Source organism: Callospermophilus lateralis, chromosome 8 (assembly GCF_048772815.1).
Source record: "Callospermophilus lateralis isolate mCalLat2 chromosome 8, mCalLat2.hap1, whole genome shotgun sequence".
NCBI lineage: Eukaryota > Metazoa > Chordata > Mammalia > Rodentia > Sciuridae > Callospermophilus > Callospermophilus lateralis.
In genome coordinates this window covers 112222554-112283501 of record NC_135312.1, presented here as the reverse complement: position 1 = coordinate 112283501, position 60948 = coordinate 112222554, and the positions used below count along the sequence as shown (strand labels likewise).

General features: G+C 41.3%; 1 protein-coding gene and 1 long non-coding RNA gene across 2 annotated transcripts; both read right to left on the bottom strand.

Moving 5' to 3' along the window:
* Positions 1-11092: 11092 nt before the first annotated feature.
* Positions 11093-18203, bottom strand: Sfrp2 (secreted frizzled related protein 2). Its single transcript, XM_076865050.2, has 3 exons — positions 17702-18203; positions 15318-15398; positions 11093-11397 (listed from the first exon to the last, which is right to left on the bottom strand). Exons 1-3 carry the CDS (start codon positions 18201-18203, stop codon positions 11093-11095), a joined length of 888 nt encoding a protein of 295 aa, XP_076721165.2.
* A 32527-nt stretch (positions 18204-50730) lies between these two features.
* LOC143409366 (uncharacterized) lies at positions 50731-57514 on the bottom strand. The gene is made up of 3 exons (XR_013155571.1): positions 57305-57514; positions 52621-52905; positions 50731-51085 (listed from the first exon to the last, which is right to left on the bottom strand). It is a non-coding gene; the product is annotated as an uncharacterized LOC143409366 (long non-coding RNA).
* Positions 57515-60948: the final 3434 nt, after the last annotated feature.

Genomic DNA, 60948 nt, shown 5'->3' with positions numbered 1-60948 from the left:
CTAGCACAACGGCTGACCTGGAGCCAAATCAAATGGGTGGTGCTCCTGCCCATCCCTTTCACTGGCTTGTGGAAGAGGAGTGAGGTTTCCTTCAGCCCTTCACCTGCAGCGGTTCTTCCTGGAGGGAGAGGGAGTTGCACTGTGGCCACAGACTTTCCCAATCTACCCAGTGCAGAACCACTGAGAACTCTTCACATGTATCTGACTGCAAATAGGAGGCCTAAAATGTGCCCGTAACCTAATTCAACACAGTTCAGAATGAGCATATCTTAACTTCTTATTTTATGAGCACATATTACTTTTATATATGAGCACTTTCTTATTTTATAATAATACTTATATTTTACCATATTTCATATTCTTATTTCATAGTGAGCACATACTGCAGTCACGTACTACCTATATGGGTATTTTGGTCAACAGTTGACTGTATGTACACCAGTAGTCCCATAAGATAACACCACTTAGTGACTTTATGGTTGTCTCAGCTAGTATAAGCATACTATGTTGCTCATACAACAATGAATCATCTCATGATGAATTTTTCAGCACATATTTCTATTGTTAAATGATTCATGACTGTTCCTCTTATTTAGTAACATGTTAATCAGGAAGGGACGTATTTTTGCTATCATGGGGAGATGCTCTGAGGTGGCTGGGAGAAGGAAAGCAGTATAAATGGTACCGCTCCACTCACTTCTGTTCTACCTGTTTTCTTACCCTTGAATTGAATGGAGCATACATTTTTGTGCTTAGTCACAGAACTGCTAAAAAATATGTAGCATGAACGCAAATGAGTGTTGGAGACACAGATGCTTTTTAAAAATTATTCTATTAATACAATAAACCTAGCATATTATGTAATAGCTGGAATAGTTTCCATACAGTAATAAAACACATATTTACATTATTTGGGAATATCAGAGAATAGGATGTTTGTGGCTAGTTTCATCTTTTCTTTGGAAAAGATTTCAAATACTTCAAGTGACTAAACATTCATAAACAAAAATTTTTGCTGGGCATGCTGCCCAATTATGACTTTAAATAATTTTTAATACTAAGTATAAAATTACTTATGTATATTTTATTTTATTTTGGTACTGGGGATTGAACCCAGGGGTGCTTAACCACTGAACCACATCCCCAGCCCTTTTTATATTTTATTTAGAGACAGGTTCTCGCTAAGTTGCTAAAAGGCCTCCCTAAGTTGCTGAGGCTAGCTTTGAACTCATGATCCTCCTGCCTCAGCCTCCCGAGACACTGGGATTACAGGTGTGCACCACCACACTAAGCCCTGTATATTTAATTTTTAGAGTAAATATTTTTCTAGGTTTCAAATGATGGGAAATTTTAGAAGCTATCCCGAACATGGTGGTAGGTGGGTGATTTAAGAAATAGGGTTGATACTTTCCTGAAGATAGCATGTTTGTCCTTCAAAGTGGTCATAGTTTTGGAAATGACTATGTGTGAGCAACTCAAAGAAAGCTTCGTCCTGGTATAAGTGTGTGAGAAAACACCGTGTGCCCATGCCTCCCCTATTGCCTCTCTGCACTGTTTTAGAGACAGGGTCTCTTGTTTTTCCTTTTGGTCCGTATTGTGTCCATACTTTAAGTATATATTAAAGGAATTATTAGTAAGGAACTGAAAAAGAAAAATCTCACGGGGTTATGTCAGCCAAGGAAAGAATCACCAAAGAAAATGGTCAGAGCTGGTAGCCTGAGCATGGAAAGTTTGATCATTTACCGAACTTGGGGTAGATTAATTATCTTTGCTCTTTAGGGGTCTGAGAATTGGAAAAGACACCAGCCAGGGAGTAGTAACGGAGGTGTATGTTGTGGAGGGTGAAGCTAGGTTTCATTTAGTGAGTGTTAATTTTGTGGCACCCCAGGCCAGGCAGGCAGAGTTGCCACCGTTAGAAGATGAACAGAGACTCAAAATTTAGGAATAAGGAAAGATTTGTTGGTTTGACAGAGGTGAAACAATAACATTCCCCAGAAAGTCTCTAATATGAAAAAGGTAGGAGAAGAGTTGGTAGTTAAGACCATGTTAGAGTCCACAGACTTGGCTCCAAGTCTCAAGTGTCATATACTCTGTGATTTTAAGCCTTGGGACATCTGGTCTTTTTAAAAATAACAGACTTGAACTGGGCCTGTAATCCCAGTGGCTCAGGAGGCTGAGGCAGGAGGATCGCCAAGTTCAACGCCAGCTTTAGCAACCTATTGAGGCCCTAAGCAAATCAGTAAGATCTGTCTCTAAATAAAATACAAACAAGGGCTGGGGATGGGGCTCAGTGGTTAAGCACCCCTGGGTTCCATCCCTGCTACCAAAACAAACAAACAAACAAACAAACAACAGACTTGAGACCTGATTCACATACCACATGATTCACCCTTTTAAAGTTTATGATTCTGTGGTTTTAAGTATATTTACAAATTGGAGCACGCATCGCCACCACTTAATTCCAGAACAGTTCCATCATCCCAAAAGAAACCTCATATTCATTAGCAGTCACACCCTATTTCTCTTTTCCTCTATCTCCTGACAGCCACTAATCTGCTTTTTGCCTCTGTGGTTTGTCCGTTGAGGATGTTATATATAAATGGAATCCTATAATATGTAGCCTTTGTGTCTGGCTTCTTAGCATCAAGCTTTCAAGTCCTGCAGCCCTTTTATGGTCAAATAATATTCCATTATGGGAACATACCCCCTTCTCTCATGAATTGATGGGAGTTTTGGTTGTGTCCACTTTTAGTCTTCTATACATTATGTTTCTATGAAAAATCTTATGCAAATTTTTTGTGACTACATATTTTCAATTATTTTGAGTGAATATCTAGAAGTGCCTAGATATTAAAAACACAGTTCAAGATTCATGTTGGATATCTAGCTCTGGTAGGTAGGTTTGGGAGTGACTTGTAGTATAACTTTTCTTTTCTGTCCTTACATTGCTGTAAGCCAGAACACACATTCTAATCCTCTGTGGAATAAGTATTTAATGGAACCAGGCTGGGACATGTGACGGGGACCAGGCAGCACTCTGGATGGCTCCCCTCTCACTTTCAGTAGTGAGTGTTAAGATTTTTAGAAGTTCAAAGCACTCAAAGTATTATTACTATCTCACCATATCACCCTATGCAAAAAGTATAACTTTTTTAAAAAGTAAAAGTTAAGTGTACCGCGATCTGGCTTTCTCATGATGCTGTAACAAAATTAAAATTTAAAACTTATGTTTTTGAATTTTCTGCTTAGAACCCTAAATAAAGTGCTTTGTCTGTTCATCATTGCATTAAACACCACAAAAAAAGCCTCCTTTGTCCTATTTGGATCTGGGTGGCAAGTGTCTGGGACATGGCTGCCCCCCCCTCCTCCCGTGTCCCTGGCAGACACCATCAGGACTATGTCTAACCAGGCGCTGGAGTGTAGTTCAGGGATAGAGCACATGCTTAGTATGTGCAAGGCCCTGTGTTCAATCTCCACCATCTCCCTATCAAAATTGATCATGTTTATCCTTGCCTGTGAAATATCTATTCATGCTTTTGCTCATTTCTAAGTGCATTGTTTGATTTTTTTTTTATAGTTGAGTTTTGAGAGGTCTTTATATATTCTAGACACAAGTCCTTTGTTAGATATATGGTATGCAAATATTTTCTCTAATCCTTATTTTTTTTAATCAATTACCAGGAATTTTTATAGAAAACTCACAAGTTTTCTAGCTTTACTGTTTTTTTTTTTTTTTTTTTGGTAGTGGTGCTAGGGATTGAACCCAGGGCCTTGTGCATGTGAGGCAAGCACTCTACCAACTGAGCTATATCCCCAACTTTACATTTTGCAATTAAGTTGATGGCTCATTTCAAGTTAATGTTTGTATGTAGTGTGAGGTTTAGTTTTTTGTTTTTGCTTATTGAATATCTAATTGCTCCAGCACCATTTGTTGAAAAGGTCATCCCTACTCCATTGAATTGCTTTCACATCTTTGTCAAAAAATAACTGTTTATATTTGTGTGAGCCCATTCTTTGGTTCTCTATTCTGTACCATTGATCAATGTGTCTTTTCTTTCCATACTGTCTTGATTACTGTAACTAAATTGTTAAGTCTTAACATGGGGAAAATAATTTATCTCATTATTCTCTTTCAAATATTTTTTGTTGTTCTAGGGCATTTCCCTTTTAATATAAATTTTAGAATAAAGTTGTCCATGTTTGCAAAAAAAAAAAAAAAAGCTTACTGAGATCTTGTTAGCAATTGCATTATGCCTATAGATCAGTTTGGGAAGATCAACATCTTTATCACGTTGTGTCTTCCAATCTATGAACATAGTATGTCTCTCCAATTATTTCGGTTTTCTTTGATGTTTTTCACCAGGATTTTGCATTTTTTGGTGTATAAGGCCTGTATGTGCATTGTTAGGTTTATACATATTTTGTTTTCATTGGAGTGTTTGTAAATGGTGTGGTTCTTTTTAATTTCAGTTTTCACTTGTTTGTTGTTAGTATATTTAATACAATTGATTTTGTGTGTGAATCTTATTTCCAGTGACCTTCCTGAACTTACTTCAGTATGGAAGTGAGTTCTTTTTTTTTTTTTTTGGTAATTTCTTTGGAGTTGTACATAGATGAGCATATCTGTAAATAGATAAATTGTATTTTTTCCTATATAATTTGTAGCTGTTTATTTCTTTTTCTTGTTTTACTTACGGGGCTAGATCTTCTAATATGGTGTTACCTAAGAGTGAAAAGAGTGGACAGCCTTTCCTTGTTCCTGATCTTAGGAAGAACAAACTTAGTCACTTACCCTTAACTATGATTTAAATTTTAGGAGTTTTGGTTGATATTCTTTGAATTCTTTGAAATTCCCTTCCATTTCTTGCATGCTATTTTATCACCAAGTTTTGAATTTTGTCAAAAGATGTTTGATTCAATTTATATATAATGTATAATTTTTATTTCTTTAGTTTGTTGATATGGTGAATTACATCGATTAACTTTTAGATATTGAACCTGTTAGGTATGCTTTCAATAAATCCAGCATGCTTGTAGTATAATATTCTTTTTAATATATTGGTAGATTTAATTTGCTAATATTTTGTTGAGGATTTTTGATCATGAGAGAGATTCATTTTCTTTTTTTGTGTGCTATCTTTGTCTGGTTTAAGTGTTAGTCTCATAAAGTAAGTTGGGAAGTATCTTGTCCTTTATTGTTTTCTGGACAAGATGTATAATTTTGGTTTTAACTATTCTTTAAATGTTTGATAAAAAAATCTCCATAAAATTTTTGGGCCTGGAGATTTTGATTTTTAATATTATTTTAAACAGGTAAAAGATAATTTGGAATAGAGGGTCCCCCAAAGGCCATGTGTTGAAGGCTTGATCCTGTGTTGCTTTTGGGTGGTGGTGGTGGAACCTTTAGAAGATAAATCCTAGTGGAAGGCAGTTAGGTCATTGGGGGTGTCCTTGAAGGGGATACTGAGACTTCAGTCCCTTTCTCTCTATTTTGCTTTCTGGCCACCATGATGTTAACAGGCCTCCTCTGTCATACACTCTCATCAAAGCAACATGGCTATATGATCATGGACTGAAACTTTTGAAACTATGAGCCACAATAAAGATTTCCTCCTTTTAAGTTGATTATCTCAGGCATTTTGTCACAGTTTTGGAAAGCTGACTTATATGGCGAACTTATTTGTATCTTTAAGACTTAATGGGGCTGAAACAGACCTTGTCCAGGATGGTCTGAAGAAATGTGGGTCTTGTTTTCTGTTGTCTGTTCCTTGTGAGTCATATTAGACCATGAGCTTCTTAAGGGTAGCCATGGTGCTGTAGTCATCATTGAAATCCCAGTACCTAGGAACGATGCGTGGCTCACAGAGATACCTACCAAGTGTAAGGTTGTTGAGTGAATGATTCTCTGTACTCTCACTCATGCAAACTGAAATCCTGGTGCTGTTTAGCAAGCCCAGTGAGAAGAGGGCAGCACAGAGCAGAGCCTGAGTTCTCTGTGGGGGTGGAAAATCTCCTTGGAAGAAGGGAGGAGAAGATAGTATTTGTGGTCCCATTTCTTCCTCTTCCAGGGTCCTAATTGACCAAGCAAATTTAAGCAACCCCAGTGTGTTTAGGAAGTTAAATTGCATTGGGAGCTGGTGATGGTAGGAGGAGACCAATTGCAGACTGGTATTCTTTCTTACTGTGAGTATCTTCAGATACAGAAACATGAGAATTACATGTCAAAATGGAGGATGGAAAGGAGAGGAGATAGGAGTGCCTTGAGCTTTGGCATAACTTGCTGAGTACTAATTCTTCTTCTTCTTTTTCCCTTTTTTTTTTTTTTTTTTTTTAGTGGTGCTAGGGATTGAACCCAGGGCCTTGTGCATGCTAGGCAAGCACTCTACCAACTGAGTTATAGCTCCAGCTCAGTAATGATTCTTAATTGTTTAGAGATGATCAGACTCAAGCTTGTAGGAAATGTTGACTTACTTGGTCTCTGAGTTTCAAAAGTGACACCAAGGTGCTTGCTACTTTTACTGCAGTTTCTAATGAGCTAAGTTATACAGTTATACCTTAAGTTATATTTTTCTGCCAGGGTTACATTTGAGCATGAGAAATTGCATGGATTGTTAGATGTATTTCTGCTGGGATGGACCCAGTTACTGAAAGTGAGTTTTCATCTTTTACTTTTTTAATTATATAATGGGAAAAGTTAATGACTTTATTACTCTGTACTAGAATATCTTGAGGCAGTTAAATTCTTTGATTTGTCTTAACACTATGTGCATTGACTGATGTCTTTATTAACTTAATTTTTAAGCACTTACCTATCTGTAGCACTCTCTGGACAATTATAAACTATATTTAAAAGTCTTTAGTTTCATTATGTTTAATTTCTAGTTTTTTCTGGTCTATATGTTAGTTTGTAATTTGAGAATTTTCAACATTACTGAGTATTATAAAGGCTATGGGTCGTGTGCTAGGTTTTTTTTTTTTTTTTTTTTTGTAGCATTAGTACAATATCTTCAGCATGCCAGTTGCACATTGTTGCTGGGAATATGTAAAACTGATGATAAATAAGTTTTCAGACTCTGTCTTAATAGAAAATCTTCTGGTGCAATCCGTTGAAAGTTTTTCTAAGTACCTTTACCTGATTCTAAACTCAACCTGAACCAAACATTGTAATTTTACCTGAGTTAACTACTCACTCCTCTGGGCCCTCCCTTGGGACATGTACACATTTCCCTCTCAACACAGAATTTTGGGATAATCTATCTGTTTGCAAGCTTTTCTCCTGTATTAGATTATGAGTTCTTTTTGAAAAGGCTCTAACCCCTGTATCACCAGAGCCTAGAACAATTCCTTATTCTAGAATAAGACCAAAGGAAGGCAGATAACTGTATTGACCATCTAGAATAGCACCTGGCTTGTGGATAAGCTCTCAATGCATATTAATTGAATGAATGAGCCAGTGTCAATAATTGGTGCTCAGTAAACATGTGTTGAGCTAATAAATTAGTCTGTACTCTGTACTTGTGCAATTTGTTTCATAGGTGAAAACCATACTGTTCAATAATCCAGATGCAGCAACTGCAGAAGGGGTTCATTACCTGGATTTGCTTTTTAAGGTAATACTGTCCCCCAACTCAAGAACACTGAAAACATGATAGAAAACAGCACTGAAAGTTAAAAAAAAGTGCTGCCAAATCATTATTTAATGAGAGAAAAGAGATTAAGAAATAGAAGGCACTTTTTGATAAAAATTATTATTTTTAATTCTGTACATTTTAGTATACTATTTGTGGATGTGGACCATGCTTTTATCTTTTGTGCTGTTAGGAAACATTACTCAAAAGCCTCTTAAAAATTTGTTATAGTTTTTATATCTTATAACTTTTCTGTTTAGTCTGATCTCCTATTTGGGGCATGTTAATTTACTAATGGATCACGAATCATTTTAGGGAACTCAGAAACCTACTATTAGGTCTTCTTACTTGTTTTCTTTTTGCAGTAATGGATGGACATTCATCTGCCTGCAAAAGAAATCTGATAGTTGAAAAAGTAATTAATAAAACAATCATGATTCTTTCAAAAAAAATGAGCCATTGTTATTTGAACCATCATGGAAAACAAAACAATAAAATAAAATAAAATAATCAAACAGTAACCTACCTGTGCTGCCTCATCCATGTCTCACTGGATTGTACTCTCTGCCAAGATGGGAACAAGAGGCGTGAGGCAGCAGTTGAAGTGTCCACAGAGAGACATACATGGTAAGAGGCAGCTGTTGGCACGATGTCAGAGCTGCTAACTCCTTCCAACATGATTGTTGGAGGTGGGTCTAGCTTTAACTTGTTCTCCAGAGCTGAAGTTTTTGCATTCTGTTATGTAAGCACATATCGTTTGCCTTGAATGGATAGAGAGCAGTCAGACAGGACAGTTTCTTCCAAATGGTTTCTTTTTGCCCATTGGATGATTTTCCCCATTCTGATTCCTCATCCTTGATAAGGTGAATCCTTGATTTACTGTTCCCTTTCTCTCCCCCTCTCCCCCAGTACTGGGGATTGAACTCAGGGGCACTTGACCCCTTAGCCACATCCCCAGCCCTATTTTGTATTTGATTTAGAGACAGGGTCTCACTGAGTTGCTTAGTGCCTTGTTGCCAAGGCTGCCTTTGAACTTGTGATCCTGCTGCCTCAGCCTCCTGAGCTGCTGGAATTACAGGTGTGTGCCACCTCGCCCGACCTTTTCCCTTTCCTGTTTCTTTTTTTCTCTTTTCCAGGATCTTTCATCTCCCCTTCTACATGTTTAAAATGAGTGTTGACCTTGATCCTGGGGCCCCTCCCCTTTCTAATCTGCTCCATAGGGGCCCCATGGGAGCAGAGTGTGTGGAATCAGATGAGAAGCAGAGTCAAATTGCAATGCAACGCAGGCCTGGGACTCCCCAAACTGCAGCCTCGGTAGTGAATTAGTTAATTTTGGGTGCCAGATGAACTTGAAGTGCTCTAGAGACACGATCATTAATATTTGTTCAGGAAACTTTTAAACTAAATTTAAAAATGCCATCAAGTAAAGGCTTCATATAACTTTTCAGTTACATAATTGTGACTATCTTTAAAAATTTCCTTCACTCCCTTACATGAGCTCTATAAGATGAAGTGCTGCTAAGTGCTTCCCCAGCACTTAGAACAGGGCCTGGCACATTGCTCAATAAATATTTGCTCAGTAAATATTTGTTGAATGGATGAGTGACATTGTGCTTCTGTAATCCTCTCAGGTTGAATGGAAAGCAGAATTTGTCATTTGAGGGGCCTGAATTGCAACCCTGGCCCTACTTCTTATAAGCCTCTTGTAATGCCTAACCTCTCTGGGCCTGTTACCTCATATGTCTAATAGAATATCTGCGAAGTCTTTATAGTAAAATGATAAAAAGGTTTTGGATGGACTCTGCTATGATCTGAGTGTTTATGTCCCTCCAAAATTCATGTTAAAATCTAATCCCCAATGACTGCTTCTTAAGAGGTGGAGCCCTGAGGATGTCACTAGGCCATAACAGCAGAGCCCTTGTAAATGGGATTAATGCCTTTACAAAGGAGTCCAGAGGGAGCTGTTCACCCCCTTCCACATGTGAGGACAGTGAGAAAGCACCATCTCTGGAACAGAGCTCTCACCAAATACTGAATCTGCTGGCAAATTGACCTTGAATTTCCCAGCTCCCAGAACAGGGAGAAATAAATTTCTGTTGTTTATAAATTATCCAGCCTAAAATAGACTAAAACATAGACTAAAACAAACCTTTTGTGGCTGTCTGTCCACTTCTTAATACTAGTTTTTCACCATTCCTTCATTCATATTTTCCTTCATTCCTTCAGCTGTGGCTGGCCTTCCTTATGTGAGCGTCCACGTTTAAGTAGAGAAGGAATTGCCTCTTTTTGCAATGGTCATTCTTTTTCATCATAAAAATCTCAGGAAATGAAAAGCACAACTGTACAGCTCATGGGCCTAAAGTTTAGCATAGCATTGTCAAGTAGCTGCAGCTGAACTGCTGAGAAGGGACAAAAGAAGCCTTCAAGTCTCTGCTTCCCACAGGGTCAGCAGTGGTGAAATGTGGGAGATGTGAGACACAAGGTGGGAGGGTGCGGGGACATGGGGGGGGAGACACTTGAGAAGCAGATAACTTCAAACAAACTGGACCCCCTGAGAAGAAATTGACCACTCATGCATAGCTCCCTCCCAGCCCCTTGTACTGAAAAGACAAGACGGAAGACAAAGAATAGGTAAAACAGGATGTAAAGTTTATATACAAGAATATAATGTTTATCTGAAATATTTACAGGGTTGGTTAAAGCAATATTTTTACAACTTTTTTTCAGGTCAACTAGTATGTATATTACAGGTAAGCTACAATGGTTTAATTTGCAAAAATTAAGTAAAAAATGTTTTAAACACAGCTTAAAGTACTCAAGTCAATAGTAAAATTTCTTTACTTTGCCCTTTATTTGAAGAGATCATGCTATGAAGAATGGTTAATGTGCTTTTTATAAATGGAAAGTCTGCAGCTGGAATGTGATACATGCAACAATCTGGCGTTCCCAATGAGGGTGTAAAATGACAAATGAATCCTTGTTAAGACTTAGATGCTGAGTCCCAGGCTGGAGCCCGGGAAGAGGTTGAGATAACAGCCAGCTTTATCTCAACAAAGTGTGAACCACAAGTTTGGGCCAACAGGGAAAAATGCATCCGTTTGCATGCTACGGCAACATCTGTGGAAAGATTGTTTCCCACCAAATAGCGGGAAACAAATCAGACCCAAGTCACCTATTCAAAAACTAGCCTTGAACTGTTTTAAACCTTCATAAAAATATTCATAATTTTATTAGTTTGAACATTTCCACATGATCTGGGTGGGTTTTCCCTAACTTGAGATCATCTATCCACTCCCAGGCCTCCCAGGGCCTGGTGACTCAGGAAGGCTGGGTATGCAACGTGCAAAAGGCAGCTGGGGCTGGAGCAAGGGGCTGTGCTTGGGAGACAGGAAGTGACGTCCTAGAGCGGAAGTGGTCAGCTGGGCTCTGGAGCTGACCAGTCAGGAGCCAAGCGGATGCCGGAACTAGCACTGCAGCTTGCGGATGCTGCGGGAGATGCGCTTGAACTCTCTCTGCCCCTTCTGCCACCGCTTCACGGAGGTGATCACCAGCTCCCCGCCCTGTTTCTGTCCCATGACGAGATAGGGCGTGTTGATGTCGTTCATCTCCTCACAGGTGCACTGCAAGCTGTCTTTGAGCCACAGCACGGATTTCTTCAGGTCCCTTTCGGACACGCCGTTCAGCTTGTAAATGGTCTTGCTCTTGGTCTCCAGGATGATCTTGGTATCTCTGTTGATGTAGGTTATCTCCTTCACTTTTATTTTCAGCGCTGTGAGGATGAGAGGGGGCAGAAGGAATCACACCAGTGACCATGAGACCATACAGTATAGGCTGGGAACGTGTGTGCACTCTGTCCAGCGGCATGTGTGTGTGACTTGGCCTGTGGCAGGAAAGAGGAGCTTCCTAGAACTAATAAGACTGTCAGGGGTTGCAGGTAGGGGGTTGGGAGCTGGGGGCAGCAGGTGGCTCCATTTCTAAAGCCTCAAAGCATTTGCCAGGCACTTTGTTTCAAATCAGCCACCCTTTCCAAATGCTTTCTCTTTGCAGGACTCAATTAACTTTTCTCCTGGTTTCCTCGCCCACCCTTGTGTTTGTAAGTAGGTTGCATGTGGTTCCTGCTCGCCCCAACAAATGACTTCCCCTATTGGAAACTTCAGCATGAAAAGAAATGCCTGACTCTTAGGTGAAACGTGATCCTTCTGTGGCCGTAAACTTTAAACTCAATTTATTATGTCGGAGAGGTTTTTGGACAAACCTGTAAGGAAATTGTATCACACAATCATTGTTTTCTAAAGAACAGATTACAGGGAAGGAGAATTGATCTTGCAGCTGCATTTGATTTGGTAAAGTAACTAGGAGAAAAAATATGCAAGACGCTTTTTAAGAGCACAACATGTTTAGCCATAAAAGTGTTTTTCTGAAGACCTCATCCTCATATGCTCTCATTTGTCTGTCCAAGGCCAAGGCATTTACAGATCATATATGTACTGTTTCCAAAATGTATATGTAGACTCATTAGAATGTTAAGACCTAACGTAAGTGGTTTACTATAAAAGACACATTTTATAGTCATGAATAGTATGCCTTGGGAAAGAAAATCCTACAAACATACATGCTGGATTTAAATTTCAAGACTCCACGAAGGCAGGAAAAGGATAGAACTTTAAGGTTGGAAGAGGTCATCCCATTAAGATCTCTTGTTATTACATGAAAAATCTGAAATCCAGAGAGTTTAATGACTGGCACCAGGTTACCCAGTTAGATTGTGTCCCACCTTAGTCTAGTTCTCTTGAGGGAAGGTCAAATTTCCCATTCTGGTTAGAGAGCACTAATTTGCCCAACTCCAGTGTGTCCTAAGACCCTTGGTGCCACTGACAGCTGTTCTGTATAGGGGACGTGCAAGTATGACTTCCTGACTTTGATAGGGTTTAATGCATTGTTTAAATTAGTAATAGAGGAAGAGTTTTCTTGAGTGTTTATAACTCTTTGAGGGTTTCTCTATCTTTTTTGAAAATCTCAGGGAATTCGACTGTGACTTTCCAGCCAATCAGAAATGAGAAGCTTAACCAGGATGAAATCAAGAATGCTGGATATGCCTCTGAAACAGCACTGAGTTCTCAGACTTTGTGAGACCAAAGTCATGGAAATATCACATGTGGTCTCTGTAAAGCGGATAGGGCCCTGGAAAGCCCCACCATGAACTGATTACACATTATCCAGGAGCTGGTCTCTAGCACAGATGGAGTGTGTACAAGACTTCACCTGGCCAAATGAAACATTCTTGAGCTGGGAGATCAAAAACCAAATCATCACTTTTAACCAGGAGGAGATTTATTACTCCTCTTCCTGTAGCTATATAATAACCAACTTGGCAAACACGTATCATGGGAAAACATTAGGGATTTCCTCTTTGCATTTTCAGCTGAGACCAAACATAGGGAATTAAAGCTCCAAAATAACTGTTCCTGCCTTGGAAGATGTGACCAGGGATGTTAGAGTGATGATACCACCCTGCTCAATGAGCTAGCTATCTACACATAGATCAGAAGGCAGTTCTGAAGTAAGGAGGTGTTCCACATTTTCCCCACGTTTAAGGAGTGCAGTGGGGAAGTTTCTGCCTTCCCAGATGATTCAGGGTCAGTAAATCAGATGGCTATGCTTGATCCTTCTACCCATGACTCCACAAAGAGCAGAGTAATATGGAATACTGCCTGTAAACTAAAGGTACATGATGCCCTTCCTGGAATTCCACTTCATTATCCCTTAATGGGTCAAAAGGAGAGTGGAGAGATAGAAAACAAAGTTCAAGAGATACCTGCATGTGTGACACCTCAAGTGTGAAGACTTCCATGGTGTTTAAAAGGATTCCCCTAAGGAGACAGACTATAGAACCTGATAGGGGGATTTTCTGTTAAGTTCAGTATGTGTAAGCAAGCAAATATGTGTGTCCCCTCTAATCAACTGTTTTGGTTTTCCATGAAAGTCAGGAGAGTTATCTTACATGCAGTGCAAAGGACATAAGCTACCAGATGAAAATAATATTTCATAGAATTTTTAATGTTTTACTAAAATGGTAGTTATCTCTCTTGTCTTTAATCAAATCTTACAGCATGGAAACTTAGAACTGTGTTTTGGTAAGGCTCTGGTGGTTTGGGATTATCTGCTGCTAACATGCCTGGCCCCCAGAAAGTTTGCAATTTGTACATATTTGAATGCAGATGTATGAGATCCTATTAGCCCTACCATTTGTGGCTCTTCCTGAAGGAAAGGGTTGGTTAAGACTTTGAACTACTTTCTCTCTCTCTCCTCTTCCTTAACAGGGGGAAACCTTTTCAAAGGTAGGGACTAGCCAAGGTGAAAACAAGGCTACTTCTGGAAGAGAGCTGGAGCTGATGAAGGACGGTGATTGGATTGTTTTCCAGAGTCAGGGAGCTGGCTAGGCCCGAGGTTTTAGGGATGGCAAGGGAAGGAGAGTGGAAATCTATGAAAAGTGGGAGCTGGAATGATGTCTCTCAGTCTCACCGATTTGTTGAATCAGTGTAAGTGCTAATACAGATCTGTTGAGCACATTATTGATTGATAGGGCAGGGATTTTAGGACTTTACCTATTTACCAGTAACTTCAGGTTTCTACCTGAATAAATACTTTTAAGGATACCAGTTACACTAACACAAAGGTGTCAGCTCTTGGAATAGGATTACAGCCTTAGGAGTCTGGGTGAAGTTCTTGGCCATTTCCAACTCGGATTTTGCACTGCTTCTGGGTCTAGCTGGGCTCCCCACTCAGCTGGGAGGCCTGAGGACCCCAGAGGAGGCTCTGGTGGAGTTCTTTGCAGAGGAAGCCTCCCACTTTCTTTCCTCTTCTAATACTCTTTTTAAGGGGAGTCACTTAGACTTCATGGAACTTGGGCAACGTATCACATATGTTTTTTATTGGCCTTAAGCACCATGTCATCGTGGCATCTTTCATGTATCTTGCTAAAGTAAATTTCTAAGCTTTCTTCTTCTCTGCCTTTTCCCCCTAACTATTTGCATAAAAGTGTGGCAAATGTGTCTAGACTTACTCATAAAACTTTACAAAAATTTATTTTAAAAAAGGAATTTAAGATGGTAATTGAGGATCATGCAACAGCCCATGTTAGGTGTCTTCTCACGAAGTCCTTCTTTTTAAATTTAAGGATCCTCTGCCCTATAAATAATTGATCAGTGCCTTGGATGTATTCACCACTGATAGAACATAAGAGGAACAAATCACTATGGGTTATAAGTAAAAGTATTAATTTATCTTATTTGTGGCCAACTTAATGCCTCGAATCTTCTTTGCTGAGGGTAATATTTGCATTCCAATTGATGGAACACATGTCAAGGAAGAAAATATGACTGGGATTATGTTTGTTGGCACAAAAAAAGTCAAAGTGAGATGAAAAGTGTGCCACTGAATGTTGATGACTTGAGTCATTTTCATATTTGATTAGTGTTTAAGGAAACTGCGTCTCACTCAAAAATGTAACTCAGTACATGATTGTGACACACCAAGGAAACTAAGAGCAACTTAAATGGCTTCAGGAAGCATGAGCTATGATTGTATTTCACCCAGTCTTTAGTAGCATCTTAATGATTTGTACTTTCAGGTTTGGTAAATAAAACTTTTAAATGTGAAATCTGTTGGTGCTGGTGGTGTATTACTTACCAAAATCATTTTTACAAAGAGTTTCCATGATGTCGTTGTCATCCTCACTTTTACTCTTGCAGGCTTCACATACCTTCGGAGCTAGAAGTGTGAAAAATAGTCTTTAGTAAGTTTGCTTTAAAAGGGAATAGCAGGTGGCATTTGTAAATAACCCAAAGGGCTTATCCAGGCCAGGGCAGCAATTGTCCTAGATGACCCCTGCTTCTGCCTCTATAAAAGTAGGATACTCATTCCTAAGAAAGTCCCCTTTGCTCCTCATTTTTGGTTGGACAATATGAGAAATGCCCCATATGTTGATAAACAATAACTCCCAAATTATAAGTTGTGGGCAGAGTGTGCAGGTGTGTGTAACTAGTTCACTTGGACAGGTTGCAACTTTTCAGCTTGTCCTCCCCATCCCTGGGACATATTTGATCTAATAAAGTTATTCCCAAAGTCTTTCTAAGAAGAAAACACCCAAAGAGTCAAAGGGATCCTTGAGAGTTTTGGAAAACGTGGTATCCATAAAATACAGTCCAAAGATCTTTCTCAGCTAGAGGACACCAGGGTAGCTCATTCTAGTCAGCAGAGCTCAGCATCTCAGGGAGCCATGACTTGGTATTTTGAAGCTTGTGCAGGAAGGGGTGGCTAGTACTGTATTGTCAGGACAATCCACAACAAAGGATCTTCCCTTACCCAACCAAAACATGGGGGCTGTTTTCCCCCTGGGAAACACCTCTCTAATTATAACAGCTTGCTCTTACTGGTTCTGTCTCACCTTTTGCTTTCTGATTTGTGCTTGAGTTAGGAAGCATTTATTTCATGGTTATCTATGAAGCTTCCTGGTACAGGTTCTTCTTGCCTTTCTTTGTTTAAAACTCCCCCAAAGCAAACCTGTTTCTGAAGCTAGTCAAAGATGAGGCAGACCTGTATGTGGGGTCTGACCAAACCTAGGAATTTTGTGTTTGCATCATTATCAAAAAGTCTAGAAGGCTCTTCTAAAACAGTCTTGATTTCTTGAGAAAACATTCTCTTTCTCTCATTTACAAATATGCTTATGCTGTCTTTAAAGTTTAGGTAAAATTTAATTGTCACTAAGGTGGAATGGAATTTTCACAGAAAAAAACTTTATGTGATAGATAATCAAAGAGTTATTTATCAAATCCACCCCCTCCAAAAGAAAATTTTGAAGAGCACAAACTTTTATTTTGAAGTAGGAAAGTAACTTTTTTTTTTTTTTTTTTTTTGAGAAATGTACAGTGTATAATGTTGGTACTGATTGATAGTGGAGAAAAACAAAACCAAACAAAACCCAAACCAACGCACAAGAAACTAACTCCCCTCACCCAACCTAAATGAAATATTTCCAATTAGGAGCTCTCAGAATGTATATAAAATGTTACTAACCTGTATTGGTTAGTCTATGGTATATGTTGGACAAATGTTTGAAAAATGCCAAACATTTGCAATAAATTAGAAATCTAACCAATAAGATGATTGCAAACTCATGGTGCCTGCCAGGAAAGATTGCTAAACAACTTTGCATTTTCTTTAACTAATGATGTCTGTAGGAAAACAATTAGACTGAAAGGGAGACACTGCTGAAGTCCTGAAAGGGATTAGGAAGCCCCCTTTCTATCCCAGGGGGACCTAAATCAGCCCAGACACATTGTATACGTTTTCCTTTCAGGAAGAATATCAAGAGCCCATGAGGTTTTCATTGCTTTGATGGTTTTTGCCCAGGAACTCCCCCTCTATTTTCTAAAAACTTGGGAAACTCGTTTGCATGATTTTCTCCAGTTAATTAAAACCACTCCTAAGATAAAAGCTGATAGTGATAGAAAGATGATTCCTGGAGACTCCTTTTATGCCCTCTTTCTCAAACACCTGGGCAATTAAAACCAACTATTCAATTTCCAGTCAGTCCTGGTTTTCTCTCCCAAACCTAAACTGGCAAAGGACAAAAAGGTAGCTTAAAAAGTCATCCGTTTGTGCATCTTTGTAATCCTGACTGTATGGGAAATGATGCTGTGACTAGCACACTGCCCAGAGGTAAGAACGTGAGGAATAAGGGATGGTCAAGGAACCCTGGCTCCACACAAGCCCACTTCGAACGCTCTCAGAAGTTCGCCCTAGTGTTTGCATCTTCAGCAAGAATTGTATGTCTCTAAAGAAAAGTTGCTTTTGTTGTTCTTTGTTTTCTTTCTTTTTCTGGTATAATTCGGGGGTGGGGATGTCTCAAATTTGATAGTCTTATTGCATCATAGGAGAGCAAGGAGAGCGTCTGCCCTTCGCAGGACTGGCACCCTCAGCGTGACAAATCCGGATGCCAGAAGGGGGCTGCGGGATCCCACGGGAGGTCTTAGCTTAGCCGTGAAGGGGACGAATTAAGATGGAAGGCTTACCTTCCTCAGTGGCCGGCAGGAGGTGGTCGCTGCTAGCGAGGGGAATGCAGAGGTCGTTGTCTTGGGGGAAACGATCGCACTCGAGCATGTCGGGCCAGGGGAAGCCGAAGGCGGACATCACTGGAGCGCAGCGATCCTTCACCTGCACACAGAGTGAGTGGCACGGCTGGATGGTCTCGTCTAGGTCGTCGAGGCAGACAGGGGCGAAAAGGGAGCACAGGAACTTTTTGGTGTCCGGGTGGCACTGCTTCATGACCAGTGGGATCCAGGCACCCGCCTGCTCCAGCACCTCCTTCATGGTCTCATGGCCCAGCAGGTTGGGCAACCGCATGTTCTGGTACTCGATGCCGTGGCACAGCTGCAGGTTGGCCGGGATGGGTTTGCAATTGCTGCGCTTGTAGGAGAAGTCGGGCTGGCCAAAGAGGAAGAGCCCACGCGCCGAGCCAAGGCAGCAGTGCGAGGCGAGGACAAGCAGCAGCAGCGAACCGGGACCCTGCGGCATGGTGGGCGCACGACCCCCGCGGGGCGGAGAGAGCTGAGCCGGGGAAGCGCGAGGCAACCGGAGCTCGAGCTCGTCCCGGGTCCGCTGGTTCCGTTAGGCGCGGTTCGTGGGCTTGGAAAACCCGCGCCGGTGGTCCGAGCGCGCGAAGCCGGGAACTGGAAAGACTGCTCCGGCGAGGCGCTGCAAACTCGAGCGAGGCGCGCAGCTCCGGGGGGTTCCGACCCGGGGGAGCAGAGTGAGCCGCTGCTGGGGCACAGCCAGAGTTTTCTTGGCCTTTTTTATGCAAATCTGGAGGTGGGGGGGGGGCAAGGGAGGAGCCAGTGGAGAGTAATCTGAGGAGGGCTGGTCACTATTTTCTTGGTCTGGTTTTCGGTTGGGAATGGCCCTCGCGAGCTCGCTGGAAGTAAATTCTGGCTGTGCCCCATCCCCAGATGCTGCTGCTGCTGCGCGCGCTCTACGATCGCTTTAAACAACAAACAGACAAGCCTGGCTGCGTCCCGCAGGGAGCGAGCGAGGCGCGGGCTGCGGGAGTTGGGGACAAGCACCGCGCAAAGCGAGCGGCCTCGCAGCCAGGTTCAGGCCTGAACGTACTCCACCGTTCTAGCGGCCCTGGCCGTTGTGCATTGTGTCACAGCCCCCAGTTTTTGTTCTTTACTGCGGCATTCCGCCGCGAAACGGAGTCCCAGGGAGCCACCAACCACCCGTCGTCAGGCTCTGTGTGCCCCGGGACCTGAGCCCCAGGCCGCCTCGGCGAATTTCATTTGATACCAAAACTCCAGCTAAAGTTCATTAGAGTGGTCCATGTGGCGTGTTTCCCTCTGCTCCTAGAAAAACCAGCAGAATTATAAAGTAAGCAAAGCTTTACATGGAAAACGAAATGACAATAAGTACTGGAGTGTTTTGTTGGGGCGTTTAAATGATCTGGCCATTGTAGAAGTGCCTCGCATCTCATCAGCATCACACAAAGTTGCCCACCATTTCTCCTTTTCGGAGGCGAGATTTTTCTCATTTAAGTAAACGGGTTGAGTCCCATAAGGGTCCTAGCACAGACCGACCCTTACAGCAGGGGGCTCAGGAGAGCCGCAACTTGGGGGTTTCCTGAACACAATCGGGGAAGAATTTCTGCCCAGCACAAGAGACTGGCAGATTGGGAAGAGCAAAGAGTCCTGCCAAGAGGCGGGGAAGGGTTAAACGCGACTTGGCAGTATTGGTTCACTCACTTTACACGCGCAGGGTGTACCAAGCTGGGCAGAGGTGAACAAACTCTGCTCACGTGGTTCTGGGGATTTAGAGTCTTTGAGGACTGCAAACTGTAAGTTCACAGCTGCAAACTGGGTACTGGGTGCCAGGCAAGGAAAGTGCGTGCGTGCGTGCGTGCGTGCGTGTGCGTGTGCGTGTGTGTGTGTGTCTCCCCTCCCCCTCATCGCTCCCAATCCCCCCACCCCCGCCGGGGAAGCGGCTTTCACCTCCCGCAGCTCCTCTTGCTCCTCCTCCCTCACAGTGTGAAGGTGCGCATCCCACCGAGACCATCCCCAGAGAGCGAGGTTCTTTCATATGTAAGATGGGCGCATTGTTGTTACTTTCCGGCCACCGAGAACCGTCCACAGGCTCAGACCTGCCCTATATCCTCCCCCCGGGGATGCTTTGGCCTTGGAGACTCCCCCAGGCTCCGTAGTCGGACACGCTTTGTGGTCCAGCAGCTTAGAGGAGGGGGTTAAGAAGTGGCGAAAGCACATTCAGAATCATCTCTTATTTATTTCTGGCGGTAAACACATTTGGAAAATGCCAAGCGGTGGGAGCGCACCTTTCGAATTCGGAGAATCAGGATCGTTAAAAGCTCAGCTTTGATCCTTCTGCAGTGACACGGTTGCTCAGCCCGGGAAAGGCCCAGGGTGGCAGTAAACAGCCGCTCTCTGCCCGACTCTGTCTTAGGCCTCTCGGTTTCTAACGCAAGCACCGAGAGCCTTAAAACCCGCCTCCCCAAACACACACTACTTTGAAAACCCCGTAGGAAAGGCGAGACATCAAACAGCTGCTCGGTGCCTGAGCTCGGAGAGATGCTAGGACTTCGGCGGGGGACGGGGAGGGGTGGGAGCCTTCCCGCCTCGGACGCCCCGGTCCCCAACGCGCTCCTCTGGGGTACCCTCTGCTCCGCAGAGACCCTCGCTGGGGGCTCAAGAAGTCCGAAGACGGTCGGGCTGGTTTGAGCCAGGCTCTGTGCACACCCGGGAGGTGTGTGTGCGCGTGTGTGTGCCGGGGGCAGAGGGTGGGGCGGACCACGCGCCCCAGCGGGCCCGAGGCATTGTTTCGGGAGACCACGCGGCTACTTCACCGCCAGGGGGCGCCGGGACTCGTGCTGGTGTCACCGCTCCCGAGGTTCGCACTGTCCGGCTCCCGCCCGCCTGGCTGTCCCGCCCGCGGCGCCTACCGCAGCTGTCATGGCTTCTCCTTGCATTCAAGCCGCTCAGCCTCTACCCCACCCTGCGCCGGCTGCATCTTACTTCCCTACCTTCCCCACCTCGTGTCGCATTCCCCTCCCTTTTGTTTTTTCCTTCTCTGCGACCCGCCAAGCGCGTGTCCGTGTGACAGGCGCGCTTGCAGGACCAGCCGATTGCTAGGCAACATGGAGATAACCTCCCGTTGAGGCTGGCACCCGAGCGGGGACTTCTGAGTGAAAAACACAGCACTGGGACAATTGGTGGCAATCGCAGCGTGTCTTCCCAGCTCCGGTCCCTGTGCTACCGCAGCCAGTCACCCTGAGCAGAATGCCAGTTTAGAGATGTGTGCATGTGGTGCTGCTCCACCCGGCATCTTAGATAACACAGCCCTCTAGTTCACAGGTTTCCTCTGATCCTTGCCATTTATCCAAAGAAGCCAGAGGCTTTTGTTTTGGGATAAAACAACAAAACCCAGCCCCCACGCCCCCAACCTGTTAACTCTCTTCTCTGCCGATTTAGTGCCTCTTTTAGGAACGGAAATTCTATTCACCACACCTAGTAAGTGGTGATGGATGTCCACCCCATGGTGATTCCATATACCAAGCCACGCATGCTGTTTAAAGAGCTCTGCCCAATGGGTCTCTGGGAATGGAGGGGTTTTGATTCCCCCTCACCCCACGGCACACAGCGAATAACATCTCACCCACAGGTTACAGGCCTGAAGAAAAGCCTCCATCAACTGGTGTTCTGGATTTGGCCCTGCTTCTCTGCTTGAGTGTTTTCTGTGGCCAGGACACTGAAAATCTTGAGTGACAAAGAAAGGCACCCCCCCCCCAACCCCCGCCAATCACTGCAGGGCAGTTCAGACACTTGTCAAACCTGTGTTGCTGCAAGAGTTTCTGGGCAGGTAGGACCCTCACTCTCAGTCTCTGAGATTCTGTCCTGCACCAGGGCCCAAGCCGGGAGCCTCTCCACCCCAGCGTCAGCTCTGCATTCTTGAAGTGCTGGGTAAAGTGACCCTCCCATCCCCATTGGCGAAATAATCTCATGAAAGAGAAAGCGTACAGATGCTTATTTCTTAGGAGTGAAAGCAAGAAAGAGAAAAATACGTGTAATATGCTTTTTCTTAATTCTCTTACTCTAGAGCACCGGCGTCAGAAGGGGAGCTTCAAATTGGAAACTGGTTTCTTAGCCCCCTAATGTCCACACCATAACTTCTTGTTCACTTAGATTGGAAAATTTGGGGTGTTCATGCTCCAGATTAAAATGCACAGCCTCTTGCGATGCATTAAGGCGTTACAGCAATTCCCAAGCCCAGAGGAATTCAGTACTTGGGGAAGGGACGTGAGCGACGCAGAGAAGAGCAATCCATTGCTAAGAGGCTTCACGAACTATCTGATTGAGGGCCATCCTGCCTTATGACATCCTCACTGCCACCTTTTTATCATCCTTTTGCACATCACTAGTCACGAGGAAACTGAGACGCTCAGAGATCAATTGAGCCAGGTAGTAGCTGCTGACCTCATAGGTATTTTGGTGAAATTATGCCTCGGCCGGTTTTGGGGACCCGTCCTGATCTATTGAGTGTCTTCAACAGCTTCGTGGCTTGGCTTTCACCCACGCGTCGGTCAGCGGGTGGGCGACGTCTGGTCCTCCTCTTTCGGCCGTGCCTGCTCTGCCTGAAGCCGCACCTCTTTCAAGTTACTACTCTCCTGAAGCATCTTTTCTGAGATTCGAAGTAGCCATGTGGGGGCGCCATTTCCCAAACCGGACCTTGTCCCTCTAAGATGGCAAGTCGGCTTCTTTCCTGCTATCGAGGCTCTGAGATCCTTGCCTTTTTTTTTTTTTTTTTTTTTTTAAACACATTGGGCTCGAGGATGGCTTTTTTTTTTGGGGGGGGGAACTGGGGGTCATTTTCTTTGTCTTTGGTCCTCCCTTCACTGGGCCTCACTGCCCTTGAGGGTAGCTTCCCGACGTCGGTGCAGGGAGGACAGGTGCCAGCGCTCGCTCGCAACGCGTGTCCGCTTGCACCTGGACGCCTGGTACCCACCGCTTAGACCCGGGCCTGCCACGCCCGCCTCGGCCTCTCATTAAAAAGAAAAGAGTTGAGTCTGAGGACGAGCAGTTTGCCCACCCTCAGCCCGAGTTCTTGCGCGGATCGCTTTGCTGAAGATTTCAAGGGCTCGGGATCCTTCTGGGAAAACCAGCGAAGGGACCTGGGAGGCCAGTCTCTGCCCGTCCCCGAGGCGAGGCCCCTGTCGCCTTTTCGCGGCCGAGTCGCAGACTGGTTGGCTGGGGGCAGGGGGTCCCCGGGCCCGGGCAGGAGCCGCCCCCCGTCTTCCCGGCGGGGTCACCTTACCGCGGAGGACGCGGAGCCCGGAGAGCGGCAACGCCCGGTGGGTGTGAGCTCCCTGGCTGGTGTGAAGCAGCCAGTGTGAAGCCCTATCAGTTCCCGAGCCCTTTTTGTCCCAAGTACATTGGGAAAGACTCTGAAGTCAGCGAAGGGAGACTTTGGGAACTCCATAAAAATGGCTAGAAAACCAGTCTCCAATATAATAAAAATAATTACTCTAGGATCATTTCCTTGCTCTTCCCCTGGCCACACGGATGATTTAGTGAAAAACTGACGATGGACAGAGGAAGTTGTTTTATAATATACTTTTTTTTTTTTTTTTTTTTTTTTTTCAGAAAAAGAAGGAGAAACATCATGGAGGCAGCCTGGGTTTGGCGCCTTTGCAGGGACCAGTTTCCATTTTTTTTTTTTCCTATTGTTTTTTCAAAGAGAAGATTTTCGAAGAAGGGACGAGGCTAGGGCATGGCTTTTCTTATTTGCATCCCTGGGCTACTTCTGGTTAAAAAACAGAACAAAACAAAACATCCTTGGTGGCGGTTCAGGAATATCCGCCTCTGGGAAGGAAATTTCATTTGTTTAGTGCATACAACACCCCACCACCACCTCCCCACCCCTGCCCCAAAGCAGCTTTTTATTTACAGTCTAAATTCTCCGATTTGCTGGGCCATTAGTAATTCCTTGGTCTTGGGTTCCAAAATTTGAAGTTTGTGTCAAGTGTGTGCATTTAATTCATTAACACTTTTCCTTTCCTCCCCCCTGACCCCTTTCCTCCATTTTCCCCTGTCTTTTTCTGGAATCCCAGGAGTTTATTGATCGCCGATGAGTTGCAAATGCTGATGAGACTCTTGAAATGAAGTATCTCCTAACTGCTCACATTAGGAAACCCGAATGGAAACAGCAAAACCCAGGGCTATTCATAGAGGGCAGTCCACAAACCAGTCTCTGGGAAGAAAGACCTGCTCCATTGTCTGAAGTGAACAGCAGGGGTCACTGGCTAAACTGGTGCTTCACTCGGGTGGGAATTTATTGCCATCAGATAAGAGCACAAAGTCAATACAATAAAGCCTGTTGGCTCTAAAGCAACAGATGGAATCTGAATTCCTGCACACATGTACGATCTTTCCAGAGACAAATCCCTGAATAAAAAGCCTTTTGTCATTCTTAGTGAACTGAGTGTTAGGGATGCTTTTCCATACTCCATGTTTGTCTGTCTGTTTGGATCTTTCTCTATAATGGTAGACTTTAATGCAGCTCAAATTAAGACATTTGTCAGATTCATTAAAGTGATTCATCATTTTGTGACACATTCAACTTTAGTAAGTAACAAGATTCATAGAAGTAGTTAAACCTAAATTAGAAAAGCCTTTTTGTTGTTGTTGTTTAATTGTTGTTGATCTAAGGCTAAGAGTATATAACCTGTAATTTCAAACTACAGTGTCCAGCATATGCTGATGTAGCAGTTTTGACTGAAGGCATTGGTACTCACTATTAACAAAGTTTCATTAGTGAGCCCAGTGTTTCTTAGTAGTTTGTAAATCTCCAGTGATACAATGGGGAGTGAAATATTACATAGAAATAACATTTCCAAATGTTAAATGGAATTCCTGGTAGGTGGCCAGTTTGTAAAGTGTCTAGAGATCATCTTGGCCATGTTGTGCAAGCTTTGCTGTTTTCCTTTTATTTCCTTGAAATCTTAATTAGCCAAAGAAGTTCATGACAAGTTCTTCCCTGGAAGAAAATAAGGATGGAAAGAACACTTTTATGAGTACACTTAATTTATTACTCTTTTAGTAGTTTAGAAACCCTTCTCTGTCTGCTTGCCTGCATTAAAGCTTCAAGATGAGCAAGTTTATCTGAGGTTTTTCTATTATCAATTCTTCTCTAGAACAAATACTGAAAACATGTCTTTAACCCTTCTGTTCCATTGAGGGAATTGAAACCATTGATTTGTGCTAGTTCTGGTTATATTCAGAGGAGCTGAGGATGCAGAGGACAGGAGAGCAGGAGAGAAGGAAAGGGTCAATTTTGCTTATAACCAGCTTCAAAATCAGATTTTTTTTCATTTTAAAATGTTTTGAAAATGATCTATTATTCCCTAGAATATTCCCATGCTATCTATGGACTTTCTAGGTAGTCATTGGAATTATTTCCATGAGATGTCACCGTGTCACCACAACAGGGTAAATATTCTGCCCTGTTCTTCTTTTTAATAGATGTTATAATTAGCAGCCTAATACCTTAATGTGGAAAATTTCCTCAAGATCGTTAGCATTTAATTCTGTCCATCCCAATCAAATGACTGCTGAGTGTCTATGCTGCACTGAGGGAGTTAAAAAAAAAGGGCCTTCATCTTTAGGATTTTTTTTTGGCTTGGTATTAGGTAAAATTAAAAATTTGCTGTTTTGCATTTACTTAAAGATGGCACATGTCTGAGAATAAAGAATTTTTCTGACTGCACATGGACAAAAGGTGAAGATTCTCAAAGAGTGAATATGTGTTGCGTGGCAAAGGAATAACAAAGCAAAGGATGACCATTTATTTGCTGGTCCTGTTTGAGAACCTGTTGTCTTTGAGTAAACTTTATGAGAAAGCAGACAATCAGAAAAACCTTCTGTAAAAGATCTTGAGAAATCTGTTCCTTGTCCTCATATAAGATCAGCTTAAATGATCAAACAAAAGATTATATTCTGCCCAGTTTATAAATTTACTTTCAGAAAAGAATATTCATGTTTTAATAAACCTAAATTATTTTGAATGCTCCTAACACAAAGAAATGATAAATGTTTAAGGTCAGAGATATGCCAGTTACACTGATCTGATTATTACATATAGCATAGTATACATGTATTGAAATATCAAACTGTACCTCATAAATATGTATAATTACTATGTGTCAATTGAAAATGAAAATATATTTAAAAACCTAAATTGTAATAAATACATGGGAAAATTTTATGGCCCACTTAAAAAAAAATGCTGTCTCCTGAGCAATTTTGCATTTCTCCAATCAACAACCAACTGCTGAATAAAAGACAGAAGGGAATAAAGCAAAGTTAAATAAATTTAATATGAAATTTTCTACTCACAGTTTGCTTTCCCTTTAAAAAGTATCTTTTTTTAAAAAAAATAAATGTAATACATATTCTATATAAAACATTCAGACAATACAAGAGAATAGTGACAATCTTTTTACAAATTTTACTACCCAGATCTAAAAAACAAAACAAAACAAAGCAAAACAAAACAAAAAACCCCCAAAGGTAAAAATAGTTATATTCTTTTAACTTAAGAATAAGTGAACAGGGCTGGGGTTATAGCTCAGTTGGTAGAACACTTGCCTAGCACATGTGAGGCACTGAGTTCAATCCTCAGCACCACATTAAAAAAAAAAAAAATACAAGTATTGTGTTCATGTACTATAGAAATATTTTAAAAAGTGAATATACAAAAGTTTTATAAAGATACAAACAAATGATAGTACTATTTGTAACATTTTTCGTGGGTCAAAGTGAGACTTTGGTGACAATGAATTACCTTTGAATATAGTATTCAAGCCATATTCAATTTTGGGAGTGTATGTCCCTTTGTTGAGGTAGCCCTCCCATTTCTTAAGTTCACGAGTGTTGCTGCCTTTGTAGTGGCCCACTTATATGTGTTGTGACAGGATGGCTTATGGTAAGTGCCCCATTCTCCAGATTTCTCCCAATAAAGAAGTTTGATCATAATATTATCTAGCATTTTGGCAGGTTAGCCAAAACTCAGACAGTGTTTTTCTCAATATGATATTCCCCATATCAACTTGGTTAAAAAGAGGAATTTTTGATTTGCAAAAAAAATAAAAAGCCAATAGAGCTTTTCTCTTAACCTCAAAAATGGCGTGGTTAGAATTTGAGAAGGGTTAGTCTGTATTTTTCTGAATCATTTTTCCCATTCATGTATTTCAAGTATCCCTTTGTGCAGAGAAGAATGTATTTGGGAAACCAGAACTTTCTGGTTCCTGGAGAATATAATTGGAAAGCCCCTTTTGCCTACCATAGGGATGATTGGCAGGGAAGGTGGGGTGGGGTGAGGTTGAGTTTGTGTAGTTATGAGTTCAGCTTTGAAAAGGGACAGCATCAGAATAGACATGACCCATGACATGAGTCGTGTTCCTTTTATTCACAAAATGTATGCCCACAAGCCCTCTACTAAGGATCATCATGCTGGCATGAAATAGCTGGAAACTATTTTATATTCTGTGTCTATCTATATTCTACTTTTTAAACCAATTAATTTGGTTAAAATACAAGATTGTACTTTAAAGGAAAAGATTGTACTTTATGTCCAAATATGGTCTTCTTGAACATTGATCATTAGGATGTGTGCCATCAATTTTACAGAAGTAATGGATATGTTCATTGCTTTATGATGATTTTCTTTCCCAATTCTTCTTATAATCACACACTGGTACTCATTTTCAAGATGGTATGGTTAGAATGATATTTGGCCATTGGTAGAGTAAGTTGACTTCTTTACTCAAGAATTGCACCTGTGAGTTGGGCACAGTGGTGCACACCTGTGATCTCAGTGACTCAGGAGGCTAAGGCAGGAGGATTATGAGTTCAAAGCCAGTTTTAGCATCTAAGCAACTCAGTGAGAGCCTGTCTCTAAATAAAAATACAATAAAGAACTGGGAATGCGGCTCAGTGGTTGAGGGCTCCTGGGTTCACTTCCTAGTACCAGAAAAAAAAAAAATTGCACTCATAGCTCTGGGCTTTAGTGTGTGATGCAAGTCATGGATCATATGCAATATTGTATTAGTCAGGATGGGTGATGTTATACTGCTATAACAATTGCCACCAAAGGATAGAAGTTTGCTATGGATCAGGAGACCTTCCAGAGCAAATTATGGTTACTACCATAGTGAGTCTATCACTTTCATTTAGAAGTGACACATGCTACTTTTGTTCACATTCTATTGGATAAATCAGAAGAAGGCCACCCCTAACTTCAGAGGGGTGGATAAAATCCTACTTTATGACTAATAATGAAAGAAACTGGGTAACAGAGAGCAATACCAATGACTAACACGTAAATATACACATTTCATAGCTATTGCTTTAAACATTGCTTAAATAACCATCAAGTGATGAATAAAGACTGTCAAGGTTTACAGAGTGACATTCTTCAAAGTTGTAGTTAGTGAACAAATTGACATGACAAAGAATTACATGAGCCTTGGGGCTGGGGTTGTGGCTCAGCAGTAGAGCACTCACCGAGCACGGGCGAGGCCCTGGGTTCAATCCTCAGCACCACATAAAAATAAATAAATTAATTAAAGATACTGTGTGCAACTAAAACTAAAAAAAAAAAAAAAAAAGAATTACATTAGCCTTTTCCTATGGTTATGGATCAGAGCAGAGTCTATAGGTCTTGATCTGATTCCACTGCATTAATCATTAGCAATGGTGACCAACATGAAGATATAAAAATAGGAAGGTTAGATAGATACAAAACTGTTTCCTAGAATCAAGATACCTAATATGGTGGACCCATAAAAGTTTTACATTTCTGTTTGTCAATCTTAATTAACTCTTATAGGAGTTTCTCATAGGAGTGATTTTAGGAAACAGAGCATTACTGAAATAGAGCATTACACAGAAAAGGATATGTGCTTTTAAAACATGTTTATATTATATATATGATAAAGAGAGTAGTTATAAAAACATAACTTGGGAGAGTAAAACAACATTTTTTAAGAAAGTATTTTCTGAATTAATTTATTTTAATCAAATAAAATCTTTGAGGAAACTGAAAGGTGTTGAGGTTATAGCCAGGAATACAATATTTGTATAACATCATTCCTGATCCTTGTGGATTATTTATCTATATATCTAGGTAATATTTGCATCTGAGGTGATTCAGCTAGAAAATATGTTCAGTGCAATATGAATTGCCAAAAACTTGGATAAAGACAGTAGATTGAGGGAAGAAAGATAAAGGAACGCTTCAAGCTATTTTGATGCTCTTATTTTCCATGGAACAAGATAAGGTAAGAGAGGAAGACTCTCCAGGGGAAGAGAGTCAGAGTCTCCTTGTGAGAAGGGGAAATGAGGAATGCAGATTAGATTTTCTTCTTCAGCATGGTTGCTACTAAAGAAAGCAAATCCAGTGGTTTAATTATAGATGAACATATGGGGCTGGGAGAGATTAACATCTTCCAGGCTGATATTTGGGACAGGCTGATGGTAAGAATTCACTCAGGGTTGAAGTCTGACCTTTCTGCTTTTGAGCCATGATATTTTGGACCTAAATTTTCAGTGCCTCAGTTTCTTCATCAGTAAAATGGGATAAAGACAGCACTGTGCTAGCTTTCGGTTACTATAACAAATACTTGAGATAAATCAACTGATAAAGGGGAAAGGTTTATTTTGGCTTACAGGATGTTTCAGTGCACAACTGATCTGTTGCATTGCTTTGGGCCTGTAGAGGTGCATGTTTCCCTTGTGTCCAGGGAGCAAAAAAAGAAAGAGGAAGAAACTCTTTCAGGGGCACACCCCCAATAACCTAAGTTCCTCCCATGAGGCTCTACCTCCTAAAGGGTTCATTACTTCCCAATAACACCACAGGCTGGGAACCAAGGCTTTAACACATGGGCCTTTGGCCTTTGGGGACCCTTATCCAAACCGTAGCAAGGTGAGAGTTAATGGTGGAAAACACTTTGGGGAAGCACATAGTAAGTGCTTAATGTACTTGCTATTTATTATTTTTATTCTGTAAACTAGTGCCACAGTCTGGCTGGGCACAAATCACAGCCACTGAAGCAGGAACAAACTTTATTTCTGAACTCCACCAGCACACTCCACATACGCTCCCCGGGAACTCTCTCGAATGCCACCCGGCTCCTCCAGGAACCACCAACCGCAAAATCCCTCCTCCGGCACTTCCCCAACCAATGGGAACTCTCCAGGAATCCCCGCCAGAGCTCAAGCGGAACTCAATGGGAACTCCTCCAGAACTCAAAAGTCATCATCTTAATGGCTCGCTAGTGTCACCTCTCAACCACTACTTCTGGCAAAAATGCCATGCGTCATCCTGACTTGGCTGTGGCCCTCAACAAACTAGTCAGTAGTGTCTCCTAGCAGCCAACCTCACCCACTGTTAGAGTCTGTAAACAAGTCTGGATGGCGCCTGGCAAAATGCCAGAGGGAGTGGTTTGTGAAGTAACTCCACTGAGTCATTAAGTGTGGAGATTCCTTATTGGTTGACTGCTGTATCTAGTTTATGCTAATTAAGATAAACTGTGTGGAATGTATAAATACCTCTCCTGTCCTACAATAAACGGCTCCCACTCCTGCTGTATCAACGTACACAAGTTGTTCGTCACCCCCCCAGTTATTTTGCTGCAGCCAGCCTGACTGCGGCAACCCACACAGGCTTCCTCTGGGTATTCATCATCTGTATATAATGAGGTGTTAGGAGGTTTACTCAGGGCACACAGAACAAAACAAAAGTACAAAAAACAAAAGCCCACATCACAGTGCTGGAGTGCCATTCAGCTGTGAACAACGGGGCCTGGAACACAGTCCACATCATCATCTCAGCAAGGGGAAAAAACCAAATTTGACGTCTACTAGTTACACATTCAAAAAGAAAATCAGGCTCACTAAATTGGAAATAGATTTAATTATTTAAAAAAAATATTGTTCCTGTCACTGGAAGTTGAAATGTAAGTCAAAATCCTATTACAAAATAGATGACAAGTAGTTGAAATATTAACCAAGGGAAACAGTTTTGGCACTCCAAGAACAACTCTTGTAATTAATCTTCACTGGTAATCTCTTCAGGGTGACCATTACTAATTAGAAACATGTTTTATCAACCCATCCAGATTCTAAGCCTGCTGATGGCAAGTCTATTTTTTGGTACCATCATAGCCCCAAGGTTGAGCGGTATGCTTTGCATACAGCAAGTGTATAATCAATGCAGTTTGTTACTACTCTGCATTGAGGGCTAAGCATAAAATCATACACTCAAGGCAAACACAGATCAGAATTTTTTTTTTTTTCCCCTGGAATGGAGCCATTCTCTTTTCTAGTCACAATTCAAGTGGAAAGAGTGAATTGGGTTCTGACAATGTGAGCCACAACATCTGGAGTCTGGCCCTCCACCCTGGGCCTTGACCTTCCCCTTCAGAAATGGTAGATAAATAGCTCATAGAAAAATAGTTCAAACAGCAAAGGAGTGCAGCCCTGTAGAATCCTCTAGGGCAATGGAGGGTTGTTTTGTATATATGTTCATAGGATCGTTCTCAGGCATAAAGACATTGACCTCTCTTTGGGTGCAGATGACTTACTTTTAAACCCCTCATACCCCCTCTCCCAGACTGATTCCCAACATGATTCTTTTAATTGGTATCTACTTTCCTAGAAGGATAACAAGCTTTTAGGTGTCATCTTATGTGACTAAAACTTTGAATGACTTTTCTTTTCAAATAATGTTGTTGTATTTTTTATATCTTTATTGATTCATATGTGGTGCTGAGGATCAAACCCATGCCTCTCTACATGCTAGGCAAGCACTAGCATGTAGAGAGGCACTATAACTGAGCTATATAACTGAGCCACAGCCCCAGCCCCAAATGACTATTTTTTATTGCGGTTAAAATAGGCAAAACATAAAATTTACCATTTTAACCATTTTAAGTGTACAGTTCAGTGGCACTAAGTACTTTTAAATCAAAATACAATTTATGTTTTTTAGGGCATTTTTGATTCAGTAGCAGTTTTACCAAAGGAAAACCTGGGACAGAAAAACAGGGACACTCTTATCATCTAATAGATTCTCTCAGCAGCGATTTTTGTAAATAATTTGGTGGAGTAAGAAATAGAATTTATTGCCCCAAATGAAAATCTGATGTTAGCAATCATCATTATTCTAGCTGTTCTTTTCTCTTGACAGAATTGGTTCGAGTTGCTCATAGCTTAGTGCAAATCGTGGTTTCCTAAGCTAAGTGATTCTTTAGAAACAAAACGCATGGAACAGATTTGCTGACTCTGTAGCCTGGCAGAGGATTCTGGAATACTCTTCTCTTGTGGTAACTGAAGCTATTTGAAGACTGTGTGCCCTCTCTATGACCCTGACAAGGAGTGCTGGAACACTGCCCTCCTTCTTACCTGGAACGACACCTCCAGCTCTTTTCTTTCCATTGGGTAGGATCCTATCTGCCTTTCAAGGCTCACTTTAAGTTCTCATGTCCAAAAAGTGGGAAAAAGATGGCGGCACCAGTTAGAGACTCTGGATCTGAGAAATTAAGGGGCCCGAGGGGAATAAAGTGAAAACCTTAACATGTGCTTTTGCTTTAGCTTTAATTTCTAGGTAACAGAGGCCAAGTGTGTTTAATGATGAATGTGGCAGTTCTTCTTCCATGGAGAAATTGAAGTTCATGGAAGAAAATGGTAGAATCTAAGTGCTAGGAAAGACTTTGGAAGTCAACTGGTCCATTCTCCTAGTGTAATACTGTGAGGATGGCCTCAGGCCTGAGCCTAAGCAACTCCATTTTTAAAACTCCAGCTTGAAACCTGCAGTCTCACCAGGCACACCCACAGAGCCCTCCAGTATGGCCTCAGACAAGTTACTTCCCCTCACCCTGATAAACAGAATGAATCCCCTGGGAGGCTGACTTGCCTGATAAGAGGGAAAGGCGAGAAGATCAGGATGGAGACCACCAGACCAGATGTTTCTGACCCCAGGGAAAATGATGTCACTGAGAAATCTGGTGGTAGCTGATAAGGATTGGAAGGGGAGTCAAAAGCCCCCAAATTTAATATAAATAATAGAGCTGATGACCAGGGATTCAGCCAGCCCAAACACACATGGGGGTGGGGCCCTCCCTCGTGAGCTCTTTCTCAAGATTACCCAACTCCCTTCACTCTCTCTTGTATTCCTCAGGCAACTCTCAGGGACAAATGCTCCACTGGTTCATGAGGATGGCTGTAACAAAGTACCACAGGCTGGGTGGCTTCCACATCAGAAGGGGACACGATTCCATGTATAACCGATGCTCTGGAGAGCGTCTTGCCAGGACTCACCAGCAAGCCACAAAAGTCCTACAGATGTGCTGAGATCTGGATTTCTTTAGTCTTTGGGGGTAACTGTGGAGGCGGAGGGGCTTCTGAGCACCAAGAGCAGCTGCCTTATTTTACCCCAGGGAGTCTTCCAGGGATTTATTTTTCTATTAGTGTCCTGATGTGGAAAGTGCCATGAAGTACACGTTGAGGACTTGGATATTCCAGTCACTAGAGCTGTTATGCTTATCATTTTAAATTAATATATTGTCTTGCAAAGTGGGCGTGGCACTCGCCACCCCTGGAATCAATGTGAAAGAGGATCTATTGTAGGGAGAACAATGAAAGAAGGGGAGTCAAGTAGCAGAGTGCACAGGAACCCTAAGCTCTCAATATTCCATGCAGAGACGCACTTAGACTGTGCCCAGCTGGAGAGCAGGCCTGGTGCACCCAGAGAGCACCCACCCTTGCCAAGCTCCACACCAGAGCCGCTCCCAGCAGGCTCCATTGACCCCCTGTCACCACTCCATATGGACATAAGGAGATGGCACCAGAATATAAATCTACAACATCCCTAATCACGAAGTGTACTAATTATTATTTTTTAAATAGCCAGACTTTCTCAGTGAGGGAGTAGGGTGTTGATGTATAGTGTCATGTAACCTCCACCCCAGTATCAGGGCCAGACTGACCTTTGAGCAGCATGTGGGGCATGTGGACAGAGAACACCTGCACCTACCTATTCAGTAACAGCAGCTCCTGGTGGAGCCTCATTAGAAAGGAGCATCTTTGAGGGCTAGCATCTGGGATTAGCCTGTTATTCCTCTACGCTAAGTCAGTCTTGCTTCTCCCTAAGCTACAAAAGTTGGAAAAAAAAGCCCATCCAGATTTGTCTGTCTTGATTTATTTGATGTATATCTACATTTCACTGTAGAGGATTTTATAATTCAAAAGTAGCCATAGGTTCTAATAGTAATAGAAAGTCTTTACATAATGCTCACAACATGAGGACCTGCACTAAGCCCTTTGCATTTATTTCCATATATCTCATGTTACATTAAGAAGAAGGTGCCATTATCTCCATTTTATAGGTCAGGAAGAGAGACACAGAGATGTTAAGAAATTTGCCCAAGGTCACACAGCCAACGGATGCTGCTTAGCTCTGGAGATTGTGCTTAGAACCTCTATCTTATGGGGCAGGTTTGACTGTCACAAGTAATGTGAAAAGTAAAGCCCACTGGTGCTTTGGGAGCAGATATCTTCTTAGAGCTGAATCTATGCACAAGTAATAAGGTAATACTTACACTACCTAGTTAAACCAGGCAGGATTTAGTTAGGAAGAAGTTAAGAATACTTTGTGGTCCCAAGCAGAATTCTACTTTTTAGATTGTGGCTTTATCCAAGTGAACCAAATGTTGAATCATGAAAAATCTGAATTCCAACCCATAAGAACAGCAGTAAAACTTCTCAGGGATACAGAGGATTATATGACGTAGCCTTAAAAAAATCATAAGATCATGTGCTTTATTAATACCAATGCATCTCTTTATAGAAATGGAAGCTGAGGCTCAGAAGAGTTGAAAGACTCCATCGAGGTCACACGAGTGTTAGTGGAAGAACTTTTGGTCCACGTTGGAAGATCCATGCAGTCTTGGGCAGCCATGTTTAATTGTCTGGACTGAGGTCCTTTAACTCAATGAAAGTCCACTCTGATCATCCGCATTAATCAGGCTGACTGAATAGTTACCAAAGCTCCACTTGACCATGAATTGTATACACAAAGGTGTGGAACTGTCCTAATGCCAGTCAGAAAGAAAGAATCAAAGTTGAAAGGGAGAAAAAGCAAAAGAAAATCATAAAGGACTGAAGTTGCAGTCCTAGGAAATTTCTGACCTCCTCTATTCCTGTAGAGTGGACACTTTTTATTCAAGAATAAAAAAATATATGATGATCTCTTCTTTCATATACACAGAATACGTACTCACTCTCCAAATGAACCTCAGTGAAATGAACTGAAATGCATCTCTTTATTCAAGCGGGTCTTCTTTGGGAAGCCAAAGCAGCATTTGACTAAAAAAGCCCAAAAAAGTTAAACATGAGAGGACAGCGTCACCATAAGGCATGGGCATATCAGTACTTTTGCTACTTCAAATTGAGACAAGCCATTGAGTTCCCATGTGCGTGAGCAGATGATCGCACCAGGATGTCTTAAGCAGGACTGTCTTTGGGGATTTCATACTCATCAGCAATACAGGGAGTTTTCATTGCAGCTGAAAGGCACTCCTATTGGAAACAGCTCCCAATTGTGCAGTGATGATTCTTCATTTCCAACTAGCTAGGGGCAGATAATTGCAGATATTTACAAAAAGCCAACAGGTTCACTCTCTATGGCTCGATGAACTGCTCCTTCTATCCTGTGTAGACAAATATTACCATTGCTTATTTATGATCTATGGGCAGGCTATTACCTTGCAGATTACTTGTATCCAATGAGGCATAGTCTTTTACTGTTATTACTATTTCTTTGCCCTTCTCATTTAATGATATCTACAAACTCTCGGGTACAATAGGCTCTTATTTAGGAGCAGAAGGATTGTCCTGCTTTGACGAATGATGCGTGGCTTGGTTTCACCCATCATTGATTGCTCATTTGGTGGAGGCTGCATCTGGCTTTCCCGTTTCTCATATGTACCCTTCTTTCCAATGTCACCACTGTCCTTGTGTGGTGGGCACTTACATTCTCTTTATTTGCATCTGCTTCAGATCCTGTGTTCCTTCTTACTTTTTCATATCACTAGTAATTTTGAAAGATCAGTTATTACTAATACTTCTTCTGGCACTGGAGTAGTGGCTCCATGGTAGAGCATTTGTCCAGAATGTGTTGAGGTACTGGGTTGAGGCACCACATATAAATAAATAAAATAAAGGTCCATTGAAAACTAAAAAAATATTTTTTAAGAAAAGAATACTTCTGCTTCCATGAAATTCATGTTTACCATCAATTGTTTTTCTTTTTTTTCCTTTCCTTTTTTTTTTTTTTTTTTGGTACTAGGGATTGGACCCAGAGGTGCTTCACTACCGAGCAATATCTCCAGGCCTTTTTGTTTTTTATTTTGAGATAAAGTCTTCCTAGGTTGCTTACATTCTCACTAAGTTGCTGAGGCTGGCCTTGAACCTGTGATCCTCCTGCCTCCGCCTCCCAAGTCCCTGGGGTTACAGGCATGCACTACTGCTCCCAGCCATCCTTTGTTTTTCATTTGGACCAACTTATCTGAATACCTAGGATAAAAACTGTCCTTTCTGGGCAAAGTATAGTGACAATTATAATCCTTGGCCTTTGAGTGTCTCACTCCCAAGAACATAGAAGTAGTCTTCTAAGACTGAGAATGAGGCATAAATAAGTTCAAACACTGCACTCTTAATTTAAGTCAGAGGAAATGATGTTGATGACCAGAAGAAAGGTTGGCAATTAAGGGGAAACTTCACCTGTTACTTCTGCGGCGGTCACAAGACAGTTTTATATCATATCTCGTGTGGTTTATGACTCGTGGATCAGACTGCTTTATCCCTGGAACCATAAGGAACATCTGTGAACCTACTGATCGCTTCCTAATGAAAAGCCCACCAGCAAACTGAGGACTTGTTGATGAACAGATCCTTTCACAAATTAGCAGTGAGATCTTATTATGATGTAGAGAAAACCTGAGGTTTGGGGTATCCCTAAACTATGGTAATTTCTATAAAAACACTTTATGATATTAACATATGAGATAAGCTCACATTGAATGTGATACAATAGGATAAAATAACTATGAAAAATAAAAATAATGGCATGCCGATGAACTCACAGCAGTGAAATTATCTCAGTGAAAGTATAGAAGAGTTTCTAGAAAACTATGTCAACAATATTACTTTACTGAATAAACAATTAATGATAATCAATGTTTTATTCAACAGGACTAAATAGGAATACAAAAATAATTTAAAATTATCTCTCCATATGGAACTAACTTGACCATCAGATCCAGAACAACACCTTGCTAATGTTCTTGAATATATTTCTATATTTCTGACATTTTACACCTACTGCTGTGAGTGTACAAAATATGGGTGCAGAACGTGTACTTTTTTTTTTTTAAGAGAGATAACTGGTAACATAGCAGCTTTCGTGAGAAGAGTAGTTATTTCAGTTTTGCAAGACTGAGACCCTGATGCATTCATCTGTGCAACCCTCTCAAGCAGGGTGAGGGTATGTTATGAGGCTGGCAGGTGGACGGGGAGGATGTCATCAAGAGAAGGAGCCAGACACTTTCTTTCCTAGGATCTCTTTGCTTAATGTTGTTTTTTTATGTGACTGCATTCTGATACTTAACCCTTGTGTTCTTGAGACCCTGGCTGTTGATTAATAGACTCCTTCTTAAAGGGTATTCCAGGTGGCCCAGTTCTTTGCTGTGATAGTTAAGTGTCAGCAGCAACAATGGCCACTGAGACACCACCCAACACCACTGCAAACAGGCAGTAGTTTTTTTTAACACCTGTAAGAAAATTATGGTGTCCCCTGTGGATTGGTGAATGGGCACCCCCGCCCCTCTGTCATAAGGTGATGACTTGGGGACATTTTCAAAGGGGATAGGCTGCCAAGATCAGGCCTCTCAGAGCATTACCTCACTCTTAAGAAATTTGAGCAAGTTGCTAAGCAATTTTATTTTTTTTACAAGGAAAATTTCAATTTTCCATTCCTGGGCTGTTTTACACATGTTACTTGGGAACATAATTTTTCATTTAGACCACTGCACTTAGGATGGATTGAACTGAGCAACAGCCTGGAATGATAATGTGCAGAAAAGTCCAACTAAATATGGCTTCTAGCTCTTCAAAACATACCATTGGCATAAATTGGTTCCAAGCGAAGTAAGCACTCCCATTAATTTAATATCTGAAAAGATTTGTGTGTCATCTTCTAATGACCTCTAGGTTTGGTGTTGGAGATTGGGAAGGTGACCCAGGTGGTCATATGGCATAGAACATTTATGTTCTTCCTTGATGACCAAGCTGCCTCTGGGCTCCTGGGAACAGTTTCCAGTGGAATGGAGAGCAGAGAGAATCATAGTTGTGTCTCAGCCCTGGTTCATCACCCAATGGGGACTTGTATTTCTACATGTGCCCTTATAAATCTTTTAGCTAAATCAGGGTCTCAAATGTAAAATTCAGTTCCCAAGGGACCTTTTCAATATAAACCAAAGTCTGGTTTAGGTTAGTTTTTTTTTTTTTTTTTTTTTTAAACTCTGTGAGATATATTTACTCATGATAATTGCAGATTTAGAACGAAGTCTCATTTATTTTATGTGACACTAAAAACAAAAACAAAACCTCAAATGAACAAAAGTAGAAACACACCTCAAACACTTTATGGCATCCATAGACGAATTTCCATATAAATTTGTAGCTATGAAAATATAACTTACAAGCTGGTGGAATATGGAGAGGAAGCATAATATTTTGGGGCAATGCTACATTATGATTCTTGGTTTTGCTTTCTAACTGAATAATGTGTTTGTTTATGATTACATTTCCCTATGAAGGGAGAGAGCAGTGGAAATACGGCTACTTCTCCCTTCTGGTTCTTCTTGTGTCCTGTGACAATCATGAAATTTAATAATCAGTCAACCAGTTTTTTTCAATTGGGTTTAGTGCAGTTAAATCCTGAGTAGGTGGCATTCTGGAGTAAATCTCATAAGCAGCTCTATCTGATGTCCTGATTATCCTCAAAGAAGAGATTCTGTCTGCTCAGCACTCTGGGAACCAAGCGCTCTTAAAATCTGGATTGTCTGATAATATCTGACAAAAATCCAGACAGAGTGATAAATTACTCATAAATACAAAGGGAGGAAATTATTAGAGTAATGGTGGCAGGCTCTGATCTTGATAATTCCAGTTCTCTAGCAGCAGATCTTTTTTTTTTTTTTGTATTTTCTTTTTTAATATTGAAGAGTTGATTCCCAATTTGAACCTCTGAATTTGAATAGCAAAATAAGTTATTGGAAGCTGTTAACAAAAACTGAGCTGTCTCCAAATGGTCTTTGGGATCTCTAGAATCTTACAAAAAAAAAAAAAAAAATAGAAAACCCAGGGACTACCAAATGACATACAAACTGAAGGGAAAATGTAGTTTGTATTTTCTAAAGGAAAGGTGACTATCTATGTTTATTTAATATTTTCAATTATGAGTCTGCTTATTCACTGTAAACCTCAGAAGTCATAAGACTAATAAGAACATTTCTAGTGACACATACATTAAACTAACAGAATAAGGTCACAATTTGCAGAATTCAAGATTTATTGGGATTTATTAGGATGAGTATCTTTCTCATGTTAGAGTCTTTGTAGGGTGCAGTGGCTTCTGGTATGCATTCTCTTGGCTTCTGTATCCTTTTGTCTGTATCAAATTCTGCTTGTTCCTTAAACTGGTAGAAACTATTTAAACCTTAAGGCATGCCCCCTCCACCCAGTATCATGGAAGCAATAAAGGTGTATAATGCATTCACCTAATTAGTAAGGGAAGTTTGTAGTATTAGTGATAGGTTTTTATATTTTAGTGCACCACTTATGTTGGAGGGATTTTTGTTAATTCACTTGGAATTTCTAGCTTTTAATTCAACTTAACTCCAAATTTGTTTATTTATTTATTTATTTTAGTGCATGCTAGGAACTGTATGCAAAAGGCTATCAAAATGTTGTATATGAAGCTGGTTGCAGTGGCACTCACTTGTAATCCCAGCGGCTTGGGAGGCTGAGGCAGGAGGATCTCGAGTTCAAAGCCAGCCTCAGCAATTTAGTAAGGCTCTAAGCAACTTAGTGATACCCTGACTCAGAATAGAAAAGGGCTGGGGATGTGGCTCAGTGGTTCAGTGCCCCTGGCTTCAATCTCTGGTTACCCCCCCTTCCCCCTAAAAAGGTGTATATGAGTAAGAAAAAACATAAGTAAAGAATTAGCATATGAAAAATTTCAGGAGTAATCAAATGCATGTTAAAATGAGGTTTTTCTTATCACATTATCTAAGAGTAAAAGGAAATATTATTAGTGACACTCTGATGCTTGAGGACAATTTATTGTGCTGCTGTTGGAGTGAGTGCCACAAGAAAGATACAAATCAAAATCTCTGGAGAGAATAATCAAAATTGGAAACAACAGGAAAAATTCCCAGAGGTATCAATGCTTCAGGAAGGACTTGAAGGGAATGGATGAATCCAAACAGGTGGAGGGTAGAAGCACAGAGCTTAATTAATAGTGGCAAGTCTTTATTCTAGTGTGTTTTGGAGGTTTATCTGCATTGGCACCTGAGTTCTATCTCATGCATTTAAATTTTTATATGATTATTCCATTGGATGAATATATAACAATTTATTTATATGTTCTCCTGATGGACAGTTAGATTACTTCTAGATTTTTGTTATTATGAGCCAAGCTAATGAGAATGACTTTGTATACCTTCTTATGGACATTTAAGAGATGTTTTCCAGGACACAGTCTAAGGAATAGAATTGCTGAGTCATAGGGTATATACTAGATAGTCTAAACTGTCTTCCCACATTACATTTATTTGAAAATTCTTATTTTCCCATATTATTACACTTTAGTATTGACAAAAAAATATTTTTACCAATTTGATGGGTGTGAATTAGTATGATATTTGATCTTGTCAGTTCCCTGATTACAAATGAGGTTTCTAATAGTTTTTATATATTTATGGGCCATTTGATATGATCCTGAGCAAATTGCCGGTTTTCCTCTATTTTCTTTTGTGTGTGTGTGTGTGTGTGTGTGTGACTGATAGACTTTCTTTTCTTCCCTCCTTTCCTCCATCTGTTCTTCTTCTCTCCCTCCTTTCTTGCTTTCTTTCATGCTACTGGGGATTGAACCCAGGGCTGCTATCACTACTACATCCTCCTCCCTTTTTATTTGAAACAGGGTCTCACTACTTCACTGAGACTGTCTTTAACTTGCAGACTCCTGCCTTCGTCTCTAGAGTCACTGGGATTCCAGGCATGCTGCCTACCACTTTCAGCAGTGGTTTTCTTCGTTATAGATATATTCTAGATGACATTTTTTTTTAAATCAATGAAATGAATTGCAAGTATCTTCACTTCTTCTGGGTCTTGTTTTTGAAGCTTTATTTTGGTCTCTTCTTTTATCCAGAAGCAATTATAGTTTAGACAAAATTATCAGTCTTTTTCTTTATAAGTTTCTGCTTTCTTTGACTTGTTTAAGGAACTCTTTTCTAATGTGTATTCCATACAGTAGTTTAACATCCTTTCTAGAATTTTTGCTTTTAAATATTTAAATCTTTAATTGGCCTGATTTTTGTATGTGGTGTGAGGTAGGGGGTGTGATATATTTTTTTTCCAAAAGAACAGCCAACACTACATAAATAATTCTTTTTCTTTTTTCTTTTTATGTATTTATCACATGCCAAGCAAATTTTATACAGACTTTAGACTTCAGTTTACCCAGAGCAAATACTTTGGAATTCTTCCCAATGGTGAAGTGTGTGTATATCTCTGTTGTCATAGGAGCTCTGGGAGCAGCTAAAGATGATGAGTATAGACAACCGAGTTTGAATTCTTTCTCCCTCATTTACAAACAAAGTAAGAAAAATATTGCTAGCAAACTGAATCAGTTTGCAAAAGTTGGTACTGAGATGAATGTAATTGGACAGAATTTTGAAATAGAAATATGAGTAGTTCACCTCAATTTCATATGGTTGAAAGGGCTGGAATTCAAGGTCCTCCCCTGGGTTCTGGAAATGCAAGCAGGAAATGAAGATGACCATTAATAACCCCAGGAGCTAAATAAATTAAACAGAACCAAAACAGTACCAGTGGAGTGTGAAGTATGTCTGCATGTAGCAAGAGCACTTGACTTACTCAATCCCATTCCCAGACCTATCTCCCCTGCCATCCCTTCTTACAGAGGCTGAGAGTTCAACCCTCACTTTTCTTGGACCACTTGTGCCTTTGGTGGCCTGTGGCTCAGCTCTGGTAGTGATGCAACTGGACAACATTCCTTCCCATGCAAAAAGACAAGGCTGCCAGGAGCTTCCTCATCTTTTTCCTTTCTGGATGTGGGATTGAAGTGCAAACGTTATCTTGGAATTCGAAAGACTGAGGCTTGTGGAATTCTGAGTACTCTGGCAGCCCTTGTGTTCCCACAGTTAGACTTCTTGTTGCCAGAGACAACATTAACTCATATCTGTTTAAATCTTTGTGGTCAAGGCTCTTATTTTTTTTTTAATTCATTTATAGTTAAACAGATGTCGACCTGATACAGCTTTGATACCTCATTCCTTCATTCATTCCATATTGGTTATCACTGAAAACATGTACAGCAGTTGGTGTGTGTTAGTGAAGTGCATGAGGGTTGAACAGAGGAAGGGGAAGGAGAAGATGGCATGTGTACGCAGAACTTAATTTATAGTAGGAGAAATAAAATCTGACCACTGTTAGAATCAGTTTTGATAAATACCCCAAGTTATCATCAGATGGTCTTTTACAAGCACATAGGATTTGCTGTGGCAGTTGGGTTCTTGAAGGGATATCTTTGCCCATCACTTTGCTGTGACAGCATGTGTTATGTTCTTTCAAGTCACATCGGGATTATTTTGTACTATAAAATGTTAATGGGATATTTTCAAAAAAATCCATAGAAATCCCTTTTGGAGCTCTAAGTAATTCCACTCAAGAGACATGGCAATTCCATCCACCTCTTATAGACACAGGGTAATCTCTCTCCATTAGTGTGGCTTTGAAAGAAACAAGCAACCTGATGTTATTTGTGCTACCATCCTGTGTGGTCAATGCACCAGACAAGAAAGCAGGGAAAGTCATGTTTATAGCCCAGGGCCAGGTGAGCATGCAACTTGTTTTTCATCCTGGCATCCCTCAATTTCTTGCTTGCACATGTTAGGATCTCAGAAAATGTTTGCTCTTTGCTGTGTTCTGAATTTGTCTCCCAGGATTCTTATGTTGAAAGTCATTCTCCAATGTAATGGTATCAAGGGGTGAAGGCTTTAGATGGTGATTAAGTTTGAGGGCAGCGTCCTCATAGATGGGGTTAGGACTTTTATAAAAGGGATTGAAGAAGTGAATTTGTTCCCATTCATGTGAGGACACAGGGCTCATCCCCTCAGGAGGACACAGTGGCAAAGTGCCATCCTGGAGGCAACGAGTACACCTAACTAGACACCAAACCTGTCAGTGCCTTCATCTGGACTTCCCAGACTTCCTGAAATGTGAGAAACTGTGGAGAACGGTGAAGCAAATCACGGCCTCTGACTTTTTTGTGGCTATGTTTGCACTGCAAGCTGCCTGTGTGAAGGTTCAGATTGAGATGCCCCAGTTGCTATGGTGACATGGGCCTGAGAAGACTCTGTGCAAAAGTGCAGAGCCTTGTGTCTTGAGTCGAGGTCTCGAGTTCAGACACCGATTTCCAGGGATAGAGAATTCTGAGCAAAACAAGATGACCCTAGTGTCTCGCCAGTCCCGCGTTCTTCAGATTGCCTGCTTTGCTGAAATTTTCCCACAAATAACCTTTTGATGAAACCTATATAATAAATGTGCTGAGCTAGCTCTGATGTCAGTCAAGCCTCACCAGGGCTTGGCTGAGCCACCTGGCCCTGTCCTTTTCTCTTTATGTGTCTGCTTGTCTTTCCTTCATCCCTCATCGCCTCCTCCTCCAGTTTCTGAATCATGGCCCAGGCATGAGTCCGTGGCAAGAAATAAATTTCTATTTTTATGAGTCACCTAGTCTGTCGTATTTGTAGTCCATGAGTCGACGAAGACACTGTTTTTGATTATATGTGGTTTTACTTTCTGATTATTATTTGATCTGAGGCAATCTGACGTCTTGCATTACTGAAAAAGGCCTAGATTTTTATTTACTTATTTATTTTGCCGAGCTGGGGGTAGAACCCAGCGTCTTGTGCCTACAAGGCAAAGTGTTCAACCACTGAGCTTCACCCTCAACCCTGTGACCTTCTAGACCTAAATTCGGCAGTGAACACTCTATCCAGTTTCTAGTTCCCTGAACCAGAGGAGTAAATTCTACAGCAAGGATGTGCACCATGACAGTCATCTTCTCACCACGTGTCCTGTGGTTCTGGTCAAGTGCTGAGGGGATGGAGGACATAAGACAAAGGCATGATCTTGCCAAAGCCCCACCCTCCACCATCCTTGGCTTAAGGAACCCCCAGGAGGGTGGGCTGGGAGACACTTAGCATTCTCAGTTCTCCTCGGACTTCGTCAGTGTTCCCGAGAGCCTATTATCAAGGGTTTTGCAGTGATCCTGGTCTTGGCCTTGGATGTGTGGTTTGTGACTCTGGCACTTTTAGTCTGGCCAGACTTGGGCTGAGACTGTAGAAGAGGCAATCGAAAGTGTCAGGGTGCAGGCTGAGGTTGGGGGAAGCCTGCCAACTCATTACTGTGGTGCTGAAATATCTTCCCTTTGAAAAACCCTCTGACTAAGCTGCCCATGCCATACTTTGCTGAATTCCCTAACCAAGATAGTTCACCATATGGGAACAGGGTACCTTAGGTCTTCCAACTTTGATCTCTAGTTCATAGAAATGCATTATGGGATCATGTGGTTTTAGCCTCGTTTCTCTTTCCCACTTTTCTGGAATGTTGTCTCTTGATGAAAAAGTTCCCTGGCTTAGGAGATCAAACTTTTTTTTTGATAACGATTTTTACTTCACAAAAAGTCATTTAAAATGTTTTTTGTTTGTTTCAGAGATTTAGTCCTTCTGTGATTACCTCAGTTCAGTTTTCCTTGATATAAACAGAGGGCTTTAAAAAATTCGATGAATCCCAGTGTTGGTTAGCATTTGTATTGGCTCATACTGAGAGTCATATTGACCTCAGAGTGGAAGTTTATCTTTTGAGGTTGTTTTGACTTTGAGGAGGATAGATTTTGGAACTTTCCATGGAGAGTATTGCTTGGTTGACTTGTTTTCCTTCTCCATGATGTTAGGAGGAAAATCTCCCTGACCAGAAGGCTTATTTCTTAACTGAAATGGTGGTTCATTTGTAGTATTGCTGGCTGTATGGAGAAAAGGATCCCAATTCATCCAGGACCAGCCCTAAGATGGGAGACTAAGGCTTTTGATGTTTTGCAGGTAAGGTTCCTAAGGTCTCCAAAGTGTCAAACAGCTTGGCCAAATCACTAGAAAACAATGCTGTTGGTGGAGTAGAGATGCAGCAGATATACAGAAACAGGAGGAATGAGACTAAGTCCTAAGGATTCTTGATTCCCAATTCAGATCTACAAATCTATTTTGCAAAGTTGGCCTATGTGAGATTTTTTGAGGTTCTGATGCTGATCTATTAGAATCTGAGATTAAGGACCAGCATACATGGTGAAAGAGAAAAAGCTGGTTTTGCTACTTGATAAACTTGGATTTGGAATATCCACCAAAGGCCCATGTGTTTAAGGCTTGGTCCCTAGTCTGTGGTACTATTGGAAGGTAGTGGAACCATTAAGAGGTGGGGCCTAATGGAAAGAAATTAGGTAATTGCAGGTATTTCCTTAAAGAACATATTGGGACTGTAGTCCTTCCTGCTCTCTTTCCTAGAGACCACAAGGTGAGCCCTGTCCTCTGCCATGCATGCACTTCTTTGCTACAGGCCCAGTGGCCACATGACCATGACTGAAACCTCTGAAACCATGAGCCAATATAAACTTCTTCTCTTTATAAGTTGATTATCTCAGGCATTTCGTAAGGCAGAGCTGACTCACATGCTGCTCTCTCCCCTTTGATAATTGCTTGCTACCCCTTATCTTTTAAAATCTCTTTATTAAATCATGAAAGGATTATTCTTTCCTCTAAGATTTGAGTCGGTTCTCTGCTATGGCTCTTTCATTGATCTTTAGTAATCGCCTTTCTTTACTGTATTTCCAGTCTTTTCTTTCACGACAGGTCTTCCCTGCTGTTTATAAACATATTCGAGTTCTCTTTACGTTAAGGTAAACAACCACAATACACTTACCCCACAATCTCTATTTGCCTTCCTCATTATTCTTTTATTCTTCCACAGTCCAGCTACTTGAAGAAATGGACTGCATTTCTCCATTTCTGCATCACTAATTCACAACTAGCTCAGTACAATCCTGGTCTTGAATGTTTCACTTAACAGTTCTGTCAAAAGTTGCTGTAATTTTTTAATTATCAAATTGAGTAGATTCAGTTTGGAGTTTTTTTTTATTGACTTCTCTATGGCATTTAATAGTTTATCACACATCTTTTGCTTTTTTTAACCCACCCTTCCTTCCTTCCTTCCTTCGTTCTTTCCTTTCTTTTTGAGTACTGGGAATTGAACCCAGAACTTTGTACATACTAAGCTAGTGCTGTACCATCGAGGTACATCCCCAGCTCTTTCAATTTTGCTTTGAGATAGGGTCTTGTTATGTTGCTCAGGCTGGTCTTGAACTTGTGATCTTCCTCCTTAGTAGCTGGGATTACAGGCATGAACCAGCTTGGGAGGGTTTCTTGAAGATAAATTTCATTTTATAGCATAAAAGGCAAAATGTAGCTTCTTTCAAAACGTCAACCTTCATGCTTACTGATATTAATTGAATTTAAGTTATTCAACACTGATCTGTTTAAAAAATAATAGATTTTAGTTTATAGAGCAGTTTTGGGTTTACAGAAAAATTGGGTGTGAAGTACGGAGAGTTCTGTTCGGCCTGTTCTCTCCCTTCACACAGTTTCCTCTACTATTAGCATCTTACTTTAGTCTGGTACATTCGTTACAATTGAAGAGCCAACACTGACACATTACTAAGTAAATCCTACAGTTTATGTTAGGGTTCACTCTGGGTCTCATAGTTCTATGGTTTTTAACTAGTGTATAATGTCACATATCCACCATGGTGGTACCACATAGAGTTTTATTGTTCTAAAAATCCCCTGTGCTCTACTTACTCTTTCCTCCTTCCACTTGAGCCCTTGGCAACTAATGATCATTTTTAGTTCCATAGTTTTGTCTTCTCCAGAATGTCATATAGTTGGAATCACACAGGTGGTAGCACTTTCACATTGGCTATTTTTACTTAGCCGTATGCATTTAAGCTTCCTCCATGTCTTGATATAGTTTGATAGCTCTTTTCTTTTTTTTTTTTTTTTTTTTTTGCATTTAATTAGAGACAGGGTCCCCTTGAGTTGCTTAGGCCCTTGTTAAGTTGCTGCAGCTGGCTTTGAACTCGCCTCAGCTTCTCAAGCTGCTGGGATTACAGGCGGGTGCCACTGAGCCAGAGTTGATAGCTCATTTCTTTTCATCATGGGATACTATTCCTTTGTCTGGATGTACCAGTTTGTACAGGTTAGGTACCTGCTCACCTCCGAAGATACCTGGCTCACTCCCAAATTTTAGCAAGTTATGCATAAAGCAGTTGTTATCACCTGCAGATTTTTCTGTAGACATGTTTTAAAAATATATTTATTTTTGAGTTTTAGATGGACACAATATCTTTATGTGGTGCTGGGATGGAACCTAGTGTCTCATGCATGCTAGGGGCGTGTTCCACCACTGAGCCACAACCCCAGCCCCAAGACGTGTTTTTGACTCATCGAGGTAATGATCACTTACCTTTGAAAACACGTCCTCCCTTGAGTTCCACGGCATCCATCTTCTTCAGTTCTCTCTCCCTTTCCTCCTGTTCCCTTGGTTGAAGCCCCCTCCTCCACCAGCCTCTTTAGTGGTGGGGTTCCCAGGCCTCTGTGTCAGGACCCTTTGCATTTCCATCATTCCCCCATTGTTTCTGGGTTGTCTGGTCCACTCCCAGGGCTTCAGCTGCAGCTCCCTGCTGTACCCAGGTGCTTACTACGTTGCAGACCTTGCTCCTTGGCCTTGCTGCACTGCTACTCTTTGATTCTTAAATGTCTCCATGCTGAGAGGTGGACACTGCTCCAGAGAGGAAGGACATCCTTTCTGGGGTTTGCTTCTCCTCTGGAAGCAAAACACATATAAGCAGTGATGCTTTTCTGCTGTCTTTCCTCTAGGCAGGATTTCTCAACCTTACCTTGCTGAATACTTTGGGCTACACAAGTTGTTATTGTTGGGGTCTGTGTTATGCACTGTGGGACATTTGGTTGCATGGCTGGCCTCTATCCTCTAGATGCCTTTATAACCTCCTCCCTCCACCTCGTTCCCAGGTTGTGCCAAACAGAAATGTCTCTAGACGCTGCCAAGTGTCCTAGTGCACCCCACACCCTGCCCCATGGAGAACCACTGCCCTAACATACCGTGCTTGCTGCTGCTCTGGGTCTTTGCTGGTGCTGGGGTGTGGCTACGTGAGGAGCCTCTACTTAACCTTTAAGGCTTATGTCTTTCCTCATCTCCCTGGGAAAGTCTTCTCTCAGGTCCTTCCCCTTCTGTTGCCTAAAGAAATGCCTCTTCCTTTGTGTCTCACTGTCCTCCTATGATCACATTGTGCCTGACCCTAAATAGGTGCTCAGGACAAACCTGTAGAATGAATAACTGATCTTGGGAAAGAATGGCCTTGGGCTTGACTACACATCAGTAGCAAAAACAGCTAATTCAATGGAAAGGGCTTTCATAGGTATTGTTCTTACTTAATAATCACCAAAAACCTGTTTTACAGATAAGAAAACTGAGGAAGATCAGAGAAGCCAAACGTCTTAAGGACTCATAATTCATGATGAGTATATTATAAATTTTGGGTTTTTGGTTATAACTTGTCTTTATGGCCAGCTTTTGGGAGATCAGTAAATATTTTAGTGGCATATGAAGTGAACGAGATAATATGCTTTTATATATGTGTATTTGTTTTTTGTTTATGTGCACAAGCAGTTTTGTATTGATAACAGGGCACTGGAATGGATAATAACTGCCCATGGTCTTTTACCAGCTTTTTATTGCCTCACGTAGTCTTTCATTGGCATTCCAATAAAAGAACAGTGAGAGAGAGTCAGTATAGGGTCTTATAAGTCCAGCTGATGCTAATTCCCAGTGGCAAAAATTTTGGTGTTTTGAAGATTAAAGTCTTAAAATATAGGTAATTGTATAAGCTTATAATATAGGTAATTGGCAACCTGAACGTACACACATAAGGTGTGGCTCTTAAGCTTTTGTGACTCACAGAGTCATTTGAGGGACAAAGGCTAACATGGACCCCTTAATCCCATTAGAAGTATGGAGGTCACAGCATTTACCACCACTAATTCAGAAGTAATGGAAAGATTGGATTCACATGTATGAGGGCCTATTGTGGATAAATTAATAATATATTTCTGAGATTAAGTGGAGGTGTGGGCACTTTATGAACGTGACTGCTATGGGAGGCAAACTGAAATGCGTCAGCAGAACATGGGCATTCCCAAGCTGCAGCTAGATGTCACTGACCCATCATCCCAGACTTTTTACTTGGAAATGATGATGGCCTGGATCTTGAAAATATATACATAGGAAAGAGAAGGGAGATCTGAAGTCTGCACTAATTCCCTTTAGAGGATGCATTAGAACTGAGAATTGAGAATAGATCCCACAGGGAGTGGCATATATTATTCCCTAGTAATACTCTTTGTGTCATCCTGAAAGTTCAAGGTCGGCATTCAACAGTTACATGCTAAGTAAAATGGAAATCCCATGATTGTTCAACCAGAGAAAAGTTTTCCTTGGCCAAGAAACTAGCCTCTCTTTCAGGTAGCATTTGCTGGGGTATATGGAGACTTATCCTATGATAATATTGAGGGTTATATTTCATCAATTTATGTCTGTCATGAAAATGATGGTTTCAAAGGGCATGTGGGGGGCTGGGTATGTGGCTCAAGCGGTAACGCACTTGCCTAGCATGCGCAGGGCACTGGGTTTGATCCTCAGCACCACATAAAATAAAATAAAGATGTTGTGTCCACCGAAAACTGAAAAATAAATATTAAAAAACTTCTCTCTCTCTTTAAAAAAAAAAGGGCATGTGGGTATATATATGGAATTCCTGTAGAATATTCTTGGTGGGGCACATGAAGACAGTTCCTTAATGATTTCTGACCCACCTTTGATACAAATGCAAAGACTGAAGTAGGTGAACGGAAGTGATTCTAACAATAATAATAAGCATATATGAGGTATCAGTCTTTGCATTACTGGTCACTGATTAATTTCTTGGTGAGATCTTTATCAAAGTATCAAATTATAGCATTGAGAAAATGTATCACGACAGATGAGAGCAGGTGGAGGATTTGCTTGGTGTGAATGTGTGTGCAAGTTATACGAAGATATTTCACTTTATTCATCAAGGAACTATTTCTGTTTTTTTTTTTTTTTTTTGGTACCGGGGATTGAACCCAGGGGTGCTTAACCACTGAGCCACATCCCTAGCCTATTTATTTATTCTAATTAGGTATATATGACAGCAGAATGCATTTCGATTCATTGTACACAATTGCAGCCCAACTTTTCATTTCTCTGGTTGTATATGCTGAAACGTCACACCATATGTTCTACCACGCGGCCAGCGCAATGGTTTCATTAATGAGGTTCTTGGCATAAAAGTTAGCTAGCGAGATCGAAATAAACACACAGACTCAGTTACCTTTTTCTATGACCAGGTCCGAGACGGCTCCCCTCTCTGGTTCCCTCCTCTAACCGCCCGGCAGGGCAGCAAGGATTGCTCAGGGCTAGCAGGAGAGAGAGAGAGAGAGCACGCCAGGGAGTAGCCTTTTATTGGGGAGCAAGAAATTCAGGGGATAATTCCATCCAATGAAGGTTGAAGGGGGAGCCGCACTCCAAGGTCAGGGTCAGTGATTGGGCCTCCGGGGTCAGTGGTCAGTTACACCCCCACACGGACAGGTTCTCTCAGCAGGAGAGGGCCGGGAAAGCTCCGACACAGCCAGAGCGCCTCAGACCCTAACCGGGAGTCACCCAGTCACGTGTGAGAATGGCTTCCGACATATTCCCCCTTTCTTTTCGCAAAAATGAGGCGGCGGTTCACTCTCTGGAGTTTCTGCATTCTTGTTCTGAAGACTCGCCATCCTACAATTACAACGCAATAAAGAATTAGCAGCAAAGAGAATAATCCAATAATGTACCAGGCCGAGTGTTTGAGAATATTTCCAGGGTTGAATCCATTTAACTCCTTCAATATTTGGTTAGCCAAAGAAGAAGGATCTGAAAAATCAGCTCTATTATTTTGAATGTCTTGGATATGGTGATGAAGTTCCAGAATATCCAAGCTATTATTACTATTTTGCCAAATACCTAACAAATGGTTTTTAACCTTCTCCCAATCCCAGAGAGAAGCATTGTACTTGGCAGCTGTAACACACACATACTTATAATTAGCATGGCATTTAAGCCTTTCTTTAAATTTTAAGGCTGAAAGTTCATTACCTATGTCAATAACAGTTGCCTCTAAGGCGTTTAATTTAGTTTCAATCTTTTCATCAATATTTACTTGATTACGCAGAGCCTTGGAAGTATTTTGAGCTAAATTATTAAGAAATTTTGCATGCTGAATATTCTGAGACAATGTCAGAGACGCAGAGACAGTTGATGCAATAAAAGAGACTAGCGCCAAAACACCAACAATTATAACTCCAATAGCACGTTTAGGTCTTGCCAGCTGGGCATGAATTTGCTGTAAGACTTGTAAACCAGCATCAGCATACCATGGCTCTGAAATATTAGCAGGTAATAAAACGAAAGAGGGCTGATGAAGTATCAGCACTCCTTTTCCTCCATTATACCTAGTAATACAATTGGTTAGGTTACATTTATTACAAGTAACAATATATCTGTCATCTATCCATTTAACTTTTACATTTCCAATAATTAAAACATAAGGAGATTGGACACAAGCTCGTAAGCCATAGCAAGATCCCTCTTTACAGTTCTTGCCAATAAATCTTGGTAAGGGTTTGTCTGTAAAATGTAAGAATTCTGAGGCAGCAATTAAACGCCAAATATCCTTTTGAACACCACCTTTACTATAAGTCAAAATATTACTAACAAATCCTGCAGGTGTCATAGCAGAATTTCTTCGTAATTGTCTCATCAATTTTTGGAGACCAGTCTAAAATATACCCACTATCTTTAGACACCTTATGTTGTACAGGAAAGGGATTTATACAATCCATCCATTTAGGAAAGGTGCCAATCTCAATTGTAGAACTATTTGGACAGTGGTGTATCCGTGGAGGTTTGGCAGAAATGACTGGCTTATTATGGGAAAGTCCCATCTTAATTACTGATCTAGTATTAGGCTTTAGATCTCCATAAATAGAATTATTTGTCAGTCTAGGTCTACCAATCGCTGTCTTTTCTTCGAATGATACTTTCAGACAGCCAGCATGTTTATCGTGGGACCAACACAAGGGTAATTGGGCACTATAGCCAGAATAATTAAATCTAGTCACATGATTGGGAGTAATATGAGTATCTGTAAATCCTCCCATCATGAATGAGTCATTAGTAAATACTGGAATAGATTTTCCAGTCCACACAGCTGGGTGTACCAGGGGTGGATCTGGGAAATATGTCCAGTAAGTGTCTACTTGATCCCCCTTTACCTGACAGCCCAGTAGGGCAATTACTGTTGCTACCATCATCATTGGGGTCCTGTTTTCTCCTAGGTCTCGAAGTATTCGGGAAGCCTGGGTTGTTAGCTTCTTCACGTCTTTCCATGAAATCAGCTTTTTGGCTGGGTCAGTCTGGTCTTTCTTCATCCTTTTCCGATATCTCCTCCTTCTGGATGGGGGCTCCTCTGGGTCGATCCTCAGTCGCTTCAATCTGGGTTCTATCTCTTCCATGTCTGATAGCACGTTCAGGCACCCAAATAGGACGAGAAGAATTTTCTGGGAAAATACAAGCATGCCCTCTGCCCCATATAAGCACCAGGTCTGGGCCCTTCCACTGACCGGTCTGTAAATCTTTCCACAAAACTCTGCCTAAAGGGCCTGTTACTGAGGGAGACATTTGTCTCTCAGCAGCAGTGTGACCTTCTGCGTCACAGTTTAAAAAATTTAAAACAAACAAGGCATGATTAAGGCTATTTTGGGGAGTCATAAGCTTATCCCCCCTTTTTAATTTTTGTAATTGAAGTTTAATAGATAAATGAGCTCGTTCTACAATGGCTTGACCTTGGGGGTTATAAGGAATTCCTGTTTTATGATTAATTTTAAACTCTTGACAAAATTGTTGAAAAGAAGAGCTCACATAAGCTGGAGCATTATCTGTTTTAATCTGCATAGGGCATCCTAAAACAGAAAAAGCTGCTAGGCAATGAGAAATTACATTTTGAGAATTTTCCTTAGTACGTGCTGTGGCAAAAATAAATCTAGAATAAGTGTCCACTATGACATGCACATAACACTGCTTACCAAATTGAGGAATATGAGTTACGTCCATTTGCCAGATTTGATTTGGTTTTAATCCACGGGGATTTACCCCTGATGGCAGAGATGGAGTGTGAATAACACACTTAGGGCATTGGCTTACAATCTGACGAGCTTGTTCTCTAGTAATATTAAATTTTTTACGTAAGCTAAAAGCATTTTGATGATGTAAGGAATGGGAAGCTAGTGCACAGTCATATGAAGACATCTGTTGACAAAAAGCTACGAGTTTGTCAATTTTGTTATTACCTGAAGTTAAAGGTCCTGGAAGATTAGTATGAGCTCGTATATGTCCTATGAAACATGGATATTTCCGCATTAGCACTGCCTTTTGTAAATTATGAAATAATTTAAATAACTCTTGTGATGAAGTATACCCAATAACTGAAGTTTCAATATTTTTAGTAACTCCGACTGCATATAAGCTGTCAGAATAAATATTAATAGGCTCATTTGCAAAGTAAGTTAAGGCACAAATCAGAGCTTGAAGCTCTGCTCTTTGGGCAGAAGTATAAGAAGTTTGTATTACCTCTGTGTGAACACGACTATAAAATCCTGCTTTACCTGAACTTGATCCATCAGTGAACACTGATAAGGCTTCATCTATAGGATGGGCACGTACAATCTTTGGAAAAATAAGTGACGTTAATGATGCAAATTGTATAATTTTATCACGAGGATAGTGACTATCTATCTGGCCAGGAAAATCAGCAAAAGCTATTTGCCATGGGCTAGAAGTTTGAAAAAGCCAATTAATCTGTTGAACAGAAAATGGAATAATTATGATATCAGGTTCAGATCCAATTAATTGTAAAATCCTAGTTCTACCCTTAATTACTAATTGAGCTATAGAATCATGAAAAGGAATTAATGTTTTTTGAGGGGAGTGGGATAAATAAATCCACTCAATAACTCCTAATTTTTGCCATATGGCTCCTGTTGGTGTATGTTCAGTTGGAAATATTAATAAATACACCATTTCCTTAGGATCAACTCTAGTAAGCTGTGCATTTTTAATTGCATTTTCAACTTTCCTTAAAGCTGTTTTAGCCTCTAAAGTTAGCTGACGTGGAGAGGTTGGAGAGGGATTTCCTTGTAATATCTGAAATAAAGGACTTAACTCAGAAGTAGTTAGTTTTAAGGATGGCCTCAGCCAATTAATATCTCCTAATAGCTTTTGAAAATCATTAAGGGTATGTAACTCCTTAATTCTTATCTGAAGATTTTGAGGACGGATTGTACGTCCTTGAATTATCTGACCTAGATATTGAAAAGGAGACACTTTTTGAATTTTTTGAGGAGCTATGCATAAACCCATTGCTGTAAGCGAAGTCTCTAACTGAGTAAAAATTTCTGAAAGTACCTCGGGATTAGCATGAGCCAATAATATATCATCCATAAAATGAATAATATATGCATCAGGAAAGCTACTTCTTATGGGATCTATCGCCTGGTCTACGTATTTTTGGCACAGAGTAGGACTATTACGCATTCCCTGTGGGAGTACTTTCCAGCAATATCTTTTAACAGGTTCCTTAAAATTAATTGTTGGGACAGTGAAAGCAAATCTCTCACAATCTCCAGGATGTAACCTTATAGAGAAAAAACAGTCTTTTAAATCTATTACCATCAAGCTATAATCTAAAGGAATGGCTGTGGGAGAGGGAAGTCCTGGCTGTAAGGATCCCATAGGCTGAATTGCATGATTTATTGCCCTTAAATCCTGCAGCAATCTCCAATTTCCTGACTTTTTCTTAATAACAAAAATAGGTGTGTTCCAAGGACTAAGCGTTGGTTCTATATGACCAGCCTGAAGTTGTTCCTCTACTAACCTATGAATTATTTTAAGCTTTTCCCCTGAGATGGGCCACTGAGAAATCCATATAGGCTCCTCTGTGAGCCAAGTGATTTTTTCAGCTGTCTTAGGGATCGGGGAAGTACTCAGGGCCCCTAATAAAAATTTTGGCTTGGAGCATTTACTAATCTTTGTCGTGGAGACTGGTTTGTAAACAGATACTCTTCCTGAAGGGTCTCCCTATCATCTTCAGGAAAATATCTCTGACTAACTTCCTCAACTGATCTCATAGAGTTAGGAGTAACTAATAATAATCCCATTTTGGTTAAAATATCTCTTCCCCATAGATTAGCTGGTAAAGTCTCTAACACATAAGGCTTGAATACTCCACTGTTTCCATCGGAATCTTTCCAATGGAGATAGTTGGCACTTTGAGCGGGCTGTGAAATCTGCCCTATGCCCTCTAGGTTAGCTGGCGCTACGTGTAAAGGCCAGTTTCTTGGCCAAAATCTACTGGAAAGAATAGAGATATCAGCCCCTGTGTCAATTATTCCGAGGAATTTTTTATTATTAATTTTAAGTTCTAATAAAGGACGCTCTTGTCGTACTAACTGTGACCAGTATACTCTGATGCAGGTGTTTCCCTGCATCACAGGGCAATAAAATTAATTGGGCAAATGTATCTCTTGGAGTGAGCCTTAGGGCATAATTGGATCTTACAGTAACCTTTAATTGTCCTTTAAAATCTGAATCTATCACACCAGGTACTACCTCAATGGCTCCCTTTAAATTATTACGTCCCAAAATTAAACCTATAGTATTATCAGGAAGCGGCCCGAAAATCCCAGTAGGGATTTGTTCTGGCCCTGATTCAGGACTCAATTCAATTGTCCTTGAAGGCCCTAAGAAAACTGTCTGCGATCTACGTTCTGGTAAAAATCCCTCCGGAAAAAATCGCGGGCTGTCCTGGTCGGCGCCAGTGACGTCACACTGTGCGACCTCTCCTCGAATTCCCCGTATTGTTGCTCGGCCCGGGGAGGGGCCGACCGGAAGTTTTTTGTCCTCCCGCTAGGAGGAAATGATGGCGAGAAGGCGGGCTGATCCGCGCCATCTGGATCCGCCATGTGGGATCGAGTCCTGCAATATCTATTATCGCCAGTAGATGGAGTCCTGAACTTGCGCATGCGACACTCCCGCGCAAAATGATTGTTTTTCCCACAAACGTAACATTTTCCGCGGGGTTTTCGCCCTAAATCCTGTGGCTTTAAGGTTTCTTTTAGGGCTGCGGCTAAAGCTACAGTCTGTAAATGTGTAGAGTCCACATCAGAACACAAGCGAATGAACTCAGAAACTGTGCCTTTCTTACGGTGCGGTCGGAGAATATCTTGACAGTACTTATTTGCGTTTTCAAATGCTAGTTGTCTGACTATGAATTCACTGGCTCCTGGATCTCCGATCGACCTGTTTGCAGCCTGGTACAATCGGGCTACAAAATCTGAATAATGTTCATTGGCACCTTGCCTGATTTTGGTAAGAACTAAATTGGATTGGTCCTTAGAGACTATTTGTCTCCAGGCACGCTTTGCACAATCAGTTATTTGATTGTATATTACAAAGTCATAATTTAACTGCCTTTCTAAGTCAGCAAATTCACCTGTCCCTAAAAACATTTCGACTGGTGTTTCTATATTACGTTTCCTATTCAGTTCTGCCTGTTCAGTACAAAAATCAGTCCAATAAGTTCTCCAGAGCAAGAAATCTCCCCCGCTCAGACAGGATCTGGCTACAGAAATCCAGTCGCTAGGAGGAAGGGGCTGGGAGCAAATATTATCTATCAGACTCTGTACGAAAGGCGAATTTGGACCGTACGTCTCACATGCACTTTTTAGTTCCTTAATGGTTTTAAAAGGAATTACAGCATGAACTCTAACTCTCTGATCTTGCTCATTAACTTGCTCAAAAACGGGAAAAAGTTGAAAGCCACTAGTATCCTCCCCCAATTCCTGAGCCTTCTTAATACCTCGCTGGAATGGGGTAAGAAAAGTCATCGTTAATCCAGCGTACCTGTTAAACTTTGTTCTTTTAGCGGGTATGGGCCGAATTTGAGTAGCCTGGGCAGGCGGTGTTAAACGCAGCCTGTCGAAATTTCTCTGTAAATCCCGAATTTCAACATCTGATTCTTCTCCCTCTGACTCTGAGACAAGGTCGGATTCTGCGCTATCACCATTTTGAATTTGGGCTTCTAAGTCACGTGGCTGAGAGGAACTCTGAGCCCCTCTAGGAATCTCTTCCGGATTTTCCTCTCCAGGAAGATTGTTTACCTCCCTTGGAGGGCTCTCTAGGACCTTGGAGGTATCTCCTTTCTGATGTTGCTCTCCATAATCTCCCTGCCGAGTAACCTGATTTTGCAAGTTTAAATTTACATTTTTAACTTTGGGCCTGGCCCCTAGCGCCTTCGTTTAAAGGAAAAGGAATTAACGTAGCCTCAGGCGGATTTTCCATTTGAATAGACTTGATGGCCCGTTGAATGCCTTTTAGCAGGTCTTCAGGGGGCCATGAATTCTGGCCCATATATTTAAAAAGACAAACTTCCAAAGCCGTCCAGGTTCTCTGAATATTATCTATGCCTCCAGGTAATTCATTTGAAAGACAGACCTTTTGTAACTTTCTTCCTAATTTCTCCCAAGTAAGTAAATTTGGAGACTCTTGTTCACAAAACCAAGGACAATATTTACCTACAATCTCTAAGAATTGTATTAACTGAGCTTTCTTTATCTGTTTTCCTTTCTGATTAATTATACTGTCTAAAATAGTTACATTTCCTATAGGTAGAAGTTGAATTTTTTATTTTAATTAATTTAACGTCTCTTTCCTTCAATATCTTAAGGTACTTTTGTGACCCAAATTGTCACCACTTCCTTTTGTGACCCAAATTGTCACTATTTCCTTTATCTTTACTTTTTTCTTTATCTTTATAGCGCGCTCCCACTCAATCTAGCTAATCTAGAATGCCCCCCTCGTGGGCGCCAATTCTACCACGCGGCCAGCGCAATGGTTTCATTAATGAGGTTCTTGGCATAAAAGTTAGCTAGCGAGATCGAAATAAACACACAGACTCAGTTACCTTTTTCTATGACCAGGTCCGAGACGGCTCCCCTCTCTGGTTCCCTCCTCTAACCGCCCGGCAGGGCAGCAAGGATTGCTCAGGGCTAGCAGGAGAGAGAGAGAGAGAGCACGCCAGGGAGTAGCCTTTTATTGGGGAGCAAGAAATTCAGGGGATAATTCCATCCAATGAAGGTTGAAGGGGGAGCCGCACTCCAAGGTCAGGGTCAGTGATTGGGCCTCCGGGGTCAGTGGTCAGTTACACCCCCACACGGACAGGTTCTCTCAGCAGGAGAGGGCCGGGAAAGCTCCGACACAGCCAGAGCGCCTCAGACCCTAACCGGGAGTCACCCAGTCACGTGTGAGAATGGCTTCCGACAATATGTGAAGGGTAATGATGTCTATCTTGTTCTACCATCTTTCCTGCCCCCATACCCCCTCCCTCCTCTTTGCCCAATCACAGTTTCTCCATTTTTCCCATGCCTTTCCCCCCATTATGGATCAGCATCCACTTATCAGAGAGAACATTCAGCCTTTGGTTTTTTGGGATTGGCTTACTTCCCTTAGCATGATATTCTCCAACTCCATCTATTTACCTGCAAATGCCATAAATTTTATTCTCTTTTAATTCTGAGTAATATCAGGTCCTGACTTCCTTAACAAGACTCCTAAAGTGCAAGAAAAAAATCAAGAATCAATAAATGGGATGGATTCAAACTAAAAAGCTTCTATTCAGCAAAAGAAACAATCAATGTGGTGAAGAGAAAGCCTAAATTTTGGGAGCGAGATTTTGCCACACACATGTCAGATAGAACACTAATCTCCCAGCCTTTTTTTGGTATTTTATTTGAGACAGGGTCTCACTGAGTTGCTAAGTGCCTCGCTGTTGCTAGGGCTGGCTTTGAACTCTGGATCCCCTTGCCGTAGGCTCTTGAGTCACTGGGATTATAAGCATGCATCACTGTGCTGGCCACTATGTCTGGTTCTTGAGTCAAAAATATAATGGAAACTCCAGTGAATTTCTCTTTCGCCAGAAGAGCATTTTATCTTTTCTGACCTTTATATTTATATTTTTGACCACCCATCAGCAAATCCAGAGATAAAGTCCACAGATTGGAAACCAGAGTGAATGTGTGTAGATTTTAGTTTAAAGGATCCTTTTCAGGGGAATTAACACTGAGATGTTGGAACACGTTCTTTCATTCACAAAGCATTTGCAAGATGTATTGTGTGTGTGAATAATCACATGTAAATATTTTGTAGAAGTAAAGCAAATTTGCTCCCTGCAAAAGGGACCCGTTGGTGGGAATCAGCCCAAAGAGAAGAGGCTGTTTCTCTTTTCTGAGCATCACCAACAGAGCTGCTTATTCTCTGAGTCTGGAAGAGATCCAGTGGGGTTTAGTTTTATGAGGTTTAATGTAAAGGTGTTGTATTTCATGAGATGAAATCATAACACAGTGGGTTGCAAGAATTTTGAGAGATTATTTTTTTTCAGAGTATTGGCAAGCACTGTCCTCCAGAGAATTTTGTGTCTAAAAAAGAAATATAGATCTCCTTTCATAGAATTGAAATGATAACTAATCCTTAATCCTCTCTAGACGGCCAGGGTTTGACTGGTTAGGCCGATTTGGAATGTGCATAGCCGGTCTGACCTTTCCAGTGGGACTTTTTATGAAACCATTACGTCCACGGTATCCTGAAATGTCGGGGTAAATGGACATGCATTTTGGAGGGCCCCCACTCCTAAGCCTTGGTTATGGATCTTTTTAGTTATTTATAGATCAAACCTCACCTTTAGGCTAAATGCACAGTTTGATTCTCTATGAATTTGGACAGTCCGAATGAACATTTGGCCAAGACAAGAGAATGCTATCAAGCTCCGTCTTGAGTTTCTTTCCACTGTTGCTTTTGTTATGTTTTCAGCTGAGAAACATTCTCTGTCTCTGTTGCAGAGAAAGCTGAGCCATTCCCTAGACTCAGGCTTGTGCTTTTCCACTGTGTTCTGGAACTCACACAACTGTCCTTAGGTTCAACATCTCTCTGCTTTTGTGACCATTTCGTCTCTAATTTCCCTGCGATGCAACATCTTGGACCACGTCTCTCATGAATAGCAGGAGAGAAACAACACCCTGTGGGGGAAATCTGGCACCTTTTCTGATTTCCATGTGTATGGAAGGGGTTTGTGTTCTCTGTAGCTCGAAGCCTTCTTGAAAAGTGGTTCAGGCAAGAATGTTTTGGAAGTGCAATTAATTCAGCATGGGAGTCTAGCTAAGCGAATGTATGCTCCATTGTATGTAGCTCTTTCCCCAGGGAGATTTGTTCCTCTCTTGCTTCAGAAATAATAGATGAAATCTTATGACCTTGAAAAAGTTCTGCAGCAGCCGACATATCATCTCTAATGGCAAAAAGATGTGCACATCAGCACAGATGTGTTTGTATCAAATTTGTGTGCACGATACATCTCGTGGGGAGCCTCTAGTGAATTCTCATGGCAATCCTGATGAAATTAGTGTTACAGAACAAGCGAAGGGGGAGTTACGAGTTATGACCATCAAGTAACAAATGTTACATTCCTTATCTTTTCAGATGCTTTCTTGCAAATGCAT

Excerpts from the sequence above, each read along its gene's own strand:
- Sfrp2 (XM_076865050.2), bottom strand. The coding sequence starts at position 18,203 with ATGCCGCAGGGTCCCGGTTCGCTGCTGCTGCTTGTCCTCGCCTCGCAC. Across the intron at positions 15,399-17,701 it reads CCTGCCGGCCACTGAGGAAG|CTCCGAAGGTATGTGAAGCC; the intron begins GTAAGCCTTCCA and ends TCACACTTCTAG. Across the intron at positions 11,398-15,317 it reads TCTTTGTAAAAATGATTTTG|CGCTGAAAATAAAAGTGAAG; the intron begins GTAAGTAATACA and ends TCATCCTCACAG.